This window comes from Carettochelys insculpta, chromosome 2 (genome assembly GCF_033958435.1).
Source record: "Carettochelys insculpta isolate YL-2023 chromosome 2, ASM3395843v1, whole genome shotgun sequence".
NCBI lineage: Eukaryota > Metazoa > Chordata > Testudines > Carettochelyidae > Carettochelys > Carettochelys insculpta.
The window spans coordinates 255,727,758-255,799,846 of NC_134138.1; the positions used below are offsets into that span (position 1 = coordinate 255,727,758).

The 72,089-nt window shown below is 44.8% G+C and overlaps 1 protein-coding gene and 1 pseudogene across 1 annotated transcript; both read left to right on the forward strand.

Moving 5' to 3' along the window:
* The first annotated feature begins 22,669 nt into the window (after positions 1–22,669).
* On the forward strand, positions 22,670–30,541 carry KLF6 (KLF transcription factor 6). The gene is made up of 4 exons (XM_074985009.1): positions 22,670–23,133; positions 25,867–26,440; positions 28,486–28,609; positions 28,884–30,541. The coding sequence occupies exons 1-4, from the start codon at positions 23,032–23,034 to the stop codon at positions 28,933–28,935; spliced, it is 852 nt and encodes a 283-aa protein (XP_074841110.1). The 5' UTR covers positions 22,670–23,031; the 3' UTR covers positions 28,936–30,541.
* Positions 29,107–46,371, forward strand: LOC142008332 (E3 ubiquitin-protein ligase RFWD3-like; annotated as a pseudogene).
* The last annotated feature ends 25,718 nt before the right edge of the window (positions 46,372–72,089 follow it).

The window sequence follows — 72,089 nt, forward strand, 5'->3', positions numbered from 1 at the left end:
TGGTGTTGTGTGTGCGCAGGGTGGGGGGCTCACCATGCACCCTGCTCAAAGGCCTGGCACAGGGCCTCCCGAATCCACACCCCATCCTGCTAGGCCAGGGGGCATGGGGAGGCAGGGGACTGCTCGTACCCTTGCCCCAGCTGGGCAGCCCACCGCTGCATGTAGGGCTCATTCTTGGCCTCAACGAGGTTAAGCAGGGTGCAGCAGGCCCTGACCACGGCTGGGATGTTGGCCAGGCCCACCTCCAGTCTCGTGTGGAGGCACCTGAAGCGCCCTTTGAGGTGGCCAAATACCCGCTCCACGGTTTTGCAGGCTGGGTGCAGTCGCTCGTTGAAATGGTCCTGGCTCAGCTGGATGTGCCCTGTGTATGGCCTCATGAGCCAGGCCTGCAGGGGGTAGGCCACATCCATCACAATACACAGCAGCATTGTCATGTCCCTGAGAGGTAGCTCCCACTGGGGGAGGAAGGTCCCCTCAGCCATGCTGCATCCCAGTCCCGACTTCCTGAAAACTCTGGCATCATGGGTGTGGCTGGACCAGCCCACGCACATGTCCTAGAACCAGCCATTGGCATCAATGAGTGCCTGCAGGACCACGGAGTGGTAGCCCTTCTGATTCACATAGGCCCTGTGACCGTGCTCCCTGAATGTAGTGTGAGTGTGACCCAGCCATGGTTTACCTCAATGAGGACGGCCCTGACGGTGGCCTTGCCCACCCCAAACTGGTGGCCGACAGATCAGTAACTGTCTGGGGTGGCCAGCTTCCAAAGGGCAATCGCCACCCTTTTCTGTAGGGGAAGTGCCGGCCTCATGCAGGTGTCCCGGTGCTGGAGGACTGGAGCAATCCAGTGGCACAGTTCCAGGAATGTCCCCTTAGTCATCCAGAAGTTCTGTAGCCAGTGGTGGTCACCCCAGTCCTCCCGCCCCAGCTGGTTCCACCAGTCACTGCTTGTGGGGAAGCTCCACAAGCCACGGGTGACCCAGGGGACCGGCTGGGGAGATCGCGCCCTGAGTTTAGCCTCTGGGAGGGCGGCTAGCAGAGTGGCCACCCAGAGCCGCTCGAGCACAGTGGCCAGGACCACGGCCAGTGCGCTGGCCATGGTCTCAATGCTGGGGTGCTGCTGCTCAGGTGCATGCGGGTCAGGATGCCTGCTATGCTATGCACTTACTCGCTCTCTCTCTCTCTCTCAGTCTTTCTCTATTCTCTGCCTGGGGAGAGGCCCTGGAGGGGGGGTCCTTTAAGGGGTTGGTGGGCGGCAGCCCTGGAAGGGCTCATCCACCAAGCAACCCTGTTTGTGGCACTTCCTGCCCCTGCTCTTTTGAAAGAGTGCCCTGGTGCGTGTGGACGCTCTCTTTCAAAATTGTGCTGGGGGCCTTTCGAAAGGACAGACCAAACCTTCAGTCCCCGCTGGTGTGTGTGGATGCTCTGTTTCAAAAGAGCATCTTTCAATGTTCTCTTTCGAAAGACGTTCTTTCGAAACAAAGCTGTAGCGTAGACACACCCTACCAGAAAGGGTCTGAATCCACAGAGCTGATTGAGAGCCTCAGGCCTGCATGATTAAGAAGGTCAGGTTATAGGTTAGCTGCAGAAGTGGATCTGATGGGCACAGGGGGTATGTCTATGCTGCAACTGGGACCGTGCCTCACAGCCTGGTTAGTCAGATGTGCTAGCTCTAAAAAGAGCAGTGTAGCCACTGTAGCACTGGTGGCAGCTTGGGTTTTGGCGTGCCAGATCGGGCTAACAACCCTCCAGGATTAGCTTCTGAGCATGGGCATCCATCTCCATCTGACTATCGAAAGCAATCCTGGAGATCTTAATGGGATATTTTAAGAAAATGACATTATGTCATGATGACAAAAAAAAGAAAACCACCACCAAAAACCTCATCTCCTTAGTGCCAGCAAAAGCCTGCCTGACTCCTGGGTCTGGAACAGTCTTACTACTATTTTTAGTGTGCGAGTGCTACTTGAGCTAGCAGGCTTGCTTCTTGAGCTGAGAATAAGCCTCCTAGCTACATTATGCATACCCACTCTGAGTCCAGACAGCTCACTAGGAGCCTCCTAGGCAGGGTCGTGTTGAGGGGTTGCTACTCAACTGGACTTGAATTATTTTAGGTTTTGTTCATGAGCAACATGCAGCCGTTCATTACCACTATATTTTCAGGCCGACTTACAAATCCCTCTCTTGCCTTGATTACTGATGTGAATTAATTTTGATTTGTGGCTAAGTGGCACACATTGAGGAAGACGTAAATTAGCTCCTCCAAACCTAGCTGTGAGCAAGAGAGACTGCAGGTTTTTGTCAAGGGGAGCAGGAATTAGAGAGAGGAGTCTCACAGGTATAAAGCCCGTGGTGATATATCTGCTAAGTGCCCTTCTGTGTGTTCTGAAAAAGAAATACTAAGGCCAAAATGTTCAAACTTGGGTACATAAAATAGAAATCAGTCAGAGATGTGGGAATTCAACACCTATGAAAATTAGGCCACTTATGCAGGCATTTACATGTAGATTTAGATCCTGTTGATCCTACAATCTGGTGGAAGTTTTAAAGGCAAAGAAGACTCCAATGACATTTTTGATTCCTCATAATGCAATTCATTAACCCTTTTGTACTCACATTACTGAAAAGCCATCTCTCTGGGTAGGTCATTTTGGTCACAACTGACTTTCTTTCTTTCCCCCTCTCTTTTAAATGAATCTGGTGCTTGAGAATTGAGGCAAAAATGATAGGTCCAAAGAATGAAGTCCTTTATTTTTCCACAGAACATTTACAGTATGGGCAACAGCAGCTCCATATGCCCCACATTGTAGCATCAATATGCTTCAATTCTGATCACCCCAAAAGAATGGTGTGTTCATTTATTTTTCTTGTCCTTAAATCTTTGTAATGTCCCAAGATGGATTTCAGATAGAATAGTGATTCTGTGATATGAATTCCTAGCCAGTATAAAGTGGACAGAGATCATCAATTCATTCTGTGCAGGCCAACAAAAGATGTCGGATATTAGCAATTTTCAGTCACTGCAAAACTGCGCTGGATTATAGAACAGGCACTAGGAGCTTCTGTTTTGAACCATTCATTTCTTATTCTTCACTTTCTATCAGAGCAATAATTACGGTGAAAGGGCAATAGCCTGTACAGCTTTTAATGACAACAATAAGCTTCAGCTACAGAACAGAGAGAAGAAAGTTCACATTTTATCACTTTAGGAACAGTGGAATTTACATTATGATTCAGTAATAAATACTGTTGCTACCAATGGCACTGAAAGAGAGGATTCTGAACTATTTGCAGAAGTGAAATGCAGGCCATTTATCTGTATGCTTATGGAAAGTGAAAGCGCAGTACAAAGAAGTGATTCTGCACTCAGAAATGTAACTAAATGAATGACTTATGAAAAGGAAACCAGTCCAGACTGTTGGATTCTTAGCAAATCTTGGGGAGGCTCTTAAGATACATTTCACTGTTTGAATACAAGAAGGGCCCGATTAATGCTCCAACAATAGGAATTTCATAGATGGAGATCCTGAAATTTACCATGAGCTATGATGCCAGGGGATATAAAGCGGGTGCTCCTGTAATGCCAATGAAGATTCAGAAGTGATCTCTGCAATACCAGTGCCCCCTGCTATGAAAGTGATTCCTGCTAGAGAGAGTTCCACTATGTATTTGAAAAGATTATGTATCCACTCCTACAATGTAGCCTTCCCAGACACTTCAGGCTGTGTTGGAGGTGGGAGTAATGCTAGTCACATCCCCATTTGGGTGCTCAGCATTGCTAAGCAGCCCTGGTCTCTACATGTGACTGTTGTATGCAACCAACTTATGCCAGCCAGTGGTGAAGTGGGACTGGAATGAGGACATGCTCCCTGGCTCTCTGTGCCATACACTGAAGAAATATGGTGACAATTATAATTTGGTCCTAAATCTTTGAGAGTCCTGAGATAAAAAATCGTGCTAACAATTCTAGCCAAGCGATCGTTTTAAAGAGGCAAGAATTGTTACCCAATTTGCCCATTACTCTGGGGTTTGCTCATTTATTCAGGGTTACGTGAGGAGGGGAGTCAAGGTTAATAATTCTATCTGGCTATGTCTACACTAACTCAAATCTTCGAAATGGCCATGCAAATGGCCATTTTGAAGATTCCTAATGTGGCACTGAAATGCATATTCAGCACCTCATTAGCATGCCGCCAGCCCCGGCTCTTCGAAATTGCCGCTTTTCACTGCCGCGTGGCTCGTCCACATGGGGGTCCTTTTCAAAAGGACCCCGGGAACTTTGAAATCTCCTTATTCCTATCAGCAGATAGGAATAAGAGGATTTCGAAGTTCCCAGGGTCCTTTTGAAAAGAGCTCCCATCTGGATGAGCCGTGCAGCAGCAAAAAGCAGCCATTTCAAAGAGCCGCAGCCGCTGGCATGCTAATGAAGGGCTGAATATGTATTTCAGTGTCCATTAGTAATCTTCAAAATGGTAATTTGCATGACCATTTCGAAGATGTGGGCTAGTGTAGAAACAGGCCCTGTGTGTTAGACTCTGATAATGGACCATTCCCCTGTCTGATCTGACTTGTTTCTTCCTCTTTTGATACATACTACTGATAATGGTCCAATTCCAACTTGATTGAATAGACCTTGTCAGCTCTGGTCCTCCCTTTTACTGGGACCCCACTCTTTATACCCCTCTGAAACCCCCACCCCCACTCAGGGATCTGATGAAGCAGGTCTTTGCCCGCAAAAGCTTATGCTCCAAAATATCTGTTAGTCTACAAGGTGCCACAGTACTTCTTGTTGTTCTCAAAGACACAGACTAACATGGCTACCTCTCTGATATTTGTGTGTTGTTTGTGTTACTAGTGTTCTTAAGGAGCATCACTTCTCCCTTCTGCTAATTCCCTCCAAATGGAGCTATTCAACCCAACACAGGGTGCACAGGATTAAATTCTTCCCACGCTGGACTCAGGTGAACAAACACACACACACACACAAGCGCCAAAGCTGTCTGAGAGGACTGGTTAATCAGCACATACAAGCTGACACCTTATATTTCCCTGTACTCAGTGGGCTGGGTTGTACAGCAGTGCCAAGCTATGGCCCTTATATGCCTCTGGACTCAGTGGCTGGGTTAAGCAGCACCTTCAGCTGACACCCTCATATGCCAACACTGTTCAGCACTCCCTCCCCATCCCCACTTTCACAGCACAATTGTTGGGCAAACCTCACAGAATCTGTGGGCATTACAGGGATCTTTCGCAAAGGTGCAAGAAACGTTGCTGCAGAGTGAATGGGAAAGCCAAATAACAGCCCTGAGGAAGAGTGAGCCACAGAGAAAGAAAAAGAGAGAGAAGCAACCACTTTAACAATGAAAGTTATTTATTTCTGGGTAGTGAATATATATTTAACAGTTACAATATTAAATGTAAATTGAAACTGATTATAATTGTTAGGGCTAGCAAATCATATAACTGATTACTTTAGGCAGAGTCAGGAGGCTATGCTGAGAGACAGAGAGAGAGACAGAGAGATCTCACCACCCTGTGGAGCTTGCACTAACTGGGGTTCCCAGATGGTGATGGTACCTGGGGGCGGGGTCCAGAGGGCAGAAGACAAGCAGAGCCCCCAGCACAATCAGGTAGGAGACGATGATGCCTCAATGGAATTGACACAGAGTTTACTTGAAGGTATCAGAACATCTTCCTGAGCAAGGATAGGTGTTCTTGAATGGACAAGACAATAGTTCAAGAAGAAGACTGGATCTGATTATGGATATACAGAGGCAAGACAATAGAGACTGATTGTGGCTGGCTATACATGACGTTCCTTGAATGAGCCCACACTGCAACTAGGCAGTTGCCGTATTTTAGATATCAACAGGATCCATTACTAGACTTTGTCTGATAATGACTAATTTAGGTTTCAGCAGGCCTGGGTTCGTTAGCATCTGGAGTAAAGATTTCCCATGAAGCAGTGCTTTTCTGCTTTTGATATCCAATAGTTCATTGCAGTTCCTGCTTTGGAAAAGCTGTTCTCCATTCAGTATGCTAATAGTGATGTCTTTCTGTTCTATCTTCAATCCAGATGAGGCTAGGGGTGTTTCCTTTATCCAATTACTCTTCGTGGGATTTAGATGTGCCCTACTGTTGAGGATAATGTTGCCCTCCTTTCACACAAACATGAAAGCATAAAAGAAAAGGTCACAACACTAGACAAAACTGCCTCAATGACTGGATTGAGCATTAACAGGAGAAAGACCAAGACACTTAGGATCAATCAGTCCAACAACAACACCATCACATTGGGGAGGGGATGACCTGGAAGATGTGGAGCCATTCATCTACTTCGGGAATATTATGGGCAGAGATGGGGGAACAGAGAAGGATATGAATGCCAGAATAGAGAAAGCAACAGCTGCATTCAAGATTCTCCATCCCGTGTGGAGTTCACAAATAATATCTGAGAAGATGAAACCGTGGTTCTTCATCACAAATGTGAAGAGTGTGTTTTTGTATGGATGCGAGACCTGGCACACTAAAAAGTCTTCAAATCACAAGCTACAGACACTCATGAACAGTTGCCTGAGGTACATCCTTCACATCAAATGGCAAGACAAATAAGGAGCTTTGGAAGAGAGCAGTACAAGAACCGCTTGATGTTCAAATCAAGAAAAGAAAGTGGGCTAGGCCACACTATCAGAAAACCATCATCCAGCATAGTTTGTCAAGCTCTCAAATGGAACCCACAAGGAAAACACAAAAGTGGAAGACCTCAGACAAGGTGGAGAAGATCTACTGAGACTGAAGGACGACAACTGTGATACTCCTGCAGTCAGCTAGAAGTTTTGTCTCAAAACAGAGTGAAGTGGAAGAGACTTGTAGATGATCTATGCTCCACTCTGAGTAGAAGGGTCTAAGCAGTAGTAGTGCCTCTGCCAGTTTTAGGGTTTTGTCTTTTGGTTCCAACAGAGGCCTGGAGGAAGGGGACAGGTGGTCATGATCTGATTCCCCAAAAACACAGAGCTGGTAGGTAACAATCTATTTATTCCCTATTGGAAGTCCAAACTATGTTGATATTTATGGATTTTGCTGAGAACAACAGCCCTGGCAGTAAACCAATGAGCACCTAAACAAACATGTAAACTGCAGTTAGTGGTTTGTTTTTGGGACACCCATGAATAATAATATTTTGCCATTAGGGTCTCATCTAAAGCACACTGAAAGCAATGAAAGTCCTTTGACTAACTTCCCTGAGCTCAGGTCAACTCACAGGAATGAAAGGCTGTTACATGAGAGCAAAGGCAGACACCAAACTAAAATCTTTCACATTCCAGATTGGTTATTGGCCCTGCACCTTCTCCATCAATGCAAAGTGGACATAAAACATCACTCTTAGCACATCTGCCCAGCATTCCCTTTGCACTGGTTGTAAATGAGTATTTGTTGTGCAGTGCAATGGAGAATTAGGTTCATTGTTTCCCAAGACTCATGCATTAAATTAAATATAAAGGAAAAAAATAAACACCTTCTGAATGGAGAAAGCTGCAGAATGGGCCACAGGCCACAGGCGTGCTGCAGATGTAAATCATACAGCTTACCTGGAATCATTATTTGTCTTCTAGTTTTGATTCTTTATAGTACACTCAGTCTCAGGTTTTTCTCCACCCTCAGGAGGACTAGACGTCTACACTGTTGCGGATTTTGTTTTTGTTTGCTAATGAGAGTTAAGATTCTCACCGGGCACCAGAACCCAGGGCTTCAAGAAAAACACACACGTTGCAACTTTGTGATGAAATCATGAGTTGGCAACATTGCACATTGTGTAAGTGCTTGTAGAAATGATTGAGGGCCTTCTTAAGTTTATTTTATAAATAATTAAATAAAGAATCAAATAAAATGTAAAATGCGTGAATGTCACCATCATACGTAAAGGTTATTTTAGATAGTTATGGCTGGGTTACATGTTTTTATATGAGGCCCTTCACACATAACACTTACACTGAGATGAGACCAGTCCGTAGTTCAGTTTCCAACTTGGCCATTGACCACGTAAGATGAGACCTCAAGAAAGTAACTTAATTTCTCTGTGTTTCAAATCACCATCTATAACCTTAGCATAATATTTCCCTCCTCACTTTTGTCTGCATTGTTGATTTGGAATGCAAGATTTGTCAGTGAAGGGACTGTCTTGTGGCATCATAGTTTTACAGTGTCTCACACAATTGCCTTCCCTGCCACCAGAGGGTTTTTGTTCTAGATTCCCCTGTAGTAATACCTAAATATTATAAACTAGCCACTGCATACACTCAGGCAAACATTTATAAAACTGTGGCATACTTATTTATTAATATTTTGAATCTACAAATTAGTAGATGGAATACACTCTACGGAGCCCACTTAACATTACCTAATGTCATAGTAACAGAGAGGAAGCTGTGCTAGTCTATACATTATCAAAACAAAAAGCAGTCAAGTAGCACTTTAAAGACTAGCAAAATAGTTTATTAGGTGAGCTTTCGTGGGACAGACCCACTTCTTCAGACCATAGCCAGATCAGAACAGACTCAATATTTAAGACACAGAGAACCAAAAACAGTAAGCAAGGAGGACAAATCAGAAAAAGATAATCAAGGTGAGCAAATCAGAGAGTGGAGGGGTGGGGGGGAAGGTCAAGAATTAGATTGAGCCAAGTATGCAGACGAGCCCCTATAGTGACTCAGAAAGTTCCCATCGCGATTTAAACCACGTGTTTATGTGCCGAATTTGAATATAAAAGCCAGCTCAGCTGCTTCCCTTTCTAGAACGGTGCGATAATTCCACAATGGATGTAGAGGCTCTGTACACTAATATTCCACATAAAGATGGATTACAAGCAATCAGGAATACCATCCCTGATGCCACCACAGCCAATCTGGTGTCTGACCTCTGTAACTTTGTTCTCACACACAATCATTTCCATTTTGGGGACAATTTATATCTCCAGATTAGTGGAACTGCTATGGGCACCCGCATGGCCCCACAATATGCTAATATATTTATGGCTGACCTGGAACAACGATTCCTCAGCTCTCGTCCCCTATTACCACTCCTCTACCTAAGATACATTGATGACATCTTTATGATTTGGACCTTTGGTACAGAGGCTCTAGAAGAATTCCACAGGGATTTTAACAATCTACACCCCACCATCAACTTATGCCTCTATTAGAACATGCAAGAGAGACATTTCCTGGACACTACAGCACTAATCAAGGATGGCCTGATCAGTACCACACTGTACCGAAAACCTACTGATCGCTATACTTATCTACACCCTTCTAGTTTCCCTCCTGCACATGTGACTAGATCCATTGTTTACAGTCAAGCTCTTAGGTACAATCGCATTTGCTCTGACCCAACTGACAGAGACCAAAAACTACAAAAACTTTACCAGATATTCATAAACCTGAATTACCCACCAGAAGAAGTAAAAAAAACAAATTGACGGGGCCAGACGAATACCCAGAGACCAGCTACTCCAAGATCGGCGCAAAAATCCAAGAACAGAACACCACTGGTCATCACCTACAGCCCCCAACTCAGACCACTGCAATGAATTATTAAAGACCTACAACCTATCCTTAATCAGGATGCCACACTCCAGAAGGCCCTGGATGACATGCCTGTCCTCTCCTACAGACAACCTCCCAGTCTCATGAGGATCCTCACTAACAGCCACAGTCTATACCCAGGCGTACCAGTCCTGGAACCTTTCCCTGCAACAAAGCCCGCTGCCAGCTTTGTCCACATATCTTCTCTGGAAATACCATCACTGGACCTAACCAGGTTACTCACAGAATCACGGGCACTTTCTCATGCTCCTCTACTAACATCATATATGCCATCATGTGCCCACAATGCCCAGATGCTTTGTATATTGGACAGACTTCTAACTCCCTTAGACAAAGGGTCAATGGGCACAAAACAGACATCAAAACACTCCAGATCCACAAACCAGTTAGTCAACATTTTAATGGAATGGGGCATTCTGTCAATGACCTAAAGGTATGTGTGTTATTGAAGAAGAATTATCACACCATTCTGGAAAGGGAAGCAGCCGAGCTGGCTTTTATATTCAAATTCGGCACATTAACACATGGTTTAAATCGTGATTGGAACTTTCTGAGTCACTACAGGGGCTAGTCTGCACACTTGGCTCAATCTAATTCTTGACCTTCCCCCCCAGCCCTCCACTCTCTGATTTGCTCACCTTGATTATCTTTTTCTGATTTGTCCTCCTTGCTTACTGTTTTTGGTTCTCTGTGCCTTAAATATTGAGTCTGTTCTGGTCTGACTATGGTCTGAAGAAGTGGGTCTGTCCCACCAAAGCTCACCTAATAAACTATGTTGCTAGTCTTTAAAGTGCTACTTGACTGCTTTTTGTTTTGATACCTACTGTCATGTTTAACATAAGTTTTTGGTGTTAGGGACTGTTTATTATATCTTCATACAGCAGCCAGCACTATGGGGCCTCATGTGGCTGTGACCTATTGATTCTAACAGAATACAAACAGGTAGCAAAAACTTTTCTCCCTTGGGACCACTCACAAATCAAGTTACTTTTATGTGTAATGAGTGTTTGCAGAACTTGTGGCTAGTCTTTTTTCATATGTGAAATGCTTTGGACCATATAAAATTTCCTGCAGTTTTGATGGGTTCTTGGTTCAGGTGGAGAATACACAAGGAGTGCAGGTGAATTCTTCAGACAAAGACCCTGTCTTCCTGAAAATACCCCTAATAATAAAATGTACCAAAATGCAGACAGAGCTGCAGCATATAAGCAGAATTATCTCTAAAAAGCATGTATTTTCCAATAGCCATCAGCAATCTTCCAGAACAGAAGTGTGATTTAGCCACTGTATATTAAATCAGATGATACAAGAAAAACATCAGCTGGTTAAAGATTACTTTTCCCCTGAATCTAAAGCAACAAGGCAATGTATTTATGCTTCAAAGAATCTCATTTTCTATTTCCATCATGCTTCTTAAATCCATGATTTCTAAATTAAGGCCAAGTGACATTAAAACATATCTCCACATGAATCATTTTCATAAGCCCGGAGAGAAAAGGATAGATTTAGCCTCTTATATATGAATATTAAATTAATTGTTTGCCCCTTGAAAATAATCACTTGCCTGATGTATTTCCTTCAGTGTTTACTCCCAACAAACACTTAAAATGCAGTGAATTTCCACCTGTCAAAAACCATCTAGAAATTGTTTCTTCTAACAAAGAAGAAGGCGGGAAGCATATACCCAGTGGAGGCTGGTGACAGCTGAAAGTGGGTAGGCAAAATTGACATATAAAGTTACTGTACGCTCACAGCCAATTTACAGCAGCAGGTGAAGATCACATAGCATCTGACTCAAAAGAAGGTAGGCATTGCTTTCCCTGAGGATGCTCTTATTAACCCGTGCTCTTCTGAGAAATTATCTATTGGGAGAAGAACACAATTTTATGAGGGCTTATGAAATTGCCAGCTAGGAAATGAAAAAGATTTTCATAAAAAAGGCTCCATGAGGCTGTAGATTCAAATGAACAGGGTTAGAAGTGTAGTTGCATTAAAAAACCAGTCAAGGTGGTTTTACGGTTAAGGTACTTGACTAGGAGTTAAGAGATCTGATTTGTCTCTTGCCTATGCTATAGACTTCCAGTGTGACCCTGAGCCAGTCACCTAGTATCACTTTGCCTCAGTTCCCCATCTATAAAAGTAAAATAATAATTATTCCTTTCTCCTTCCTTCCTTCTGTTTAACTAAGGAATAATAAACCACACCGCACTGGAGACTGTAAGCTTGTTGGGGAAGGAACCATCTCTTAGTAGGTGTTGGTACATCATCTAACACAATGAGGCCGTGTCTACACTAGCCCCAAACTTTGAAATGGCCATGTAAATGGCCATTTCAAAGTTTACTAATGAAGCGCTGAAATACATATTCAGCGCCTCATTAGCATGCGGGCGGCTGCGGCACTTCGAAATTGACACGGCTTGCTGCCGCGTGGCTTGTCCCGATGGGGCTCCTTTTCGAAAGGACCCCGCCTACTTCGAAGTCCCCTTATTCCCATCTGCTCACAGGAATAAGGGCACTTCGAAGTAGGCAGGGTCCTTTCGAAAAGGAGCCCCGTCGGGACGAGCCGCGCGGCGGCAAGCCGCGTCAATTTCAAAGTGTCGTGGCCGCCCGCATGCTAATGAGGGGCTGAATATGTATTTCAGAGCTTCATTAGTAAACTTCGAAATGGCCATTTACATGGCCATTTTGAAGTTTGGGGCTAGTGTAGACATAGCCTGAGAATGTTCATCTATTTGTCTGTTTGACCAAGAACATCTAAACAGTAAAAGCTGAGATTCTCAAACTCAGTATACAGCTTCCTCTTACCATTACTTCAAGCAACATAACGGTTTGGCTGTGCCAGGAAAATGGGATGTGCATGGAATGGGACTGCTTCTCATAAAACCAAGCAGAAAAGAAGTAGAATCACCCAATTAAGTACAGTCCTCAAAACCGACATAACTGAGTGAATGTGAAAGAAACTGAACCAAGATGAGCCAGAAAAACAGAATAAGCCTGGAACAGAACTGCTTTGCAATAAATCGTACAGCAAAGAGATGAAATGGGAAATTTGGAGTAGTTCTAAATTACTAAATTAATGCTTAAGGTTTGAAAACTAGAAGACCATGTTATTGAAAATCAAATTGACTATAGCTATTTCTGTTCAAACACAGTGGTCATGTCTACCTTAGCACCCTGCGGGGGGCACAGAAATGACATGGACCAGGGAATATCAATGAGGTGCTGCTATGCATATGCACAGCTTCATTAGCATAATGATGGCCACACAAATTTTGATGCTGTTAACTTCAAAGTGCTGATGAGAAGTCTAGGTGCAGGCACTTTGAAGTACGTGCCATATTCAAAATTCCCTTAATCCCAAAACAAATTATGAATAATGGAATTTTGAAGTAGTGTGCGTACTTTGAAGCACGCACGTCTAGACTGCCTGTCAGCATTTCGAAGTTAGCAGCTTCGAAATTTGCGTAGCTGCCATTGTGCTAATGAGGCGCTGCATATGCATGGTAGTGCCTCATTGATATCCCCCAGTCCATGTCATTTCCATGCCCCCTTTGAAGAAGGGGGCTAGTGTAGACATGGCCAGTGAATTGTAAGAGTTTATAGGGATGAAGAAGAAAACTTACCCAGTGGAATTCCCATTTTTAAAAAAGCACTAAAACAGTGAAACAGGCAAATTTTAACAATCCCTTTTTTTCAATGATTCGGAAAAAAAATTAACTTCATTAAAAATAACACTTTTAAAAATATACAGTTATTTAAATAAAGCATGTATATTTCCCTTTTATTTTCAAAGAAACCCAAACCCTTAATTGACTTAAGGACCCATAAATCTGCTAATATTATATAAATACACATCTGTCTCTCCTGGGTATTTATGAAGCTTAGATGTGCATCATAATAGCAATAATTAATACATTAATTGGGACCTTAATTTCAACTGGGGCATCTAGTTGCTATCATAACAAAAATAATAATACTTTTAATTCACAGTAGCCTTACAGGGAATATTTTAACTGTAAATCCAGAATAATTCCACCATGTTACTCCCTTTCCATTACTTTTGCCTGTCTCTAGCTTTTGAAGCCAATGGAATTGCTTTGCATTTAAACCAGTGTAAATGAGATCAAAAGCATTAATTATTTAATGACAATATGTTGGTTCCTTATAGTTCAAAGAAGGAATTGTAACTACAAGGACTCATTTTATTTTCATATATCTTAGAATTTGTATCTAATTTTGCAGCCTTTGTAGAGAAGAGAAGAACCAAAGCTGTTGCATACTTTGCATAATAAGGAGAGAGATGCCTAGAATGACAGAATGCCCTGTGCTACATGTAATGCAAAAGCCATAAGAAAAATTGTTACGGAAAAAAAACAAAAAAACACCTCATACCTTGTGAATGTGAAGGTTCCCTATTGCTGAAGCCGCAGTTTTTCAACATTAGGAAAAGATGTATTGCATCAGAAGGAATTTACGCAGGAAAAAAATTACAACCCTCATCTTGTTGGGTCATAGTCATAGTTTTAGAGTTGTAAAAGATCTCTGGGTTACGTAGTTCATCTCTGTGAAGAACTATGTGACTCTACTCAAAAATGTCCAAACAGTCTTCATAACTTCCCTGTCTAGTCTTGTCTCAACTCTATTACAGTGCTTGCAATTTCACAATCACCCTGAGCAAATAATTCCATTGTCTAATTGGTGCCACTGGCCTGAAATGCTTTACTATATTTATCTGTTGGTGATCAAAGCTATAGTCTAACTTGATGGGCTTTCACTAAGCCACCTTTGAACAGGTGCACAAAACTAGTGAAATAGTCCAGGTGTCCCCAGATTTCAGTAGCCTTCCAATCAACCTGACTTCTAGCTCCCTCATTCACTGCTTGCAAAGTTTTCACGTATTTCTGTTTTTAATTTAGTGCTGTTTTAACTAGGGGCATCAATAACAGACCTATAACTTGCAAAGACGTAAGTGAAAAAGCAACTGCACTGGAATTCAATAAATACTCCATCTGGATAAGAAGCCAGTGTTAAACTCTAGGTTGACAGGGACTCTGTTCCCCTTGGTAAACCTAAATTTTTCATCCCTCATTTTGCAGTGGTTCCAAATGCTCCTTAAAGCAGCATGTGAGGTTCCAACTGCATACATTCTGTATTTCTTTAAGCGATTTTCGCTTATCTTGAGGCTAAGGTCACCTTTAGAGGAGACACACAAAGGAAGTTTGCTTTCTTTTCTTTTTCCTTTTTATCTCATTGCTGTAGCCAAAAATCTGAATGTCTTCCCTGACCCATTGCCACTGAAAACTATTTTTACATTAGAAATTTAGGTCTTTTCGACACTGGAACACTGGTTATAACTGGAGAAGTAGTGGGATTATGAACCCACAGATACCAAGGAAGTAGAGAAGTTGACAAATTTAAAGACGATATGCTTTTTATTCATGTTGTTTAAACCTTTTAAGTAGTTTGTGAGCCAACTACTGAAACTCATTGTTCTGTGTTTTACAATTATTCAGGAACTAGCTAGAGAAGCCATATATGTTGCTAGGCTTTATATATTTATATTTATTTGAGGCTACTGGTATTTATTTAGATTTATTTGAGATCCAACCATGCCCATGAGATTTCTTCTTATTAATCTTGTTGTGGAGATGGAAAAAGAGGCAACAGATTTGTTTTGTTAGCATCTATTTCATTTAACACTTAGACAAAATCCTCTCATTGTTAAGTAATCAACACCTTAACAGTTCAATTAAGCTCCTAAATCAAATTTCTGAGTCATCTAAAAGAGACCCATAGATAAACAATAAAGACATAATTTGACATTCCAGAGATTTCAAAAAAAAAAAAAAAGGGCAGAAAAAACCCCAAAGTAAACTAAAAAACCTGGACCTTTCAGGTCATCTTTGTCTATGACAACATACCAAAAAGGCACAGTGTTAACTAATCATAGACAATCACTTGTACAGAAAAGAAAATGGCATTTGGAATACATCTTCGCTGTGAAGTTAACCCAAGCTCTTACCCACACATTAACACAAACGCTCCTACCACCCACACATGCAGACCTCACCTCTGAATGCTTTAAACCCCAGCTAGCTCACTCAGCTAGAGTTCAGATGCTGCTTTCACTCAGACTGGAACCTGCCAACTTTGCAGGCACAATGCACGAGAAGAACACCTGCATTGGCAGACTTCTCATGGCCTTCCTTACAAGGACTAACAAATGCTCACACAACTGACAGAGGAAGAAGCCTAGAGAATCTCAGTGCTAAGCACCACAGGACAGGTCCCTAGACATACACAGGCAAGACGGAAATTAAGACAGTTATTTGCATGCCAGCTAGCAGAGGCTGATTAAAGTTTTCTGGAGCCCTAAGCCAGAGCAACTGTAGGAGCCTCTCTCCACCCCTTCCACCAGTGACCCTGCTTCCATTTTACTCCTTTCAGCTGCGGCTGGGCCCACAGTCCCACCCCTTTCTGCACCTTCCCCAGGGACTGCCCCTGTTACACACAGGGCAGCATTAGGGACTACAAGCTTCTCCAATCCCAGCGCCTAGCTAGCATTTGGGTGCTCTTACTTCCCACCTACCATAGTCCATGCTTCAGCTGGGACTTATTCCACCCTTCTTGGTGATTCTGCTACAAACAGGGACTTCTCCTCCCACCCCAAAATTTATGCCCGGGATGGGATCAGGGCTTCTGGGGTGTGGGGACTTCCTCCATTCCACAACTCTTTCTGGGGACAGGGAGACTGCTGGGGGGAAGGGTTTCCTGATCCCATGACTACCTCCAAGGATGGAGTTAGGGTCCTCTTGGGAAGAGTGGGGGGGGTCATGGACCTTGGGGGGGAGAGCTTGCCCTGTCCGATGGCTCCTGAATGGGACAGGGCTAGTGGCCATGGTTGGCAGGCTACATTTGAGAACATATTTGCAGGGAACATAGTTTGGTTGGTGACCAGTGGAGTGGGTGCGTGGGGTGGCTTCCCTGGCCAGTGCTCCTGCAGCACTGTTCAGCCTGAGCAATGGAGCTTCCCCCATCCCATCCACCTGGCGTCCAGGGATCCCAGCTTCCAGCACTGCCAGCAGACTTTTTCCAGTCAGGGCCCCCGCACATGGGCACTGTGGCTAATCCAACACTGTTATCAAGGCCAATCGGCTGCTAGTCACCCAAACTGACCATGCAGTGAAGACAGACCTATCATTATGGGCTTCTCACTTCTACCAGACAAGGTTAGATTGAATCCAGTTATGTCCCATGAATGTGGAAGATAAGCTAGTTAACACTAGTTGCAGACAGCTGCTTGAGCTGCTCAATAATGCCAGCCCTTATCTTCATTCACTAAGATCTGAGAAGTAGGCCATGCAAAAATTTGCTGACTGATCTCAAATTTTCCAGACAGACGATTATTCAGTTCTTCTTTGAACCCAACTAGGCATCTGACACCTAAATGATCATTACTTTCCAAATGGAACTAAACGTGTTTTAAAATGTAATCTACATGACCAGGATTACATTAACTAACCTGGGCTAGGGATTCAAACTCACTAACATAGCCCTATTTATGACTGAGCTGTCCCATTGAACTTTGCAGACAAACAGGACCCTGTGTCTCCTCAGTTTAGCGCTACAATTGTGGTGCTGTTAGTCTCAAGGACACCTGGCCTGGCTCCCAAAGATGTTTTTGGTGTAATAGAGAGCAGTATTTGCCAGCTCAAGTTTTTGGGCTGAATACAAGTTAACACAGTGAAATTCTCTGGCTTATGCTATACAACGTGAGACTAGCTGATTAATGGTCTCTTCCGGCCTTAAAAACCTATAAATGTGGATGGTTTTAAAGGGAAAATAAGACATTTTTCAAGTTTTAGGTTACTACTTCCCATTCTATGTACAATAGTTAATGAAACAATATTTTCCTCCCCTTTTGTTAATCCTTATAGGTATTTATAGTTTGTCAAGTCACCTTTTCTGTAAGCTTCCCAAAATCAGGTCAGAGTCACCAAACCTATTCTGTACTCACTTTTCATTACTGTTTGCTATATCTTTGCTATTAGACCCTGTCTTTGGCATTTGTGTTAGGACTAAACTGGCAAGATTTTCTAAATGTGATCTCCATGATGTGGCATAGCAAGAATAACCCCATCTCTAGCCTCCATGTAACACTTCTATTTCTGTGTTCTAATAAAGCATTCATGCTATCTGTGGCAGAATCACATGGCAGGATAGTTTTTGGTTTAGGGAATTACCATCCCTGTCAGTATATTTGCAACCAACCATGCTTCTTTTATATATTGGATACTTTGGTCCCAATAAAATACCTCTACGTGTATCCTGATGAAACTAAAATGAATTATTTCTGCTCATTCCATCTAACCTCTCTGTATTCAATTGTATGTTGAGCGTCCTCAGAAATATCATCACCCCTAGCATTATACAGTGAATAAAAACAAAAGTATGTTATCTACAAATATATGGACGTACTAATGGTTGGCAAAATCACCGGGGGGAACGGGAAGGATTCTATCACTGCAATGCAAGATCACGAAGTAATGCATACTCACAACTAAGAAAAAAAATCCAGGTACAAAACTTTATCATTCCTGTATTTGATGTGTTTGATGGAGCAACACCATCCCCGACATTTAATTTTAAAACAAATCCGAAGACATTAAGTCCTGGGACAAAAACTACATCAGAATGCAAAGAATGTTTCTCTTCATATACTTAAAAATCCCTCTAAGGTGAACAGTCAACATTGGCAGACCAATGGATTTTGTTCTGAATCATAACTTCATCTGCAGACACACCTATTTCACAGCTATCATGTGTCATCTGGAGCAAGGAACTGAACTTTCAAGTAATGTTATACTTTTTTAATAGTCTTAATTACTGTTAGGAATAGGGTAGGCAGTAGTGCAGCTATGCGTTTTGCATACTTGCACCACATGAACACTCCTGACCAGAACTATACGCAAATTCTCACACATGGACTTTACACACTGCAATAGTCACAACCTGAAAAGTTATTGCACTTACCTAACTCTGTAAGTTCAAGGATATACTTAGGAATGTTGAGCTAGCTATTAGATCACTGCCCCAGCTAAAAACAACATTGCAGTCTTGCAGAGCTGATCAAATGTTTTATTCTTCTTCCTTCAAGTTTGTTTCTAAAGATAGTTTCAAATTTTGGACTCTACATCTTTATTATATATTTGTCATTAAAAAAACACAACTTGTATCTGAACCTTTTCTATGGCAGTTGTCAGCATGAAGAAAATCTTTTAGACCAAGTTGTAAGAAAACTAAAAATTACTTAAGATTTTTACATCATTCCCATCCACAAACACCTCCGCATTAGCTCCGCATTCATGTCAAGAATGTGACATGATTTCAAAAGTGCCTTTTTAGTTTCTTTTGGACTGGTTGTCCTGGACTTTGTCACTCAGCTCCTATCCCAGCTAGGCCAATACTTGCTCCATTCTCTGACTCCACCCAATCTAGCCACTGTTGGCACAAGAGCCTACTCCACTTCAGCTTCTGGTATTTGGAACAGCCTTAGCATGTGACTCCACCTCAGTGACTCATCATCTCAATTCTCCTTGAAAAATGTATTGAGTAAAAGTCTGACTCCTACTGATGTTGATGAAGCCATGATTTCACTCACTTTTTCTGTCCTTTCATCACAGTGCTTACAGTGACTCTCCCTCTGCTATTTATGATTACATGGTTAATAAAGTTGCAACTTGAGACCCAAACATGTAATGACAAACATGCCATTTTTTACAGATACCTTTTCGATAGTAACATGGTAAAAGCCAACATTTTTTATTAAAGTGTATTTTAAGACAATTTTTAATACAACACTTGTCCATACTGTGCCATTTTTTTCACATTATGGCAGTGAACGTGATACAGCTTGCACAAACCATAGGTTTGTAGATGAAATGCAAGACCACAGAAACTTTACTTGACAGCTAAACATATTTTCAAACAGATTTTTTGCCTATTTCTTGAAAGCACCATTTTATAAATACACCATTACTCCATCTACCTCTGCCATATTTGGCACACTGTATAAAAACAGCTAAACAGAGTAAGGGTCCAATTCTCCAATATGCAATGCCTCTACACCAAATTCCATTTATTTCAATGAGGTTCTGTGGGAGCATACATCTCTGGGACAGCCAACCACAAGAACTTAAAAATGCAAAGAGAGACTGGACATTCATATGGCTAAGACGAATATCCAGTTATAATAGCTAATGCTGTTACATTTTGGAAGTGATACTAAACCTCAGGCTTCAGGTTTTAAACTAATCTAATTTAAGGGGCAGAGTATCCAACATCCATTTAATATAAGATTTCTTGCTCTTTCTTCTCAAGCCTCTTGCCAATCTAGTACTAGTCACAAATCAGAGGTATCTGAGTTACTAGCATTCATTTGAAGCATGCAAGAGGATCAGGGCTGAAAAGTCCATTAGCACAGCACATTTCATTTAGGTGATCTGATTCTTTTGTATTCACTAAACTGCCCTGGACTGCATAATGCCTTAGATCAGCAGGTCCCAAACTCTGGGTCAGCACCACGAAGTGGGTCACAACCAGCGTTCCTTTTAAGATGAGTACTTAGGTGGCCACCCAAAGAGATTTAGGTGCTGCTCAGCTTTTTACCAGAGTGCCCACAGCCAGCATCACGTTTCTATTGGTGGTGCACATATGCATCTGCTCAGGTGCACATAACACAATTTAATCTGCCCACAGATGAAAAAAAATTAAAGGGAACACTGGTTTATGACCATATTTCAGTGAAGTTACCATGGCTGGTGTTACACTTGCTTGGGACAAAGCTGAAGTGTAAGCCCCACCACCCCAGGCTGAAGAAGTTTGCAGGCTTTGGCTTCAGCCCGGGGTGCTGGGGCTCAGGATGCAGGGGCCCATGCCTGAAGCTAAAGCTTTTGGTACCTCTGCATGGGGTTGTGTATTAATTTGAACTGTCAGAATAGAACTGTGATGCAATGCAGTTTGAGAACCCCTGTTTTAGTTCACGCTATACATTCTTGATTTCCTTCAAGAAACACATTTGTGATTCTTTCAAGATCAACATTTGGCAATATTTTTCTGGCATCACCAGACTGCTGGCTGAAGGGCATAGTTTTCTGAATTGTTACATTTGTTCCTGAAGATAACTATCACCAGAACGAGAAAAACAAAAACAAGAGACATTAGTCCACATCTACAGGTAAGGAGCCTGGTCACCAGTTATAGCAAGAATTGGTGGAGAAAAGCCCTTTTAGACAAAAATTATAGATGGGAGATTATAGGATCATAGGAACACTAGTGAGAAATACACCATTCAGTTTTAGTGGAAAAAAATTCTGTAAGCCCTCATCCCACATTTTGGACACTCTGTCAAAGATTTATATTTTTAAAAGCACATCAAGTTATAAAAACAATAAGTGCCGTTATACCCTCAATCATAATACAAACAGAAGCTAAAACTAGGTGTTCTGCCAGTATCTATCACCCTCACCCTAATATCACAGCAAAGAGACAGATTTAAGCACCCTATGCAGATTAACATATCCTGGGCAAAGCAGAACAAAATAGAATCACAGACATTAGACCCTCTCCATAGAAAGGCCTGCCAGCACTTCCCTTCATTATACACTGAAGGTAGGATTTGCCATTTTTGCTGGACCGATTCCTGGAGGTTTCATCACACATAATCTTTAATTAGATGAGTTTTTAATTCCTGGCAGCTCCAGGACACTGCTGGAGGGTTGGCAACCCAGCTTAGAAGCACCAATGCCTGCCATGATTGCCGTTACAGCTGCATGGCACACGGTTGGACAGCGAGTCTCTTCAGCGTGTTGCCAATGCTGGTGACTGCTGAGACTTTTCTTCCTGCCCCAGCTGCTGAAGCCCCTGAAGGTGTTTCACAGGGGGAGGGTAAAAGGGTCAAGTCTTCACACGGCTGACTACGTGACCCAGGTCCAGCCTAAAGGCTCAGACACTTGAGGCAAACCACAGGGTTACAAGGTTTATTTGGAAACCTGGTGATTTTAGGGTTCCCTATTAGCGTTTTCCAGCAACCACAACAGGGCTTTCCCACTCACGGCCCCAACGCGTCTGGGGCTGCGAACATCAAGGACCACCACCTGGAAACGCACCCCTCCCCCAGCCGGAGCAGCGCTCGCAGCGGGGACGTTAGGGCTCTAACTCACCCGGCTGGACAAAGGGGAGAGCCGCCCAGCGGCTGCACCCGGCACGGCAGGCAGGTACGAAAAGCGCAAGAGATGGCTCAGAAGCGCCCCGCTGAAGGGACATTAACCCCACCCGGGCTCCACCAGCGGATGGGGACCGCCAGCGAGGGCCCCAGCAGGTCGGGGCTGCAGCCGCCCGCCCGGGGAGCGCCAGTGAGCCAGGGCCGAGACCAGAAGTGGCGCAGCAGCCGCGCCGCTACCCAGGTCTGCGTGTTGCGCTGCTTTGCGGCCACGGGGCTCCACTGACTCTCCCTCCCCACGCCCGCTAGGGCAGGACAGTCCTTGACGCTCGGGGCTCAGCGCATCCACGAGCAACCACCGCACAGGCATTGCTCGCTGCGGCTTCCCACCGGCGAGCCTCCCTGCGCGGCCCAGCAGCGCCCCTAGCGCCTACCCGCGACACCAGGCCTTCCTCCCCACCCCCACTCCAACAACCCACTCCAATCTTATTTTCTCTCTGTAGCTCGGCAGTTTGTGCTTTATATACCCTGCTAAAAATAGCCTGCAGCCCAGCCCACCAATCGGGATTGAGCGAATTTCGAATCTCACCAATAGCAGCAGCCGTCACGGAGAGGCTTGGTCACGCCAGGAGGGGCTGGGATGACTCCTGCAAGGCGATTGGGCTAATCTGACATCATTGGAACGCAGCGTAACGAGTTGGGGGAAGAGATTGGGCAACGCTCCGAGGCAGCGTAATAGGATCACGAGGGGAGGGGGAGAGGGAGTACACGAGAAGGGGGTGGGGGAGCGAGGAGGCGGAGGCTGTGGCTGTGACTGTGGCCAAGGAGAGCTTAGAACAGGGAAGTTTTGCAGGGGGTTACATTTGCAGTCAGCTCAGTGTTTGCAAATATTGTGTAGGCTCCTGAGCGAGTGTCCTCTGCGAGCTACGGGAGAGTATAGCAGCAGCAGCAGCAGCAGCAGCAGCAGCATTTGGAGACGTCATTAATTGCTGTGCAATTAAACTTTGCATGAAACTTTGCTTTTTCTTCTTCCTAATCTCCAAAAGGAATTAATATATTTTTGTATTTTTTTCTTCTCTGGAGTAAAGGGGAGTTTGGAAACAGACTGTATATTGACATTCCCCCCCTCCCCTCACACACCTCCTCTACCCATAGAGGAGGCATCTGTATTTTTGTAACCAGAATTGACTTTGTTGTTGCAATTCAGTCATGGATGTTCTCCCAATGTGCAGCATCTTCCAGGAACTCCAGATTGTACACGACACTGGTTACTTCTCAGCTTTACCATCTCTGGAGGAATATTGGCAACAGGTAAACGAAGCTGTTGTTGTTGGTTGTTAAGCCACGTTAAAGGGATAAGTTGATAAAAATGCCAAAGTGTCATCCGGGCATTTGGGGAGAATGAAATGAGATATTAGCAAAAGTTTTGAAGTAGGTGTTTTGATTTTTTTGAAGGTTACTTTTCTAAAGAAATATTTTCAGTGCAACGGATTTTCTCTTTTTTTAATTCATTCCCCAGTATAAGAGGAACTGTCAGTTGAGAAAAGAGAGGTCGATGTGTTTGAATTCGTTTTATTTTTTTCCGGGAGGGAGGTTGTTTGTGTGTGTGTGTTTTGGCTCCTCAAAAACAACAACGACCAGCGTGCAATACAAACTCCTGAGCTTTGCTTTCGCTTAATCCGGCGCTGTTCCTATCAAAAGTTTTATGCATGTATGAAGTCCAAACGCTACAGCTGGATCTTGTCATCTGAAATCCCCCTTTACTTGCCAAGAATTGTTTTTCGCCCATTGGTGTATGGTGGGTTTGTTTTGTTTTGGTAGTTTTGAAGAGGCTGCTGATGTAAAGATTCACAAAGCTTTACCTGCTGCCTTCGTTGTTGGCTAGCCAAAAAAAAAAAAAAAAAAGCATTTGCACAACCAGTGAGTTATCAGTCATATGACAATGATTCTGTTTTGCTAATTGCCTCGAGTCTTAGTTTGGGAGGAGGAAGAACTGGGTCTTCTTGCCTTTAATGGACATGTTTTTTCCCCCTCCTGTCGCAGTAATTGGATTGCCTGAGACAAAATTGCCTTTGACCTTTTTGCATTGTCTTGCTTTTTATTGGAGGGGATGGGGTTGTTTACTATACTCCCTGCCGTGATGTTTGCTTTTAACAAATAGAATTACCAGCTCAAATCCTGCTTGTTTGTATGAAAGACAGGAAAAGCTTCAGGAAGGTTGAAATGCAAAATATTACAATCGTCATATGCCTACTAATTTCATGCAATTCCTACCCCCCACCCCGGGCAGCTTCAATAGGACGTGATTGAAATTGAGCTAAGTAGTTTCCTTCAAGCATTTGGGATTTTGGCACAGAGCCAGAACTGGTTCCCAGTAGCTTTCAGAGGTATTTAAACTCGGAGAGCTTCATTTTGATCCCTGTTGCTAATCTACATAATGAGGAACACAAATTAGCCAGAATATTAGTTTAACAAGATTTTAATAAATATTCTTTCCTGTTTCGTTGGGGGATCAATGCTTTGTTGTGCTGTGTCGTAACAGCCTTTTGAAAAATGTGCGCTGCAAAACTGTTGCCTAATGATCGGCAGATACAGGGATATTGATTATCTGTGAGTTTTAATTTTTTTTCTTCCTCTTTCCTTCTTCCTTGTTTGACCACACTCTCGGCTTGACCATGACATTCGATCCAGTTGAGCTGAGTGGTGTTGTCGAGGGACATCCATATTCTAACAGAAACTGTCCTTAGTTGGAGGAGTAAAAATGTAGCATTTTGGATTGGCTGTGTTTGCAAGATTGTTTTAGGAGGAATAATCTTGATAAAACAAACGCAGTTTTGAACAGAAGCCTGCTATGTAAGAACTGTCAGAAGGGTAGATCCAACATATAGTACATCCATGCGGATAACAACCTTGAAGTGGAAAACAAAAGCCCCTGGTCTCAACATTTCCTACCACTTTTGCTCCCTCAGAACGGCTAGAAAGTTTGAAATTGTAAGGGGAATGCTGATGGCTGCAGTTTTAACCACTTGGAAGATTCTCTCCCCCTCCTCTTCCTTTTTTTCCTCCTTGTGTGGGGTAATTACATGTCCCATTGTATGTACATTTGAACAGAGTACTTTCTTGGCTGATGGTCAGAATTTTAAAAGGAAGTCTGTTTTGGCATTACGTGAAAGAAACAGATGAGTCATACAGTTGCACTCTTGGCCAGTAGATAAAGTTCTTGTTCATTGTGGGACTCCCAGCAGGACCTTAGAGTAATTTCCCTTTTTCCTTTACAATAGCACATTACTATTCTAGAACTCTTTTTCCTCCTTCTTCTGTTGACATTTCTTATGTTATTGGGACCACTGATGTAAGCAGCTAACCTTATGTGGTGTTCATGGCAGTGCACTTGGAATTGACATTCTTTGAAATTCTACTCGGTTGAGTGAGTTCTCACACACAGGAAATGGGTGGTTATCTGCAGTTCCATTGATGTCCCCTGAATACGGATTGTCAGCTACTTGCAGCCATAGTAGAATGTGGCTTTGTTTTGTGACACAGCACTTAGGTTTTTAACTGCATATCTGAGAACACTAGTGTTGTGGTAGTTGTGTTTAGCCCTAGGATATTAAGGAGGCATGTCTGGTCATTTTAGCCTTGTGTTTATGTGAAAGCAATAGCAAATGATTTGGAAATATTAATGAGTCCATTAGAAAGTGTAGAGAAGCCTGATTAAAATGTGCTAGGTTTCTGTAGTGATTTCAGAACTAGTCTTCTCAAATAAAATTTTTCTGAAGGGGATTATAACTTGATTGACTCATTAGAATAATATTTGGAAAACTTTTGACTGATTTGCACCTTTAGCTTAGTGTTTGAACTCTTGCCCAGTTCTTGCAAACTGAGTTTCTTTTACTGCAATAATCACTAGGTTATGGTTGGAATATTCTCAAATTTGTAAGGCACCTAACAATTTAAAATAGCCCACTTTTTTGCATGCTGCTTGAAATTTAAGCTTTACTCTTTTTTAAAAAAAAATTGTAAAATATTTGTGTTTGTTTATAGACCTGTTTAGAGCTGGAACGGTATCTTCAAAGTGAACCCTGCTATGTATCAGCATCTGAAATTAAATTTGATGGCCAAGAGGATCTCTGGACCAAAATTATCCTTGCACGTGAAAAAAAGGAGGAATCTGAACTGAAAAGTGCATGTATTCCAAAAGAGGACAGTCCTGTTAGTCAGAACTTAGAAACCAACAGTTTGAATTCTGATGTCAGCAGTGAGTCTTCAGACAGCTCTGAGGAACTGTCACCTACTACTAAGTTTACCTCTGATCCTATAAGTGATGTCCTAGCCAATTCAGGAAACTTGAGTTCATCTGTCACTTCTACTCCCCCTTCTTCTCCTGAGTTGAGCAAGGAGCCTTCCTCTCAGATATGGAATTGTATGTCAGGTGAATTACATTCACCTGGTAAAATTCGTACCGGTACCATTGGAAAGACTGCAGAAAGGGGTACCCCAGTCAATGGTGACTCTTCACCCGATGGTCGGAGACGTGTCCACAGGTGTCACTTCAACGGTTGCAGGAAAGTTTACACCAAAAGTTCACATCTGAAAGCACATCAGCGCACTCATACAGGTTAGTGACCTTGTTTCTGTTAGGAGTTGGAGACTACAGTAGGGAATACCCTGATGGCAGTGTTGTCATAACATTACCCAATCACTGGGTGAAAGCCCAAGAATGGGAAGATGATTCAGTTATTTCAGAGGTTTACCAGAATGAAAGACCTCACTTCCTCATTCTGTTCATAAGCAGAGCTGAAGCGTCTTGACTATAATGCTGCTTTGGTCATCTGTCAGAGATAAATGGTTTCCAATTCCAATTAGACAGAACCGAAGAGGTTGCAGAATCATTTAATCTTTTAAAAAACACCTTAAGTAAATTAGACAGCAGATCTGTTTTGCTGACAAGTTGAAAGAAATAAATTGAGACTTTCACAAAAGTAGGGATTTCACATAAAAGAACTCAAAGTGGAAGTAGATGCTTTCAAAAGAAAAAAAATGTTACTGAACTCTGCTACACCAAGGACTATTAAGTTAATACATTCGAGACCTGCGGCTGTTTTAGTGCAGTGTGCATTGGTCACATATTATTCAAACTACCTTTATGTGCACTAGTTTTAGCAAAAATCAGAGAAGCACACAATGTACCAGTCTTTCTGTCATAAAACCAGACTGGACTTAGAAATTTTGTAACATTTGCTTCATGGTTTCACTTTAAAAAAGAGACTAGAACATTTTATTACTCTGAAACATAGATTACAAAAATCAATGTATGAGATGCTCATGACAGTGAAGTGAATAGGCATTCCAAGGCCTGCATAATGTTTTTATGGTGGGTGTAGCTGGCACAGTATCTTCTTTGTTTGGCTTTTTGTTTCTTTGTTTTTGTTTTGTTTTGTTTTTGGCAGAGGGAGGGGATTTTTAAGTATAAATGTGCTGCCATCCTTGATGTCTGAAGTTAGATGTTATGAGCAGCTGGTTGGCTCACCAGTCGCTGCTCAATGATAGGAGCAATGTACTTCATCTTTCATGTGTCAGTCAAGGGGTTGTTCTTCAGAAATGCCAAATGAAGGAATGCAAAAGGAAGCACCTTAGTCTGATCTACCGGCTCAGCATTCCTAACTCTTTTTTTCCCCCATTTCTGGAAGTCATGTAGCTGACTGCCTTCCATTCTGATACAGAAGTGAAATAAAACAAGGCACTTTCAAAAAAGAAGGAGCAGTTTCCATTGACGTACTGGCTCTTGAGCAGACATATTGTATGTAACTGCTAGCTACATAACTGTTGCAGGACTATTACTTTAGTTGATTCGTAGCTATACCTATTTCTGTGAAATGCTGGTAGTATTTCCTTCAAATTCTAGGTGTGAAAGCAGCAGAATTCAAACCAGTAATTCTAATTTTTATTTATTTTTCATCCACTATATCTGGGTCATCCTGAAAAGGTTCTATTTTCTACAGGCAATATGTGGAACAGAGGACTGTGAAGGCATACAGTAACTTATTTATATCAGTGAATCAAAACATTTGTGGGCCAGACTCTGCCATCCTGGCTCATCTTGTCAAAAAGCTAATGGCACTATTCATGGAGTACAGTACTGCCCTAGATCAGTGTTTCCCAAAGTGGTACTAGAAAGGATTTCAAGGTGTAGAAGGCAGAAAATAAATTAATATAAATCAGGAGATAAGCACTGGGATGGCACTGTGTACGTCAATAAGGCCAAAAGGGGCACACAGATGTTTTAAGTTTGGGGAACGCTGCTCTAGGTGAACAAGGATGATTGATAGTATCTGGTCTTTAGTGACAGAGTCACTAGTTTGTTAGTCTTTAAAGTGCTACTTGACTGCTTTTTTTGTTTTGGCCTTTAACTAGCTTTCTTTACTTCCCTCTCAGATGGTGCTTATTAGATTCTTTTGGTTAGGATGCCTTTTGTTTTAAAGATGGAAACGTTACAGCTAAGTAAGCATCATAATAGTTCTTCAAGCTTCTGCCACCTACATTCCCCAAAATACTGAAGTGTTATGATTGGAAAATGGCTATCTTTTATGTACAACATTTAATGAGACAATCTTCATTGTTTGAGTGAAGTGATGGTTAATCTATAATATTCTTTATTTACAGGAGAAAAGCCTTACAGATGTTCATGGGAAGGGTGTGAGTGGCGTTTTGCAAGAAGTGATGAATTAACCAGACACTTCAGAAAGCACACTGGTGCTAAGCCTTTTAAATGTAGTCACTGTGACAGGTATGTGAATTGAATTGCCCTTTTTTAAACAAAGGTATTTATAATGCTTGGTGGGAAGAAGGTCTAGGTGATAGAAGATTCGTTGGTGGAGAAACTGATGAATAAATGCTTCAGTGGAAATTAATTCTAGTCTCTTTTTGAGGGACTATTTCATTTTCACAGTTTAAAAAAGATCCTATTGCATGAATGGTCAGGAATTGAGCTCTAGTAATGCACATCGGTGAAAATGGAATAACATGGATACAACTTTCCTTTTTTTTTTTTTTTTTTTCAGGTGTTTTTCCAGGTCTGACCACCTGGCTCTTCACATGAAGCGACACCTCTGAATGGGTCAAGAGGTGAATCCTGTGGGCTAAGCGGCTTCAAGGTTGAACAGCCTTGAAAAGAGGGATGCGTGTTCCAGCCAAAGCATGCCATTTTGCACCCTACCCAGTTGCCTCCAGGACCTCTCTTTCTTGAAGGTCTTTTGAGGGCTAATAAGTCACGTAAGAAACGGCATGGCAACCGTGGTGCGTGATGTTTGGGGTTTCCTGGACTCATACACTGGTACCTAACCTTCTGAGTGGCTCCTAAGCCTTTGCCGTGAGCATGTGCACTGAGAATGTTAATGATTGGGTGACTGTTTGTTACTGAGGATCTATTGATGGCTGTATGCTGAGGCAAATTTTTTTTCTTGTGGTTGTTTTATAACTGTAAGAGAAAAAAGTAGTCTGAATGTTTTGTATGTGAGGAATATACTGCAAGATGGGACGACCACCAATCATTTCCAAGGGGCGGGGGGGAGGGTGTCTGCACCTTTTAGAGGGGAAAATATGGAGAGGAGAAGGAAAAGATGGGGGGGAAAAAGTCAGGACGCCAGAGTGGAGATGGGGGAGCCTCCATTTCCTGTATGAGAGGAGCTTTAGGTGTCTGATGCAGCTATTAAACGTGCAATGTGTCAAGTAGCTTGTTTTACTTGCTACAGAGCTCATTTGTAATCCATTGTATAAGCTGTGTATTTACAAATATAACACAACTATAACTTTTCATTATAATACAAAGGTTATTGCATGGTTCTGGGGAACTATATGCCTTTCCACTCTTTAATCAGGACTGCAGTTTTGATTCCAGTTAAGAGCAGCTAAAATACAATTGGTGTAATGTTACATAATATGTGGAACCTGAATAATTTTTTTTGGTTGGGTGGATAAAACCACTATAGGTTAGAAACTGATTTTTCTCATGCAGCTAATTTTTCTCTTATTTATGCCTTGAGGACTAATTTCTGGTTTTCTAGCTGTTTAATGCACTGTTGACCTTAATAATGGTGCCTTATGCAAGTGACCTTCTCTTGCAGGGGGTCTTATACAGGGGTATGGGTGATGCATGCTTTATTAAGGCTCCTTTTTCACCTGGCATTGTACTGAATCAAATGTATAATGGGGGGGGTGGGGGCAAAGGCTACTTCCAGGGTCCTCCTTCACAAAGACAAATATAGAGAAAAGTCCTTCATGTCAGTACAGTATTTGTTTAACTTACACAATTTGACTGTGTTACAGTATAATGCATACAGCAATTGAATATCTGACCAGTTCTGCCACATTGAGACTTTTTTTATATTGACCTTGCACAACAATTGTGTATATACACACCCCAGCTGTACTTAATATGTAATGTTTTCATGCATATTAAAGATACAGGAGTATTAAAAGATGTATTTGCTTAAAAGGCACAAGTTTCACATCTATATATCTAGATATCTGTTGGTAATACAGAAGGAAACTATAATACTTTTTTAAAGTGGGCAGAAAAATTCTTGTGTATGTATATTTGTGTGTACAGTCTGTGTATGTGTGTATATATAGATAATATATAAATATTTTTAAGGAAAAAAATTAGAACTTGTAGCTAGAAAACAAAACAGTCTGTGAAGATCCCCACCCCCACCCCAAATATGGCCATAAAGGAGGCAAAAAAGAAAACCAGAGCTATTTAAAATCTAGCATCTTTAGCAGAACAGTTTACAGAAAGCTTTGTTGGCATTCAGTCCTCAGACTGCTGACTCTGTTTTGTAGTTGTTGGCTTGTCTGGAGTAGCATATCCGTGGCCATTAAAATGGAATGGACTGCTCGAATACTAGCTGGGTTCAGATAACATACGTTCAGATTTTGGCCTTCTCATTTATTGGAAGATCTGAAAGTGAGCTAGTTACTATAGGGGGTTCAATGCTAATTTTAAATAGGTTAGCTAAAATGAAGACATTAAGTTATCTTCTCCTAGATTATAAATAGTTTGTCCCAAAGTAGTAAACCTTTTTGAAAACCTGCTCACTATCACACTGATGCAGTTAAACCATATAATTTTTTTTTGGTCTTGCTTACTGAGCTAATATTTTGGCAGAGTTTCCCAGAAATGAGAGTGTACATAAATGGTTTAAAAAAGAAAAGTATATGCAAATTACCTGGTTCTAAGAACACACGGGCCTAAGTTCTCATTTCATTTTTGTATTAAAATGCCTGAAAATGCACTTTTTTTTTCCCCCCCAAAAAACAAAACAGCAAAAGCCTGGAGAATTTCCTGTTTCTTTAAAAAAAAAAAAAAAAAAAAAATCCTCATTTGCAATGCTCAATGCTTAGACATAATAACTCTGATAAGCAAGAAGGTAAACAAAAGCTTAAAAAAAAACTTGCACTGGCTTGTCTCGATTGTGAAATACCATCAGACTTGTTTGGATGGGGTGGGGCTTTGTGCCATATGTCAAATGCCTGTAATTTTTCCAAATAAGCAAGTACATTCTGTTCAGGTGATAACTGAGCCTCAATCAAGCTGAAAAAAAAAAAAGAGTTGCTTGAAATTTAAGAAAACGTTTCTATTAGTGAATTTTTTTTTGTTTCTGAAGCACCCTGTTATCTAAAGAATCTCTTTGTAAGATTTTTGTAAAAATGTTTTGTTTTACAAGATTTTATTTGAAATTGTTTTTTGCAAGATTGTTATATTTCTGTATGAATGTATTTTTTATTGGAATAACATAAAAAAGAAATTCTTATCAGCATTACTTGTCTGGTTCTCCTTTTCTGACCTAAAGGTAATCTTACAGTAAAATAAGGTATTTGATTAACCTCTATTCACTTCCCCTGGGATCAGCTATTCTTAGGTAACTATGCCCTAGAGCCACATAGTCCTACGTGAGAAAACAGATAGAAGAAGCTTGTTCAGCTCACAAACAGAAATTTTTACATACCTTGTGTTTTTGCTTGACGAGGCAATAAATATTTTGACTGTAATTTGAAAATCTACATTTGACTAATCCTCTTCCCTCTGAACAGAAGGTTTGGAGTAACATGCTTAAGGTGCAGAATTTCCATGTATTGATACTCTGGATATTCCCTTGTAGTCTATCTTCATTCTTGGTAAATGAACACACAAGGTACATGCTTTGCTGTGTAAACTATGATAGAGTAGTGGTGACCTGAAAGGATGGGAGCTATAAGGGGGGATGAGCTCTGTGAAGGGAACTAAACAGAGTTTTTCCTATCGTCTAGCCCTTTCCCTTAGGTTTACTTGTTGATGGGGAAATTTGACCCATGTGTCAACCCTTAAGATTTTCCTTTGACCTACTATCTTTCAAATGAATGTCTGGTTAGAGCATGTCAGACATGTATACTTGCTTTAATACATGTTGATGTGTGTTTATATGTGACATCCACCATTGTTTAAATTATTTAAACATAGAGTAAACCAAAGCAGGAAAGATTACCAGACTGTGTGGGAAGGAACTGATTCTGTGAGTGCCGCCCAAATTGTCTGAATGTTTGTTATTTTTAAATTAGACATGGACTTAAACTCATGTTGAGAAGAGCTAGTAATTACATATTTGGGGTAAAATAAGCCAAGAATGAGGTTAGAGTGCCCAGGCGTATACAGCGGGAGCCTGTGCTTGTCCCAAATAGGCTGATATGTAGCAATGAGTTTAGAAATAGACCTGAGAAGAAATGAGAAATACCCCAATGGCAACTAGGTTGCTTTATGGCCTGAAATAGTAGATGTGTAAGGACTGATGGCATTGGAATAATGAATTCCACCCCCATTCCATCTGCTTAGTTCTTTAAACAACTCATGATTGCTTAGGTTTTATGCAGGCTGAATTCATTTTTCCATACACTTTGTGAATTATCTTATATAGAGAACAAGAAGTCCCGTGGCACCTTACAGACTACAGTTGGTTTATAAGGTACCAAAGGACTTGTTTTTGCAGATACAGACTGACAGGGCTACCCCTCTGATGCTTGTCACCCTACAGACTTGAGAACTGGCTGTAAAAGCTAGCTGCATCCCATGCTGCCAGAGGTGCGTTGGGCAAGTCACTTAATCTTTTGGGTTTGTTGTTTTTAACTTGCTTTTTCTCACCCTTGATCTCATCTATTCAGATCACAAGATCTTCAGTTTTGAGGCTGTCTCTCTGTGATTGTACAGCATGTAGCTGTCAGAGTCTTAATCTAAATCTCTTAGGTTATGTCTACATTATGAGATAAAATCAAATTTAATTCAGTTAGCTCAATTTTACCATGTGACTGTCTTCACTGTAAAGACCTATTAGCTCAATTTTGGATGCATTAATCTCAAGATTACAAAATCGCAGTTACCCAACGGATATAGCGTCAAACTTGAATTCAGAAGTTTGATTAAATGCAAGTGTCTAAACACCATGCCTTAAAAGTGAATTTATTAGACCCCAGAGGTGTCCCGTATGTAACCCATAATGCCCCTCTCAGTGCTCCGCTCTGGCAGAGGCTCTTCAGTAACAGGAAAAGCCTGAATTTCCAAGTGGGAGCAGTGAGCTTTTAGCTGTGGGCTCATGTGAGTATGACAGCCTGAGAAATGTTTTTCTTTCTGTGCTGTTCATGGTGTGCGTGCATCTACCAATTCAAATAGCCCCTGCAGGGAGTTCGCAGTTCTGTCTGTACACTTGCTATTTTTTTGATGAGCTGCCTGGCGCAAGCCTCTGACACACTGTACCACATGTCAACAAGGCTGTGCTGGGGGTCGTGCTTGCATAACACACCGAGAAACTCCTCAGCCATTTACATTTGTGTGTGAACCCCCTTCACTCCTCCACAGGTGCCACACAGTCTGGGTCTTTTACTCACTCAACCACATCATGTGGGTAGCCCCCAACCTAACCCAATAAAAGAATGTGCCTGCCATTCGGTGCTGACAATGCTGCCAGTTGCATGGGAAAGAAAGTCTGGGCTTTGCTGCCGCCATTGGGAAATCTCCCCTGGTGGTTAAGATACTGGGGGCTTTGCTGCCACCATGGGGAAGTCTCCCATGGCAGCTAACGGGCTTGCTGCTGCCAGAGGAAGACCACTTCAACTGGTCATTCAGTGACTCCCCGCCCTTTGGCACATACCTAGGTTTGCTGCTGCCAAGGAAGCAACAACTCAGCTGGTCATCCACTGATCCCCCAACCCCCATCCCGCTTGGTCCATACCTGGGCTTGCTGGTGCCATTGGGGAAAAGTCTCCCGCGGTGGCTAAAGGGCTTTCTGCCGCTTGGGGAAGACCACTTCAACTGGTCATCCAGTGACACCTCCCCACCCCCACCCCCTTGGCCCATACCTGAGCTTGCTGCCTCTGGGGGAAAACCAAAATTCTTTTTCTTCCTGCACTTTTCTATCTTCTTTCTTCTAACTTTAAAAAACAGTCCAGGACCCCACATTAGGAATCTCCCCAACACCAATATAGTGTATGGGGAAACCAAAAATTCTTTCTTCCTACATTCTTCTCAATGTAAGAAACATTCTGGTCCCTGCATTATTTTCAGGGATAACATTTCTGCAATAATAGGAGGTGGGATACTAAGTGGATGGCCAGTTGAGAACACAGTCGTTGTGCAGAAGCCTTATAGTGCACTGGAAAGCCACATACACTTCCCATTAACAACCTAATGAATGGGGAAACCAAGACTTCTTTCTTCCTCTATTTCTCTCAAATTAAAAAGCATTCTGGGCCCCTGCATTATGTCCAGGGATCACTTCCATGCAATCATCAGTTTATGTCCAGTTGAGAATACAGTTGCTGGACCTGTGATGGCAATATAATGTGTGGGGAAACCAAATACTCTTTCTTCTCATTTTGAGTGTCCTCTGCATTATTTTCAGGGATCGGGAGGGAGATGATGAAAATGCAATGGGGGAAGATGATGTCAAGACCAGTGAGCAGACCCAGAATGCTACGGGGATGAGGAAACTGTGGGCTAGCTTCCCACAATGCTCTACTGCAACAGTCAATGATAGCCAATGTGTGTGTGGCAGCAATGACTTGACTTTGTGGGGAGCAAGGTGTGATGTGATGATGGTCAAAATCAAACTTATAAATTACAAAATTAGAAAAACGATATAAATAAATTCAAATTTATCTTGTAGTGTAGATGTAGCCTTAGTTTGAGGTACTAATGCAATACAGTACTCATGTAGCAACAATGGAATTCCAAATGCTCTCTAGTATGCAGTAGAAAAATCAGTTTTAAGGCACTTGGATCTGACCCTGAAGATTCTCTACCCATGGACTTCAATAGGACCTCAGCACAGAGAATCAAGTTCAGGTTTGGCAGATTTGTGCTAGTTTCCCTTGCCGTGTGTGGTTTCTGAGCGGTGTCCTACTGTGACTAACAATGGAAATGCTGTAATTGCACATTCTAAATAATGATGCTTTACCCTTTAGGCTTTTCTCAAGATTCCACCTCCTTATTTCATACAAAACGTGCTAGAGAAGTTTTGTTTAAACCTGGGAGGCTACTGGAAATAGTATTGTGCAACAAAGATGCAGCAAATCAGGAGAGCAATATTCATTCTATGGTTAGTGTATTTCAGCATGCACATCTACTGTAAACTTTCTTAACTCCAGATTTTGAAATAGTGAGGGAGAAAGGGGAAGAGCCTTGGAGGAAATGGTAGCAAGTGCTTTATACAAAAAAGAGTTGTGACCTTGTTTGATCTTCAACAACTCCCATCAACTTCCAGCAGGTTACCCAGGTAAAACCTAAGACAAAATGTAGGCCAGCATGGGGATTTCTAAACCGTGATGCTTATAGTTGGGTGTGCATGTGTACATGCGTAATATTGCTTTGAATTTAAAATTAAACTACATTGCTTTTATTTTTTAAATCCCATGCTAAAAAGCTTACCATTCCTCTCTTCCATAACCTGGTTTCACTGAATATTTTAGTCAGTCAGTCAGTACATTCCTATCCACAGTAAGCAGATTTGGGGACTGGCCTTCAGTAATCAGACAGATGGCTTGTTGCTGCCTGCTGCTTTGGACCATACAGTTAAACTTACAGTTTGACAACAAATACTGTGGTCCAGACGTACAATGCTGGCCGCCCTGTCTGGAGCTGCTGCTGATGCCTGGATGACACCAACTACATCTATGCTGATCTGGTCAAGGGCTCTATCCTGGTGTATAATCTAAGGGACACAAGCTCTCATGTCCAGGAACTAGCCCCTCAGAAGTCCAGATGTCCGATGGTGTCCCTATCATGCCTTCCCCGGATGGCCTCAGCTGCCCTGCTGTATGGTGGAGTAGTAGCTGGAACCTTAGAAGGAGGTTTTTTTTGGGAACAGAAGGCCAGCCACTCCTACTGGCCTCACCATCTGCCGCTGGAGCCTGGTGGCTGCATCGATATTCAGACTGAAATCATCACTCGGCACTGCCTTGCAACATACAGGCCTAATAAGAGAAATAACTGCCTGCATTGTGTGGTCATGGAACTGTCCTGTAGCTAACTGACAGATGCCTCTGTCAATGTGGTTTGCTCCTGTCACACTGTTCAGACATTCAGTGCAGGACCCACCTGCAAACTACTGACCAAAAATGCCATCTTTCAGAGTCCAGAGGAGGACAGCAGCATCTTGGTGTGTGCTGGCGATGCGGCCTCTCACTCTGCCATGGTATGGGATGCTGGAAGTGGTTCCTGACTGCAGAAGCTACAAACTGACCTACCCGTGCTGGACATCTGCCGCTTCATGGTGAACTGCAATAAATCCTCCTTCAAGCTGACAAAGGTGGGATCTTCCATGAAAGGCTTAAATAAAGGGGTGACCGGGGCTACGGTTACACTACAAAAACAACAAGAAGTCCTGTGGCATCTTATAGACTAACAAATATTTTGGAGCATAAGCTTTCAGGGGCAAAGACCCGCCTCATCAGATGAAAGTTTATGCTCCAAAATATCTGTTAATCTATGAAGTGCCACAGGACTTTTGTTGTTTTTGAAGATACAGACTAACACAGCTACCCCTCAGTTACACTACAGCAATCTATTAATGGAAATCACTGTATGCTTTGTATATTGGACAGACTTCAAACTCTCTTAGACAAAGAGTTAATGGGCACAAAACAGACATAAAAACACTCCTGGTCTACAAACCGGCCAGCCAACATTTTAATGGAGTGGGCCATTCTGTTAATGACTTAAAAGTCTGCGTCTTACTGAAGAGGAATTTTCACAACAGTCTTGAAAGAGAGGCTGCTGAACTCTCTTTTATATTCAAATTCTATACATTAACACATGGCTTGAACTGGGATTTGAATTTTCTGGGTCATTATAGGGCTCTTTTGCATACTTGGCTTAATCTAATTCTTGACTCCCACCCACTTCTACCCCTCTTCTCTCTGATTTGCTCACTTTGGTAATTTTTTTTCTGATTTGTCAACCTTGATTACTATTTTTGGTTCTCTGTGCCTTAAATATTGAGTCTGTTCTGGTATGGCTATGATCTGAAGAAGTAGGTCTGTCCCACAAAAGCTCATCACCTAATAAATTATTTTGTTAGTCTTAAAAGTGCTACTTTACTGCTTTTTTGTTTTGATAGTATATACACTAGCAGGGCTTTCTCTCTGTTTCTATAAAGAGGGGCAATGGACAAATTTTACAGCCTAGACATATATTTTGGAGCAGGAGGATCTCTACAAGACTGTTGTGGGACAATATGTATTCTGTATTGCCCCTCAGCCTCCTAACTTCTCCTTTGCCCTGCCTGTGGCCAGCTCTCTCCTGATGTCATGCCTAATCACTCATTCAACAGCAAAGGCAACACAAAGTGAATTAAGGTGTAGTGGAGGGTTCTTCTTGTGCATGGATGGCAAGAGGTTTAATCAACGCAACAGGACTGCCCTGGAAAGTAAAGTGTGGCATGATCTGGCTTTGAGGTTGTACAATTGTTCTGAAAACAAAGCCCAGTGAAGTCAGTGGAAAGACTTCCATCAAACGCAATCAGTTTTGGATCAGTCCTTTACTATTACAGCCGAGCAAATAGTGTGTCTGGCTGGGGAGGAGGGGAGAATCCTGCAAATATTCAAATTCAAAAGAAAATTTTGATTCAATAATAGTCACAATCTTAATGTATCCATACTCCACACGCATTTGTTCACTCAAGTTTGATGAGTATAAGCCCTTTTGAAAATGAATTTTCCCTGAAATTCACAATTTGGAAATTGTTGAAAACAAATTTTGAATTTTGGATTTGGTTAGGAAATGTGTGATTTTCCCTGTAGTTTCAATTATGCAACAAAGCTACATAATTTACAGCAAGACTTGCAATAGGCATAGTCAATTGTAAGGTTCTCAGTTTGATCACTGTACAAGTGATTAGCTGACTTAGCGGAGAAATTACTGACTGAAGAAAGTAGCTAGATGTGTAGGATCCCATGGCAACTAGAGGGGCCTGTAGCTTATTAAAAGACCACGTCAGGTAAGACTGTATGTATGTTTTGTTTGTTTGTTTTAAAGAAAGCTCTTCAGAACTGATTGGTCATGTTTGTTCAACAGTTTCACATGTGCCATATAAAAAATAACTGTATAACATCACCACAGAGGTGCCTTAAGATGATCTATTACACCAAGGTATCTAGTGTAGCCATTCTGAATTGCCATTATTATACGAAACAGATGACGTGTTTATGTTTAATGTTTGAGAGTGTTATAGAAAGCCACTGAGAGGTGATGTATTTTGCTAATAGGTAAGCAAAGATTCATACGTACATTTAAAATGGAAAAAAAAGAGCAAAATTTTTCCTCACAAATTAGGCAACGCAACAATAGATTCAAGTAAAGTAACTTGACTTCTTTCACCTTAATGTGAAATTCTCTAAATGTTTTTGATGGGAGATAGTCAGGTTACCACGTCTTGTAAGCCAAGCTGCTCTTCAACAGCAGATTTTTTCAACGCAGTATGAATTTAACTGGAATTAGCATTGCTGCATATTAGTCCCTCAGCTCTCAGCTTGCTTAGCCTCCATCTTTTCTTTATCAGCTCTGTGCTTTTGAGTACCACAGTGTGTGGTAAGCCAGAAACAAGCTATTTATTCACATTGTACATACCACATACCCCAAGAATAATTCAGGAAGTCCATGGAGTCATGAAGAAGCCATTGCTATATTCCTTCCACATTCTGCTTTGGGGTTCACATCTGCTGAAGGTACTGAAACCTGTATATGTCCTCCCATGGGTAAAGTTCTTATTGTATGCCTCACATTATCACACTGTAGTGAGTTGTGGAAGATTTCACTCTGAATCTACGTAAAGGTTCTATTGTTAATTATAGAATAGATATTTATCAGACAACAATCATTCAACCTTTTTTTGTGCAAGGGGCAGAGAAGACAGTGAAGATAAATGGTGACTTGAAATAGGTGTTTACTGTTGTGATTAATTATTATTTTAATTGTATTAAAATAATAAAATAACAATTTGCAGTAGTTGACGAAAGCCCCAGCTGAGATGGGGGCCCCATTTTGCTAGGAATTTGTGATGAAGTATACACTTCATCCTGGCTTTGAAAGGGTTCGGTTGGGCCTGAGATACCTAATACATCTGGTTGCAGCTGAAGGTGGGTCAGAGCTAATTAAAGAAGAAACTCAAATACGGAGGGACAGGTGGCTTTTATGTAGATCAGGGGAGGGGAATTGTGCAGTTCATCTCTGTGTAATACAAAATGAAGGCTGGAGAGCTACAAAGAAGTCCTGAGGGTGAAGCACACTCCAGTGGTGAGCCCTGACACAATGCCATGACCTTGACTTCCAGGAAAGAAACCCAGGAAGATATTCAACTGAAGAGTAGCTTCAGGAAGTAGTTTATACCCTGGGGAAAAGCCCTGAGAGCAAAGAGCCCTGAAATGGGCCTGAAAGAAGGCCAACCATCAGGTAGACAGCCATGAGGGTAGATGGGATTGGAATGTCCAGACTACAGCCAAGAGTGCAGGGAGGTAATGCTGATGTGTCTGTGAGAGAATGCAGGATGGATTAAAAGTTCCTGCCCAATGAAGCAAGCAGAGGAGCTGCTTTCATTGTTGTTTATGTTTTAATTTTGAGTTTGGTTAAAAGATTCCAGAGAGAAGACGTAAGGTCACTTGTCAAACAGAGGAGTGGGGTGGAAGAGGAGCAGAAAATGTCATACTGATGACTCCTGCCATGTGGAATGTTGATACCCTAGAAAGAAAGAGAGTGTTTAAAGTGACCTGGCTGGAAGACTGAATCACTAGAAGGGAACAGCCCACCACAGGAGTCATTTGATTGGGCTGGGATGCCTAAGGGTAAGCACACCCACTTTCTGACCTTTTGGTTCACTGTCAAGACTGTAGTGATATTTAATCCTGATCTTTTTATTTTCCCATGTATCTAGATTGCTCCATTTTGAGACTCCTTAAAAGGGAGTGGTACAGGAACCAGGCATTCCCTCTGCCTGTGTCTAGGGTGGCCAAGCATCTGGTTTTGGACCAGAACATCAGACCAAAAAGGGTCCCAGGCAGCTCCAGTTGGCACTGCCAACCAGCATGTTAAAAGTTCAGTTGCCAGCCCCCAGTCCTGCTGCAGTAAGGCAGGCTCCCTTCCTGTCCTGAGTTAATGTGGCTTCCAGAAGTAACCACCAGATCCCAGTGGCCTGTAGGTGCAGGGAAGCTCCCTGGGCTGCCCCTGCACAAGTTCCAGCTCTACAATTGCCATTAGCTACAGGGTGGTTTTTATGGGTGTGAGGACAACATGCAGAATCTCCCTAGCCATATGATGTGCCCAAGGGCTTCAGGGACCCAGCCTCTGCTTCCTGATAAGCTGTGATCAGCCTTGAATCCTGCACCACCCACTTGCTCCCCAACCTCCAGCTCAGCCAGGAGCTCCTTCCCGCACCACAAATCCCAAGCCCAGCCCATGAGCTTCACCTCTCAGCCAGAGCCCTTACCCCCTTCACCCCAGCCTCTGACCCAACCCACACCCTCTCCTTCATCCAGCATCCTTCATTCCTGGCTCAACCCCAGACCCTGTTTCACCAGCCAGAACTCTCACTCACCAACTTCTGCCCCCAGCTGATGAGGGTGGGGAGAGCTCATAACAGATGCAGGGGGATGGAGTGAACGAGGGGGGTGGGACTTTGAAAAAGGGCTACAGCAGGGCAGGGCTATTTGGTTTGTGCATTTAGAAAGTTGGCAACCCTATCGGTCTCCCAGCCCAGGCCCTGTGGGCAGCAATACTGGCATTCTCCTCCCTGCAGTAAGTTCAAGTTTGCTTCCCTCAGCTTTCTACCAATCCATCACTTCAGTTTGGGGCATGGCCCCCTGTGATTCACCCAGTCAGTCTCTCAACACAAAACTGTTTCCAGAGGAGCAGAGCCCTGCATGTTCTCCAAGGGGGTTTCATGTGGAGAAGGCACTTACCTTTTCTGTGGTCCCCTCTCAAACTTAATACTCAGTCAGGCTTCTGGAAAATGATTTTCTCTCCTGTAGTCTGTCCACCATCCCTTGTCTGTGCTTCTGAGGTCCTTTGAATTTACTCCTCCTGCTCAGAAGGCCCAGAGGGATGAAGCTACCTGGCTCAGTATGGCGATTCTGTACTCTCTCCAGGGCCCTAGAAAGGGAACGCTTGCTATGCTACTGCTAGTCAGGAAGAGATGTCCCGGGAGTCAGTCACTGCTGACATGACTACAGGGCATGAGACAGTTCCTGCTTCAAAGAGCATACAATCTAATTAAATAAGACTCATTAGTAGTATTATTTCAGAAAAAAAAACAACTAATCAAGAACCATCGTTTTCTGGTAATTAATACTTGCAGTTGGGTTGCATTTTCAAATGAACTCATGTCCCATTCTTGTACCTAAATAAGGACCTGACTTTCAGAATTCTACACCAGTCATGTGGAGTTGTTTGGAAATTCTGCCCCCAAGTGATGAGGCTGTGCTTTATTGACAATCTGATCCTAAATGACAGTCTGCTGGTCACACATTGAACCGACCTCAGAGTCAAGAATTTAACCCAGATCTTGAGTGCCATTCTAGACCCTTAACTTCAAGAAAATCCTTCCTCATCTGCTATCACTGAGGTCTGAATAACCATAAACATATAGGTAAATGACTCATTTTACCCTGTCCAAAGTTCATGGTGACATTCCCTTTCTGTATAGAACACTAGAATAAGTTCAGACTTTACGCATCACTTAACTGGCCTTGAGCTTGATTTCTACAGGAATAAATTGCAACCACAGTGCTCAAATCCAAGAACTTAGTGAATGCATAATAATGGTGTGTAGTTCTGCAGACAGTTAGGTGGCTCAAAAAGTAGTAGAGAAAGAAAAGATTAGATCTGTTCCAGAAGCAATGATGATTGTCAACCCCACACTGAGCATTAGTTTTCAATGGTACCAGTGGCCCATGCTCAGAAGGAGACTGATCTTTGCTCCACTTGCCCTACACCACCAGAGCCCACTGGTTCCCCTGACCACAGCTCACTCCTCTCAGCCTATGCACCAGCTGATCAAGGGTTCCTCTTAGACTTCAGGCCCCACCCACCTGCTCTTTTCTGCTCCCTCTTCCTGGGGCCAGATCCCAGTGCCCCTCCGGCACTGGGCAATCTCAGCTTCCTACCACCTGTTGGGCCCAGCCTGTTTCCCCAGGAACTGAGGTACTTGGGACTGGTGCAGAAGCCTGGGCAATTTTAGCCAGGTGTGTATGGGGGCAGTTATGGGACCTTGGCTGGGCTACTCAAGGCTAGTGAGTCTTGAGGGATCTTGGCTGGAGCAGGCCCTTGCCTGGCCGATTGCATTCCCTGCCTCAGCAGCCGTCTGTCTGTGTCTGCTGGGCTGCTCCACCAGTGCAGTCACTTCCCACAGGGCTGGTGAGTGCAGCCAGGAGGCAGGATGTGGGAGAGTGGGTCTCTGTAGAGGTGCTGGGCAGTGAGGCAGCAAGAAAGATGTGTTTGGGGCACTAAGGAGTGGGGGTTCTGGACAGTTGGTGGGGCAGTGGGTAGGGCAGCACTGGATAGGAGTGGTGTTGTGCAGGGCCCTGGGCATTTGTGAGAGGGGATCTGGTTGGTTCTTGGCATATTGGATCTGAGGTGGGGGGCTGTGGCCATAGAGAGTCAGGAGGTGCATCGAGTAGGGGAGCTGCATGGCATAGGCCTGCTCCTGAGGGGAGAGTGCCCTCACACAGAGCTTGGCAGAATGGGGCTTCCCTCACCATTTCCTCTGGCTCGCTGCTCACTTTGGGGACTGTCCTCTTTGCACCATGTTCCATTAACCCCATGGGAGCCCACAAGTGTGTAGGCACCAGGCTCACAAAAGGTTAATCTAGCTCTGACTGTGCTTTATAGTAAAGACTCAAGAAACTCATCTTTCTTAAGCTTAACAAAGAGGAGGTTGGGGGGATGTCTTTATCTAACCTACACAGCAAGCAAAAGGGACAAAAGAGCTCTCCGGTCTAGCAGACAAAGGTATAACAAGATCCAATGGCAGCAAATTGATGCCAGTGTTTTCAGGCTGGCAATTAGGGATGAATTTTAACAGAGTAACTGATTGTTAGAATACCCTACCAAGAGTTCTGTTCAATTCTCCACCACTGACGATATTTAAATCAAGGTTGAATTCTTTCCTAAAAAATCTCCTCTAGGTCAAACAAGAATTGAGGGAAGTCCTGTTGGTTGTGTTATACAGGAGGCCAGGCAAGATAGTCACAACCTTCCCTTTTGTTCCATTAAGTTCACTAAAGTTTTGCCAGTTACAGAAACTGAGGATCTGTCCTATGATTTACAATGTTCTTTAAAAAAAAAAACAGTTATGTAGCACTTTGAAGACTAACAAAATAATGTATTAGGTGACAATCTTTCATGGGACAGACCCGCTTCTTCAGATATATAGCCTTACCAGAACAGATGCAATATATAAAACCAACATTCATATTCAAATTTGACACATTAACATGAGGTTTGAACAGGGACAGCAGTTACCTGACCCATTACAAGGACTCTTTCACATACTTTGATGTTTGATCTAACACTTACTTCCCCACCCCACACCCCCCTTTCTCTGCTCTTCTAGCTGATTTGCCAACCTTGATAACAATTTTTGAACCTCTGTGCTTTATATATTGAGTCTGTTCTGGTAAGACTATGATCTGAAGAAGTGGGTCTGTCCCACGAAAACTCGTCATGTCATAAATAATTTTGTTAGTCTTTAAGGTGCTACCTGACTGTTGGTTTTTTTTGACAGAATACAGACTAACACAGCTATCTCTCTGTTAATGTTCTTTTTGCATCTGCGCCATGTCTACATTAGCCCCAAACTTCAAAATGGCCATGTAAATGGCCATTTTGAAGTTTACTAATGAAGCACTGAAATACATATTCAGCACCTCATTAGCATGCGGGCGGCCACGGCACTTCGAAATTGATGCGCCTCGCCGCCGCACGGCTCGTCCCGATGGGGCTCCTTTTCGAAAGGACCCTGCCTACTTCGAAGTCCCCTTATTCCCATCTGCTCACAGGAATAAGGGGACTTCAAAGTAGGCGGGGTCCTTTCGAAAAGGAGCCCTGTTGGGACGAGCTGTGCGGCAGCGAGCCGCCCAATTTCGAAGTGCCGCGGCTGCCCACATGCTATTGAGGTGCTGAATATGTATTTCAGCGCTTCATTAGTAAACTTCAAAATGGCCATTTACATGGCCATTTTGAAGTTTGGGGCTAGTGTAGACATGGGCCTGATTATTTTTTCAAGGGGAAATAAAATGCTTAAAGCTGTGATAAAAGACAACAGGGCTTTCTGCTTTGCAGCTTCAAATCCAAGACAGTGGTTGTGCAACTGCCTATTTCACTGCAAAAAGCCTAGTTAAGCATTGCTGTGAACTGACTGTTGTTTGGCTATCCCCTCCCCCTCACTATTCGACCTAACATTTTTATCACTTAATCCTTAGCAGGGGTAAGTAAGTATGACAGGAAGACAGAGCGGAAAATTAACGCTTGTTAAGACTATTATGCTCCAAAAGGATCTTGTCATAAATGGGATTTTAGACTGCCCAGTTCAGGATTTAATTAAGTAATTATGTTCAAGGTGGATGAGTATGAGACAATAAAAAGCCATTGCATGTGATTAAGCTCCAGAGGCAAATTTTCCCCGCTCATATGTCATGTCTATGGCTTTGCAAGAAGTGCAGCATGCAAGATACATCCTTCATCCAACTCATTGAGCACCCATGACTCCTTCTCCACCCTTATGGCTGCATTTGACTCTTGAGCAGCTGCTGCTCCCCCTACATGGGGAGTTAGGTCAGTGGATTCATCTTTCTCCCTGGCTGTTTCCCTCCTAAACATCTCCCTGCATGGACTTAGCCAGAGCCCTGTGGAGCACTGCTGCATCATGTTTCAGGCATGGAGACAACCTCCTCCATGGGCTCTTACAGAAGGGCAAGATTTGCTTCCTAATCTTACCCATTATTGGTCTCATGAGGCAGTGTGAGGAAGCATGTACTGCCACTATCCAGGCTATAGCATATTTAGCAATTTATGCAGGTGTGCATAACCAAGGTATCTGAGCTCCACACAAGAGTAACAATGGAAACCTGGAGAGAGAATAGCCAGTAGAGTGGCTATTTTGCTGACCTTCTAGTTGCAGTAATCACAAACAGGAGGGCAACCTTTACTGAAAGGTGTAGTAGTGAACAAGTGGCTAGTGGCTCAAAAGGTTGCCCTGTGAGAGTTCGGAGGACCATGCTCAGATCCTATAAAGGCTATTTTAGTGGGGGGAAAGATGTTATTAGCCCTTCTAGAAAGCACTTTGTAGCTGGATATGCAAAAAGCATGTGGCCTTCTATGATAATGTGTGCACTGGAGATTGTGACGGGGCGTGGGAGGCACTCATAGGGAACTACTGGTGAGTCCTTGCTTCTTCTGTTCCAATATGAAGTCCAGCACCCTGGACAGGGGTACGGAATGTGTTGTCATAGAGTGTGTAACTTCCCAGAGGTGTAAATTGTGCCACTTCTGGGAATATGGGATACTGAAGAAGAAGCATGCTTGGCTCTGTGAAGGGCCCATGGGTCCCAGCCTTGCCAAATGGATGGCAGACTGAGGGGTGGAAGCCAGGTGCATTGCTGCCATACTGTTTTGGCAACTGTGGTGGTTGTGGTGCCTGCTATGAAATGGAGTGGCCAGGTGAAAAACTGATCACTTCATCTTCTCCTTCCTCATAGCTTGAAAAGGCAGGAGCAGAGGTGGATGGAGGCAGTATTCTACTGGGTCCCTTGTGCATGGCTGTACCTCCACTACTGAAGAAAAAAGTGCCCAGTATCGAGGTGATGGCAAAGTCTGCATGGGAAGTAAACAGTTGCAGTACCATAAAGGTCAGTGCCAACATGGGTATGGGAGCATCCATCAGCGGTGCTGTGAGTGTGGAGGGCTGTTTCTGGGGATACTGTGATACTGCCAATGTGGTCGGCTCTGTTTCCAAGAAGGGCAACTTGCTCTTTTTGTGAGTGTCACATGGAGGTCATGGCTGTTTCTTAGCCCATCAGGAATTGTCCACACCAGATCTGCCCAACACTTGTTGGTCTGATGAGGACAGTACCATCAATACGCACATGGATTTTGCCGTGGGAGATCCCTTCTTTGCAGGCCGCAGGGAGTACTGCTGTTTCTGTTTGGTCTTTTAGCAAAAGAGCCTTCAGACAGAGTGACAGGGGACCCAGATCAGAGGCTGTTGTCAGAGATTGTTGCAGAGGTGGAGTGTGGGACCCTAGTTCTGAAGAGGTCTTAGAGCTTTCTCCATGAGAAGAAATTTCAGTTGGAGGTCCCATCCCTTAAATGACCTAGCATATACCATAAAATTGTAAAAAGTTATGTAAGCATCCCACAGGCATCACATACACTGTGCATGTCCATCTGAGATGGGAATAGATGGCTTGGAAGTGAAACATCTTTTAAAACCAAGAGACATTGGCATGGTGAAGAGGGTTGGTTAGGGCAGGGGACAGATTGGAGCTATCGAAAGGTGTGTGTGTGTATGTATATATATATAAAAATATAAAAATATATAAACATATATATAACACATAAATATATATATATATATTTATATATAAATAAATATAAAAATAAAATAAAATGAATAGAATGAGGTTGGGAAGAGACAAATTGAGATAAAAATAGGATTGCAAGGTGGAAATCTCAGGCAAAGCAACATGGAGAGGAGAGCTGCTCTGTTCTGACCAAAGCCTAAGGTGATAAAAAACTGAGGAACAGTTGGCAGCATGCACCAGTTCAATGCTCATAGCATTGGGAGACAGTACCACATGTGTGCTGCCAGCCAGGTACTGCTGCTGTAAATTTCTGGCTATAAGCGCAAGATGCCAAAATACCTACAGTGAAGCACCCACAGGGACACTCCTTGAAGAAGAAAGAATAGATTATCAAAAAGTTTCAGCCAGCCATGCATCTAATAGGGAATTATCAGCCTATATCCCTGGCATTGTGTTGATATCCCTCCACAAGGACTCTGTGAGGTCTGAGGGGAAGAGCAGAGTCTGGGACTAACTGCATTCCATGGACCATCCACTACAACTCTGCTTGACTTCCATGTAGACATTAAGATGGATGTTAATGTATCTTAAATCTGCATTAAGTTCTAGCCCATGGGTCAGCAACCCCACGGGCGCCAAGAGTGGCACGCAAGCCAATTTTCATTGGCACATGAGGTGGGAACTCATCTCTGCCCCTCCTACCCCATGCAACCAGGAGTTTGCTCAAAGCCATGCCACCTGTGGATAAACAAAAGACCAGCTAATGCTACAAACCACCCCTAAATGGTACAGCTCTGCATCTCCATTTGTTAATGAAGCTTTTGTAAGTAGGACTATTAAGCTATGTTTATATGGCACCTTACGCTCAAAAGAGGCTCTTTCGGCATGTGGCACTGTCTAAATTTGCCACATACCAAAATAAAGAACTATTTTGAGGCATTCCTGCACTCCTCGTGCAATGAGGTTTACAGGGATGCTGGAATAGCGCACCCATTATCTCAAAAACTGTTTTGAGACAATGGGTGCATTACATAGATGTGGGCAGCTATGTCAGGATACCTTTGTATCCTGAATTAGTGCCCAGCATGTTGACAAAGCCTCAGTGACTTTAAAAAGTATCTCTGACACTTGGACCGTACACAGAGGTCGAAAGGTCAAACTTCCACACTCTGCCTCAGATAGGTTGCTGACTCCTGTTCTAGCCAGTCTCCTCTGTGTTATCTGTTGAGTGCCCAGAAAGTGGGACAGGTGGCAGTGAGGGTTGAAGATCATTTTGAGCAGGTGCCATGCCATCTGTTTATTTGTGAGTGTCCCTTTATAACAGCCTCACCCTTGGAATCTCCCAGTAAATTGTGTGATTTACTGGAAAATCTATGTTCCCCTTCTAGGGCATCTTTTACAGGAGGGGATAACTTGTCCCTGTGTTTGCTTTCATTGGTACCTGCATGTAGGATTCTGACATTTCAATATGTCAAAGTTAAGTGTTTACATTTCCATTATAAAGCTGTTACACTATAATGAAATTCATGTGCAATGATATTCTACCCTCATTAGTATTGCATCAGAACTTCCTGCTGGTTGGTGTCTCTAACTACTTACTAGCAGAGATTCCTAATGACTTGTGACCTCTTTAGAAAGTGTTACAATAAACATTTTTACCTTCAGGTATTTTAAAGCAAAGTATGTCAAACATAATCAAACCTGCTCAGGAAGTAGATTTAGCCTGCCTGGGTCCCACTGTGCTGACTGGTATGTGAGTCTCAAGAAATGCTGTCTCAGCAAAGAACAGAGGGTGAAGAATCAGACCTTAACAGCAGGATCTGCTAACTTTCAAGCTTCAGCCTGTCATGAGCCCTTTTCTTCAACATATTGGCTACGTCTACACGTGAAGCCTACATCGAAGTAGCCTATTTTGATGTTGCGACATCGAAATAGGCTATTTCGATGAATAGCGTCTACACGTCCTCCAGGGCCGGCAACGTCGATGTTCAACTTCGACGTTGCGCAGCCCAACATCGAAATAGGCGCAGCGAGGGAACGTCTACACAGCCAAGTAGCACACATCAAAATAGGGATGCCAGGCACAGCTGCACACAGGGTCACAGGGCGGACTAGCGCTTCCGGGGCAACAGCTAGCCGCTCCCTTAAAGGGCCCCTCCCAGACACACTCAGCCTGCACAGCACGCGGTCTGAGGAGCCATAGGCACACAGACCCCGGGCGCCGCAGTCATGGACCCCCAGCAGCAGCAGCAGCAGCAGCAGCAGCAGCAGCTAGAGGTCCACCCAGCCCTCCCGGCAGGAGCAGGGCTTGCCCTGCTCCGTGCCATGCGGGAGGCAGCTGAGCACCTCCTTGCCCCAGAGGAGGAGATGCCCCCAGGGCAGCAGGGCTCAACCCCTACCCCTGCAGCACCCCGCCCCACCCCCCGCCTCACACGCCGGCGGCTGTGGAGCTACCCCACCAGCACCGACTGGTGGGAGCGGCTGGTGCTTGGGGAGTGGGACGACGACCGCTGGCTCAGGAACTTCAGGATGAGCCGGCAGACATTCCTGGAGCTGTGCCAGAGGCTCACCCCCGCACTCAGGCACCAGGACACCGCCATGCGGCGTGCCCTCACAGTGCAGAAATGGGTCGGCATCGCTGTCTGGAAGCTGGCCACTCCAGACAGCTACCGATCCGTGGGCCAGCAGTTTGGTGTCGGCAAGGCCACCGTCGGGGCTGTCTTCATGGAGGTAAGCGAACCCACGGGGGGAGGGCAGGGCAGGGGAGGGGAGGCCAGGGCAGGGCAGGGCAGGGGGGCCAGGGCAGGGGGGCCAGAGCAGGGCAGGGCAGGGCAGGGCCACGCACACCCTGCTCACCCCTCATTGGTGCTGTCCCATGTGCTTTCTCTGCAGGTTGTGCATGCCATCAACGCCATGCTCCTGCACAGGCTCGTGAGGCTGGGGGACCCAGATGCCACCATCGCCGCCTTTGCCACCCTGGGCTTCCCCAACTGCTTCGGGGCTCTGGATGGGACTCACATCCCCATCCGCGCCCCGCATCACCGTGGAGGACGATACCTCAGTCGAAAGGGCTACCATTCTGTCGTCCTCCAGGCCTTGGTGGACAGCCGGGGACGTTTCCAGGACATTTACGTGGGCTGGCCTGGCAGCACCCACGACGCCCGGGTTTTCCGGAACTTGGGCCTGTGCTGCCGGCTGGAGGCGGGGACCTACATCCCCCAGCGGGAGATCCCTCTGGGGGACACCACCATGCCCTTCTGCATCATCGCAGATGCGGCCTACCCCCTCCGGCCGTGGCTCATGCACCCCTACACGGGCCATCTCTCCGCTAGCCAGGAGCGCTTCAACGAGCACCTGAACCACGCACACCAGGTGGTGGAGTGCTCATTTGGCCGCCTGAAAGGACGCTGGAGATGTCTCCTGACCCACCTGGATGTGGGCCCCAACAACATCCCCCAGATTGTGGGTGCCTGCTGCGCCATGCACAATTTGGTCGAGAGCAAGGGGGAGACCTTTTTCCAGGGCTGGGCTGCGGAGGCCAGCAGGGCACGCGTCCAGCCACCTGCTGCCCCCAGTCGGCAGGTGGACCCCGAGGGGACCCGGGTCTGGGAGGCCCTGCGGGCCCACTTCGATGAACAGGCCGCGGGGTGAACTCTGCCCAGGCCCCCTACTGCCCTCCCCTTCCTCCCCCACACTCCTGCCCCAACGCCCACACCATGGAGCACCCCCCCCGCCCCCCCCCCGCACTTGTCCTGGACAAATGACAGCACGCACTTGTGGCTGAACATAAACTTTTTTTTTCTTTCCGAAGCTTTTTTTTTTATGACTGTAAATAAATATGTGAACCACAAACCAAAAACTATGTACAAACGTTGAACAAAAGCAATATGTACAAAAATAAAACAATACAAAGAAACAACTGTCCGCAATAATAAAAAGAAAACCAGGGAGGATAAAGGGGGAACTATTTACATGGGGGGGACGGGGCAAACTGGGGGCTGAAAAAAACAGGGTCCAACTATATACAAGGGGGGGAACCATGTCCCGGGCCCCTTGCCCCTATAGCCTGGCACCGGGCGTTGGTGGCTGGGAGCCCCGCCGCGCTCGCAGCCTGGTCCGTGGCTGGGTGGGAGCGGGCTGGACCGGAAGGTACGGTGGCCGGTGAGTGTCAGGTGGCTCCAGGGGTCCCTCGGTGCTCCGGCCCTCGCCGGTGGGTGGCGGGGCGATGGCGGACGGGACGGCAACGGGCGGAGCAGCTGGTGTTGGGGCTACAGGAGCAGGCAGGGCGGGCGATGTTGCAGCTGGCGCGGCATGGGGGGCCAGGTAGTCCACTAGGCGGTTAAATGTGTCCATGTAGGCCCCCCATGCCTCCTGGCGCCAGGCCAGCGCCCGCTCCTGCAGCTGGAGGTGCTGCTCCGCGACCTCCAGCTGCCGAAGGTGGATGGCCAGCAGCTGGGGGTCCATCACCGTCGGCGGTTGGTGGCGCGGGGTCCGCCGTCTAGCCCGCCGTGGGGCCGGTCGGTCCTCGGCCGAGGGGCTGCCCTGGAGCGATGGTCCCAGAGGGCTCTCCGGGACGACTGACGCCTCGCCAGCGCTCTCTTCCGGTCCTTCTGATGGTGCAGGTGCAGGACACAGGAGAGGAGGGGGGGAAGAAGAATGCAGACAGGCATTAGTGTGGGCCCTGAGCCGTGGCCTTTGTCCCCCCAGCCCTGTGCTGCAGGTTCCCCATCCCCGTCCCCGGGAGATGCTGCTGTGATGGATGGGGTTCAGGGGTCCCCCTGCCCTGCACCCCGTCCCCTGGTGGGAGCGACTCTCACTTCACCCTGCAGGGTCTGAGAGCAGGAGAGGTTTCTTAGGCCACAGATGCCCAGTTTCTCCCAGGAGTGACAGCACCAGCTGTCGGAAGAGACAGTCCTTCCAACCCGTCGTGGGGAGAAGACCCCAAGGGGTTGCCCCTCGGGGATGCAGCTTTCCCCCTCCTCAGGCTGGCTGCCTTCCAGCTCTCCCTTCCCCTAGCCTCTACCTGTGGGCCCCGCACTCGCCCCCCAAGTCCAAGCCAGCTCGGCTCCTCCCTCCTGTTTGTTCAGGGCAGAGGTGTCACCTGCCAGCTGTAGCCCCAGGATCCTCCTTTGCCCTTGGGAGCTATTCGGCTCTTGTTGCTCATATGTAGCTTGAGTCTCCCTTTGGCACTCCCCCCACTCCATCACATACTGCTGCTGCGGGGTGTCCCACCCCCTCCTCCCGGGGGCCCCTCGAGGTTCCGCTTCCCCCTGGCCCGGGGATGGGGCATGGCACTGTCATGCGGGGTGGGGGGGGCAGGGGCTGATGGATGCAGTGCTGTGAGGGCCATGGCCCTGGTGTCCTTGGGGCCATGGCCATGTGAGCATGTGGGGGGCCCTGGACACATATCTCTTACCCCCGCGCCTCAAGCCCAGGGGTGTCCACCAGAGGGGGGTACCTACCTGTCGGTCCGCTCCCACGGTCTGGAGATCCCCGGGGGGCGGAGGCCCTGCTGCTGCTCTGGGATGGCAGGAGGAGGATCTGCAGGCCGGATTCTGCGGAGGAGGAGCCCCCCTCCTCCTCCTCCTCCTGCCGTGATGTCCCGGGGGTGGCCTCCGGGGGGGGGCTCCCGGGGTGCGGGGCTTGCCTCCGGGGCGGACTCCGTCTGCAGGGCCTGTTGGGGCTCGTCAGCCGAGGTGTCAAGGGTGGCCGGAGGGGAGGAGGTGTGCCAGGAGCCCAGGATGTCCCTGAGCTCCCTGTAAAAGGGGCAAGTGACGGGGGCGGCCCCAGATCGGCTGGCCGCATCCCGGGCCCGGGAGTAACCCTGCCGCAGCTCCTTGACCTTACTCCTGACATGGTCAGGAGTGCGGGCAGGGTGACCCCGGGCAGCCAGGCCATCGGCCAGACGAACGAACGCATCCGCTTTCCGCCTCTTGCTCCCCATTACCTGGAGCACCTCCTCCTTGCTCCAGAGCCCCAGCAGGTCACGCAGCTCGGCCTCCGTCCAGGAGGGGCCCCGCTGCCGCTTGCCAGCCTGGCTGCCCTTGGGGGGGGTCCCCTGGGGGCGCTGGGGGGGCTGCCGGCCAGCCATCGCAGCTGTGTGGGCCTGAGGGTGGTGCAGGCTGGCTGCGTGTGCAGGCTGCAGCCTGCACGTTCCCTCAGCTTCCTGCAGAGGAAGGGAGGGGGAGGGGACCTTTAAGGGGCCGCTCCACGCGGGCACCAGTGAGCTGAGGGGCTGGAGAGAGCGTCTCTCAACGCCCCAGCTGATGGCCGCCATGGAGGACCCGGCAATTTCGACGTTGCAGGACACAGATCATCTACACGGTCCCTACTTCGACATTGAACGTCGAAGTAGGGCGCTATTCCGATCCCCTCATGAGGTTAGTGACTTCGATGTCTCGCCGCCTAACGTCGAAGTTAACTTCGAAATAGCGCCCAACGCGTGTAGCCGCGACGGGCGCTATTTTGAAGTTAGTGCCGCTACTTCGAAGTAGCGTGCACGTGTAGACACGGCTATTGTGTTCTAAACTGTTGGTAAATACACTAAACACATTTCTTTGCTAATGTTCTTTTTATAGTACAGTGAATGATGAAGGCTGTTAAAGGACACACAGTTTGCACTTTGGCTTTGCATTTGAATATAGAAGTCATCATTAGATTACAAATGGCTTTTGCCTTCTGAAAATATGGTGAGACGCTAAAACCAAGCAGGTGCACATTGGCACATTATGTCTGGTAGGGGTGCAACATGATACTTTCTAATATCCATTGCCTCAATAATGGTATGGGTCAGATCCTCTTTCTTTATACATCAGTGTAAAACTAGAGAAGTTCTGACAACATCAGTGGAGTACATCAGTGTAACACTTATGTGACAGGAGATTCAGAAGCAACATAACTAGCTAACATCTTGGCTGACATCAGGAACTGGGGGCCTCCAAAGCTAAAAGCATGAGTTTCCATAGCTTAATCTAGAATCAAACTTGACAGCCAGCAGCAAAAAAAAAGTCTTCTATCATGTGTGAAGTGGGCACACAGCTGATCCCAACATACCAAAAAATGGGTTATACCTAACATGCATATGGAAGTTGGGCCCCTGCATTTTTAGGCTCCTTTAAAAAAGTACAGCCTTGGTGTACATTTATGTCTGCAGCTTTTTCTATAGGCCCTAGTTCTGAGGTCTGTCTCCCTTTGTAATCTGGTGTTAAGATCTCTTTGTTGTAATACACAGACCACTAAGGCATCAATAGAATGTCCTGCCAAGTTAAAGTGCTCACTTACTGCTTTATGCGTATTCGAATTCCTAATGTCTGATTTGTGTCCATTCATTCTTTGGCCAAGTAATTGTCCAGTTTGTCCAATGCACATGGCAGAGGGGCACTGGTGGCACATGATGGCATATATCACGTTAGTGGAAGTGCAGAAATATGAGCCCCTTGATAGTGTGACTGATGTGGTTAGGTCCAGTGATGGTGTCTTGAGCGTAAATATGTTGACAGAGCTGGCAACGGGGTTTGTTGCAAGGAAAGGTTCCAGGGTTAATATTTCTGTGGTATGGCGTGTGGATGCTAGTGAGATTCGCTAGTGCTTTTTCTCTCCCCCCACACTCTTCCTCCCCCCGCCCCATTTAGTTGATTTTTCAGTTTTTTCTTTTTTTTAACTCTCAGTAGTTCTCCAGATCTGAATTAGTGGGTCTTTCCCACAAAATCTCATCATCTAATAAACAATATGGTTAGTTTTAAGGTGCTGCACAACTGCTTTCTTTGTTTTGGGAAGATAGCGACTAACATGGCTACCTCTCTGAGATTATTTCTTTTAGGCCATGTCTACACTAGGACCCCCCCTTTCAATTTGATTATAGGACTAAGGGAATTTCAAAGTGTACAGGGTTCTTTAGAAAAGGACCCTGGGTCGATGAGCCACGCATGATCGAAAGCGGCACTTTCGAAGTGCCACAGCTGATACTATACTAATGAGGTGCTGCATATTCATTGCAGTGCCTCATTAGCGTATTCCAAAGTATCTCAGTAGCATCCTCCTTTTGAAAGGCGGTGGGGGAGGGGGGGCTAGTGTACACATACCCCATGAGTGGAAAATGTTTCAACTATTACGCACTGCCTGGCTGCAAGGACAAATGTTCTTGAGGGTCCTCCTTGCCCTCTCTATTCTTCTAAGCAATTGTCATATAATCCCAGTACTTTCTACCCCTTTGTGTATGCTTGAGATCAGTGGCATCCCATTTACAGTGTTGGTAGGCACTGACATTTTACAAGATGCCTCTTTCCACCCCAAATTTTATAATAGGATGCCCCATCAAAGATCTTTCCCTGGACATCAGTCAATAATGTTGGCTGACCTACTCTAGGATTTTAAGTCTCTTTCTGACTAAAATTAGATTTTTTTTCCTCTTGGAAAAGAAATAGGCCAAGAGTGATCCTTAAATGGTGAATCGTCTGTGGTGAAGCAGGTAACTGATTTCCCCTAAAGCAGCAGAATTGAAAGCTCCATCAATTAAAAAAACGATATTGTACTTACTTGTAATATGAACATTAGGAATCCTTAGTATGATAATTCTTTTTCTACCTGCTGTTTAGAGGTGATTTGGGTCCAGGTATAGTTACTTTTTATTATTTTACTGTATAAAAATCTGACTAAAAATTTGCACCATACCAAAACTGACACATAAGTATTCATCAACGGGGAATCATCAATGGGGGTGTTTCTAGTGGGGTTCTTCAGGGATCAGTACTAGTCCTGATGCGATTCAACATTTTATCCATGATTTGGGTGTGTATATATAAAAATCACCGCTGATAAAATTTATGGATATTACGTAGAGTGACAGAATGGTGAATGCCAGCGAGGACTGGGTAGTCATACAGAAGGACCCAGACCACTTGATTACCTGGATCCCTTCAAACAAAATGCTTTTTAATGCAATCAAATGCAAAACTATACATACAGAAACAAGAACAGGGCACTGTCTCCTAGAAAACAGTGACTCTGAAGAGCATCTAACGGTGGACAAGCAACTTAGTATGAGCTCCTGATGTGATACCATGGCAGAAAGGGCTGATGTCATCCTTGAATGTATAAATGGGAACAGCTAGTAGGAAGGTGATTTTTATCTTTGAATGAGATGGAGGATAGAATACTGTACACAATATAACAATATAATCATTTTAAAAAAGGAGGCTGACAATTATAGAGACTGAAAAAAAGAGCTAAAAGTAATTTTGCAGCATGGAACAGGTGTTTTATAGTGAGAAATTCAAAGAGCTCAATCTGTGCAGTTTATCAAAAAGAAGAATGGGAGGTGCCCTGATAACAGCACATAAGTATCTACACACACACACGCACAAATACTGGGTAGTTAAGGACTTTTAAAACTAGACAAGAAAGCCATAACAAGAACCAATGGGTGAAATCTGAAGTTGGACAGAGTCAGATAGGAAATAAGGCAGTATGGTTTTAAATGTTATAAAACATTGGAGTAAACTATCCTAGAGTCTGACCTCAGAGAAGCTGCTGTCTGTATTCACTTTCCTCATCTATAAAGCCTGGTAAATAACGCTCATATTTATAAAGCGTTCTAGGGCCTTGAGATGAAATAGGCACCCTATTTTTCATGAGTGCTAAACCAGTCTGTCCCTCATTCTACTTTTCTGTAAAATGGGCATAATAATACAGGTTGAACCTCTCTCATCTGGCACCCTGAGGACCTGACTGGTGTTAGACAAGAGAATTTGCTGGATGATGCGAGGTCAATATTTTCTAGCACAATACTAACACTTCCACTGCTTCTTGGGCTCTTAAAAGACATTTAGGGGTAAATTACAGCTAAATAACAGCACAGAACAATGAGAGCCAGGACTGATGGCTGTAAACAAACTTTATGGGACCATGGGAAACTTGGCCACTCCTGTGATAAGTGGTCATCCAGACAACTAAAATCATACTGGATTTCGTATGTTGCCAGACAAGAGAGTTCTGGATTAGAGAGGTTCAACCTGTTCCACCTCCTTGAAGTATTGTAAGAAAGAATTAATTATATTTTGTAAACCTCTCTTTGAGAGTCTTGCTCTATGAAGGCCAAAATGTTGTCATTTATTATGTGTTATTACTTTTATTGAGTCTAAGTACCTTCCTGACAAGGACATGTGAATATTGGGGAACACCTAAGTTGGATGATTGTGAACCTAGGTATCCAGTTAACATGCTTCTGTGCTAGTTCCATATGTAAATACATGTTTTGCAGGCACAAACTGAGAAGCCTCACTGAAGATGTGCACTTTTACAAAGCGAGACAGAAATGGTGGTGGTGGCTGTGGGCAAACTCATTATGTCTCACTTCAGAGCTACTGAAGATTGTCTCAGAGGGGTAGCCACATTAGTCTGTAGCTTCAAAAAAAAACAGTATTCTTTAAGGTGCTACAGGACTGCTTGTTTTTTCTAGTGAAGATGGAGCATTATGCACATTCTGATTTCAGTGCTAGCACATCCATATTGCACTAAAGAAAGTCCATGTGCAGAATAAACAGGCTGGGTTCCTTATTCTCTGGAGTTCCTGAATAAGCAGCTGCACATGTGGCAGCAGAATCTTGAGAATTCTCCTCTTCTACTCACACCTGCTGCAAGAGGAACCCTAGCATTTATTCTCTACTGTGCTGAGCTGCAGCATGCTGGAACTCTAGTGATGTTCCTTTGCCACCCTAGGGTGTCAGCAGGGCAAAGCATACTTTCACTCTTCTTTTCCCAAGTGATGCTGCAGGAGACCCATAGGTGCTGGAAGTAGGGACTCAGGGATTCTGTGCCCAGTGTGTCCCTTCACCAGAGTCCTGGCCACCAGACCATACCTAAGAGCCCTGCTGCCACCTGGAGTCTCGGCTGCCAGTCCCTCACCTGGGGTCCTAAGCACTGGCTCCAGGAGCCCGCCCATTCCACTGCCACCATCCAGGGTCCTGTCCTCATTTCCTGACCCTGAGATGCAGCTCCACAGGCAACCCCAGCTGTGGCTCCCTGCCTGAGGCAATGAGGGACATGGACACAGATAAGAGGGGCATGTAGCTCAGCACCATCACCCTAAAAATTGTTCCACCATCAAAAGGAACCCTTGCGGTGCTCCCCTTTCTAAAGTTCAGAACAAAAAGGGTTGTGAGCTCCAACTTTAAAATGGCGTTGAAGAGGTTTGTTCTATCCAAGCTCTAATGAGTTTACCAATTCTTTAGTTGCTACAGGGTTCATGAAGTTAGCTAGCTGTACCCTTTCTACATCCTTGGCTTCTCACTTGAAATGGACTGCCATCACTTTGATTTCTGTGTTAATATATGCCAACTGAAGATCCGTACCAATATTTTTATCTCTATTAAATTCCCTTGCTAATGAGACAAAAGGCAGAAAACTCTGGACCAGTGCAGACCACTGATGTATAAAGACAAGGAAATATTTGTAAGTACTCTGAGCATTGTAAATGGACAATCTCTTTATTTTCCACCCAATTTTTAAAAGAAAAAAGTACTGAACACATACTGTAGATTTTATTGTATAAGTTACCAAATATTTTATTCCACAGGCATATTAAATTGAACCAGTGCATTAGTAGAGTGCTTTGCACTTTGTAATTGCACTCACATTTCAAGTTAGACTATTTAATACTATTCTCTCAAAGTACACCAATTTGGCATAATGGTCTTGAAACCACAGGATGTGATGATAATAAAAATCTAACTTTTTTTTCCATGACCATGACTGGAACACAAGAAGTACTGTGTGTTAAAATCCATGGTCCTTATTTGACAAAGGGTATAGTTTGAAAGTGTTATTACTGATCTAAGATAGTGAAACGAACAAAACAGAGGGACTACTTGGCCGGACGTGAATCTGAGGCATGCAGTCTTACTTATCCAGCTAGGTGTGCAGGTTATGCTGATTCATTTGCCACTTGGACTTTACAGTAAGTGCAATATATTCCTAGAGCATGTGACTTTTGTATTGAGAAGAAATCTTATGACTCAGCACTGACTGTGAACATGTGGTCACACTCTTTATAAACAACTAATTTCCTATGTCCTATGTCTATATTTATTTGCACTCTGCTTGAGCCCTGACAAACACTGGGCCTGTGCAGTTTTATTAGTAATGAATTCAATGGGATTTCCACATGCAAAGTAAGAGTGAAATTTTAATAAGCAAAGACAAACCCTGGTCCTAATGAAGTAAAAAGGGAAGTCTGCAAGTGAAGGGCTTGAATGATTAGGACCAAATTAATAAATTGACACATCATGGTGTTGTGAAAAATCACTGGGAATTCTGAATATTGAAAGATTTGTAAGACTGAACGCTAAATAAAAGATCCGATCCTGATTCGTTTGAAGTCAATAGGACTTCTGCATATAGCATGGTCCCTTAATTGTGAAAGGCTTGACTGTGTCCTATGGTTTTAGTCCTGCACTGGGGGTGGATTCTGACCTTCACTGGTTCTTGGAGATGCCAGTAGCTTACAGAATTCCTGGGTGTGCAAAGGCAGCTCCATTCCTTTGAATGATGCAGCTTAATTTCTCTGTTCTGAGAGTATCAAAACAACATGTCAAAAATAGTTTAGATTTGTGGCTAATTATTTTAAAGCCTTTCACTATTTGGCTTTTTATATCCCAAGTCCAATTTTTGTAAATGAAAGTCTACCAGCCCACTGCCCATTAGATGCCCCACAGATTTATTAAAAATCCTTTAAACTTATTTATGGAGGGAAATTAGTTTTGCTCTCTCGTGATTATCGATTATTCCTTGGAATTCTTTGAATCCTTTCCCCCATCTTAGTGTTTCATTTCAATGTGAGCATCATAGGATTTATGAACGTTGTGGAAACTGAGACACGAGGCAATGAAATCTGAACTTGACAGCAACTGTGTCAGTTTGCCTCCCCTTAGCCAGTGACCTCATTCCTGACTCTGTTTAGGTGCTCTCACAGAACTGAGCTCTGAGGGCAGCTGGCTGGCCTAAGTGGGCCATTTTCTTAGATTGTGTTCTCTGTTGTTGCTAAACTGCTGCTAAAGAGGCACTTGAATAGAATTCTATTTCCTGCCTAAAACTCAAGGACTGTGCTCAGCTCACCTCCATTTTATTTCCATCCCAGCAATATCTTTGCAAACCTAATTAATAGGAAATCCACTGTCAAATTAATTCTTTTAAAATCAAATCTGGGATGGCTGTTTATAACGGAGTTCTGTCTTTTATGTCTTCAGTGTAGTTCCCCACAGGTTTCAAAGCAAGTTCTGCCTGAGTGCTGTCTGAGGCCACGTCTACAAGAGCAGATTTCCCTGACAAAACTGGGCTTTTGTCAAAAACAAAACAAAATGAAAAAAAACACAGATGAGCACTGCCAATGAGCTTTGCCAACAGTTTGTCGACAAAACCTGGCACCTTTGCCAGCAGCATTATACCTCTCCCCATTCAGGTATAACGCCTTTCTCAACAGTGTTCTGTCAAGAAAACATCCGTGTAGATGCTCTGGGGCCCTTTTGTCGACAGACAGGGGTTCTGGTTCACCGGGTAGTCCTGTTTGCAGAGCTTCTGATCAGCTGTTCTGTCACGAGAGGGCCAGGCACTCTGGCTGCTCTCTGTCGACAGTGAGGATTGCTCTTTTGATCTGCTTTTATGTGTAGATGTGATCTGTTGACACAAGTTTTGCCGGGAAATCCCTTCCAGCAGTAACTTCTGTTGACAGAGGCTTCTTGTGTAGAGGAGGCACAAATGTTTGCTTTACATCAGGATGGGCAAGACACAGCCTGCGTGCCAGATCTGGCCCTGCAAGACGTTTAATCCAGCCCACCCCTGAGCAGAGAGCAATGCCACTCAAAGCAGCTAGCTGCTCTCTATGGTTCTCTGCACTGTGGAGGGGGGAAAGGAGAAGCTTCGCAAACTGCCCCCACGCCTACCAAAATCTCTGAGCTCCTATTGGCCAGTTTCTGTCCAGTAGGCACGGAGAGATTGTGCTGGGGGTGGGGGCAGCACACAAAGACTGCTCTGCAGCACAAAGAGACACATGGTGTGATCTTGGGCTGCTAGCAAGCCTTGAAGCTTGCTGGAGTGTGTTCCTGACCAGGAGCTGCTTAGGCAAGCACGTTCTAGCCAGAGCCTGTCTTTGGCACCCCACCTCCTCCCGTACCACAGGTCCCTCACAGATCATGCACACCCTCCTACTTCTTCCTACACCCCTCCCACAGGCCATAATCCTCTCCTGAACCCTGTATTGGTCCCAGACCCTGCAGTCCAGCCCTATGACCCAGGTCACAGCCCTTCCTTGCCCAAACTCAGTCTTAGGACTCCCCCAACCTGTCCCCCACAACTGAGGTGCATCCTGACTTAGATCACGGATGATGGAATGAGGAGTCATTTCCAAGAGTTTGGCTCAAAGAGTTTCAGCCTCCTTCTGTCCCTCTCCCTTCCCCACATTCCCCCAGCTATAGAAATTATTCCACTACCACTGACTTAGAATCCGAGAAGAAAAAGATGATGTTAGGCAATTCAATGGGGACATAAAGGGGTAATACATGCTACCCAGGATGTTTCCCCACAATGTCATCACATTTGCTCTGGTAGACTAATTTAAATGTACTACTTGTCCTAGGCTCTTGCATGAAAAATAACCTGTGGTTTGTCTCACACACATGCTCATACATAGAGCACCATAATTATTTTTTCTCCTGTTTATTGTTCAGAATAAGTGATGTACAGCAAATGGAATCGCTTTTGAATGTGTTCTGTTTGAATATAGCAAAATACTTTAAATCTCAAAGGACTGAGTTAAACCTATTGTTTCTAATGGAGCTACACTGATTTACACCATCTGAAGATCTGACACTTAGATTTTACTGTATTTTATGAAGGTTGTGTCTTGTTTAATTTATCATCTTCAATGAAATTCATTTTTTGTGCTCCGAGATCTCACCTCTGCCTGTTTGATGTCTAATTTCCATACTCTTATATACAGCAGAAACAAGAGACTCCTATTATTACAGTTCTCCTCTATTTGTAAAAATCATAGGTCATGGTGCAATGTGCTTTTGTGTTGGATACTTCTGCCTTTGAACTTGACCACCACTTTAATTAGGACAATTATTCCTGGACACAACTCCTATTATTGTCTGCTGCAATACAGAGAATGGAGGCATAGGTTCTATCACTCATTCTACTTCTTGGTCACATTCTTGGCTGAGGCTTGATGTTTAACATTTAACAAGGTCATTTAAGGAAAGGAAATACCTCTTGTTTCTCAATGCAGTCAATTTAAGGTCTGATTTTGAAATGTCTACTCATATTGAGCAATTCCACTGACTGCCATGGGATTATTTATGTTAGTTCATGCTTCTCATCTCTCATCATAAAAGCATGCTGAACTGGCGCCAAATAATCTGCTTTCTAGTGTGTTACTCTTATCCAGAGGAAACTATCTTTTGTGCAGAATTAATGAGGGAAGATGTTCTTGTAACTTCACATAAAAATAACCACCATCAGCTTGTTTGTTCAGCTTTGAGCAAGTTAGAGGTCAGCTCCCAGGTGTTGACAAGACAAATGCAGTGAACAATGTATCATTATCATTGCATAATATCTAGCAAAAATATTTACTACAGTGTAAATGTAGAACAACATGCTAGTAAAGTAGTAAAGTTGTACTTTTCCTTGCTGAACTCCATATCACTCCAGAAAAACTTTCACGTTACAGTATTTATTGACTTGGCAGTATATATCTATATCTAATATTATTTTTATGGATAATATTAATCTTTACGTTAAAAAAATTTAGGGGGCATATCAGACCATAGGAGAGGGTCTGACAATAATTGTGTAATGAAAGTAGACATTGAGGTCAAGAAGGTGAAGATTTATAGCCATTAAAACACAAAGTAGCAATACCACATACCAAAATATGTGAAATAAATAGTCTTAAATAAAATTTTAATAAGTACGCAGGTCGCATTTTTCTTACTTTGCCTGTCTGTAAAAATTAATTGTTATTGATGGAATTTGTTTGTCCTGCAAAGGTATAGTAAAATCAACATTTACTGATATTTATTAATAAAAACAGAATCTTTCCAAGCCAAATTAGATAGGGATCAGATAGTGCTATGTACTGCATCCCTGGTTTTGTATATTCATAGTTTGGGCCTCAAGTGTTTTGTCTGCATATAAATTACCAGCCTAGAAATTACTTCAAAAAATCCTTTGAATTTCCAGTGGGGGGTGCAGGGTCATAATTATAAGCTGTTCCTGTGTTCCTATGGAAAATGTCCTGATGGACGCTCTCTGGAGAATGTCCTGATACTGCACATGCTTGTGGATTAAGCCCTGTCATTACCCCTTCTGAACCAACACCATCCTCTGTTATATGGCTTGACTCAGGCTTCGTCTACATTAGACCTTAAGTTGCCTGCAGATACGCAGTTCTAGCTATGGCGAGTACGTAGGTAGAATCAATTTATCTGCAGTCAACTGTAAGGTCTGCCCTCACAGAGGGAGGTCGACAGGAGCATTTGTCCCATTGACCTCCCTTACTCCTCATGATAGCAGGAGTATAGGGGGTGAATTGCTGATTCCAGACAGATCGATTTCATGCCTCTTTACCAGATGCACAAAACCAAACTCTGGAAGAGTGACCTGTTGAGTATAGACAAGGCCTAAGTCCTCTTGGCCTGCAGCAGGGCCAACTTGCCTTTGCAGGGCCCGTACTTGCCTTTGTAGCCTTACCTGGGATGGAGCTTTCATCTCTGGGACGTTGTGTGCTGGATTGTATTAGAATGAAGCCCTATATTTTTACTTTGTGATTTTCATTAGTTGTTTCTACTGGCTGAAGCAAGCCAGTTTCTTTTCTAGAAATCCCCAGAGCTTGCCTATTGCTATCTTCTGCATCAAATTCTGTCTTGGTGCAAGCTGGCATAGCTCCTTTTATTTCACTGGAGTTATTCTGGTTTACATCAGCAGAAATTTTGCCCCTCTGTATTTTAAATTATATCATGATATTTTATTGCAAATAGAGTTTTTAGTTGATTTGTTTACCAGTGTTCCACAGCTAAGACCATCATACTGGGATCCAATTTCCAGTGACTCTAGTGATCTTCAGGGTTAGAATGTCCATAAAATATATCATGAGGGTCAGACAATGCCAGACATTGACCACAGAGGGGAGAAACTCCACCAACATCCCCATAGCATTCTGGGTGTGCTCGCTGGTCTTTCACATCATCTTCCCACATTGCATTTTCCTCATTCCCCTCTCGTGTTAAGCAAATGTCCATTTTTCCCACTGGAAGGAAGGAAAAGTAGGGCATCCACAGAGATGTCAAAAACTTTCACAGAAATCTCTTTATTCTGTAGCTTAATTCTCAACTAGCCATCCACTGAGTGTCCCCCTCCCGTGATTGCATCCGATCCCTGAAAATAATACAGGGACTCTGAAAAGCTTGAAGAAAGAGAAGATAGGAACATTTTTTCAAAAAAACAGAATTACTGAGGGGAGAGTCTTTGACTTTCCAGTGCACTGTAAGTCCCCTGTGCAATGGCTGTGATCTCAAATGGTCCCCACTCCTGTGACTGCATCCAATCTAATATATATATATATATGCAAATAAGACAAGGAAAAGACTCTCAAAGTTAGAAGAAAAAGTATAGAAAAGCATAGGAAAGAAGATCTTTGGCTCCCCTATTTGCTATGCGGACATTGTGAACACAGGGATTCTTGTTGGGGGGGGGGGCTACTTGCTAGGGGTGTGGTGGGGGCTCATGGGGGAGCTTCCCTGGACATCAGAAAGCCCCCAAATATCTTAACAGCTGTGGGGACATTTCCACCAGCCCCTGGTGGCAACAGGCACCCAACATTGTTCATAAAGGCCTTGAAAATATTGTTGATGGGAGGCCAGTTGCTAGAGCATGGGGGGGTCAGTGGGGGGGCTTTCGCCCAGCAGCAGCAAACCCCAGGGGTCCCATGGTAGGGCCGTGGCAGGGCTCAGTGGGGGGACAGTTGAACTGTTCCCACTTGACTATCTTAGCCTCTGGGGGAGCCTTCCCCTGGGCAGCTGCAAGCCCAGGATTATCTTAGCTACCAAGGCAGACTTCCCCTCCGTGGCTGCAAGCCCCCAAATTCTTTCCCTCCCTTGGAGCTCTAAACATGCACAAGCTAAGACCTGGTGCTGCCTGGCAGCATGTTCAGCACCAACGCAGGCACATCCTTTTAGTGGGTTGGGGGCTACCCATGTGATGTGGCTGAGCGTGGGAAAGATCCCAACTGCGTGGTGCCTGTGGGGGAAAAAAGGGGGAGGTTCATGCACAAATGTATACCACGGCGAAGAAGTTTCTTGGTGTCTTTTGAAGCACGGCCCCCACACCAGCCTAGTTGCCACGTGGTGCAGTGGGGCAGTGTCTGGCACCAGGCAGTACAGAAAACAATAAGTGTAGAAACAGAGCCATGAACTCCCTACAGGGGCTATTTGTAATGGACAGATGCACTCACAGTGCTAATAGCAAAGAAAGAAAGACGTTTCTCAAGCTCTAATTCAAACATGAGCCCACAGCCACAGGCTTGCTGCTCCCACTTTGAAATTCATGGTCTTCCTGTTACCTCATTCCAGCGCACCTGGAGAGCAGCAGCCAGAGCAGAGCACTGGTGGGGAATTGTGGGTTACACCCGGGACACCTCTGGAAGCTAATAAATTCAGTTTTAAGACATGGCTCTGCCACACTGGTCTTTAATTTAACTCCTGAATTTGAGCTTGACGCTATACTGTCGGGTACCGACGATATTGTAATATCGATATTAGTACTCCCAAAATTGAGGTAATGGTATTTACAGTGAAGACAGTCACATGGTAATATCGAGCTAGGTGCCTTAAATTCGAATTTATCTAGTAGTGTAGACACAGCCTCAGTGAACGAATGTGACTGCCTCTTGGAAGGAAAAGTGTTCAGCCTAGTTCCCCCTAAGCTGCACTGCTGCACAGCTTCCCATTAAATGTTGCTCAGGGCTGCAGTGAGAAGAGATGTCTCTCCCCAAGCTCTGAAGCTGCTGGGATTAGCAGGGAGCAAGTCCCTAATTACAGAGCCTATTGTGACAGGTTCAGCCACAGTGACCTCCTTGTGACTATCATGTGATGTGCTGAAATACCACCGAGCCTGCTTTCCTACCCTCCTCTTTTCACTTCACCTCTGTTCTACCAGAGCCAGACGCTCTGGCCCCCTTCAGCATGGGTACAGAGCTAGGGTCACAGCCCTGGAGGAATAATAGACAAGGACATGCAGTGTGTGTGTAGGGGGAGGCAGTTGCCCCTGAGCCTGGCATTTCAATGGGACCCAGAGCTCCAGCTACCACCACTGCCGAAGTAGCAGTAGTGGCAGCCAGAGGGCTGGGCCCCTTTGAAACACCGCCGAGCGCTGTGCCACCAATCCAAGGGAGGGTTTCAGGGAACATGGGGGTGGGAGCAGGGCTGCCCCTTCTGTCCTTGGTCCTTCCCCTTCTGGAGGTGGAAAGCCAGGCACCCCTCTCATCTTGCCCCCCAGGCACGTGTCAGCTGTCAGCCCTGCTGCAGACCTTCCTTGTGGAAAAGTACACAATTTAAGATTGGTTCCAGTCAATATCAGGCTACATGTTCACATGTCTTTCTAGCACCCCAGAGCAGCAGTGTAGTTGGACTGCAAGAGGATAATTCTCACCCAGTTAATTGTCTCTGGCTAATGGACCATTAGCTCTGTGTCTGGCTTCTTCATTGTTGTTCCTGATGGGCTGTTAATAGTCTTTTCCCAATTGAACACATTAGGAAATTTGACTGTATATTTATTACCAGTTTCAGAGACAGAAATGGTACATGCATAGAAATGGGAACATCATATGCAGTAGATTACAACTTTTCCAATGATATATTATATGAGGTATTTTGCATAAAGCATATTCCAGTTATGTCATATTTATGTTCAGGAGCATATTTTCACAAGGCACATAGAATGCAACATCACACACCTAAGCAGGAACAAGAGATGAACCAGGCTTTTTACGGGGGGTTTATTGGTTTATTGACACACAAAGTTCCAAAGGAAGGATGTTGTGTGGATGGGTGGTTTTCAGTTATCCAAAACAACAAGAAGTCCTCTGGCACCTTATAGCACCAGATATTTTGGAGCATAAGCTTTCATGGGCAAAGACCTGCTTCAGTTATCCAGGTTATCTGTTGGGAAAACAATCGAGCAGTGCACTGATTATGCAACAAGTTCTTAGAATGCGTTGGCGACCGTGTTTTAGTTCAGAAGGTAGAGAAATCAGCTTGGGGAGAGGTGGGTCTCGAGTGAATGCTGACAAATACGAAAGGACTGGTTGAGAATTTGCAAACGAAAAGGAGCTTAGCTGAAAGTGATGGTGCAGTAATAGAGCTGATGATTCTAAGAAATGGAAAGAGTGAAAACCGGTAAAGGATCATGCATTTTGAGAAAGCAGGCTTTAACACATTCAGGGAGTTGGTAAAATCCTATGGCAGAGGTGGGGAACTCCCAGTCTGAGGGGTGGATCCAGCCCCCCGCAAACAATTTAACCTGACTCAAGGGGCTCCAGTGCAACCCAGCCCTCAGTGCGTCCAGGAACCTTGCTGCGCTGACCTCACTGGACGCTCCTGGCTTATCATCCTGCAAGTAGGTGAAGAGATGCATGCAGGTGAGGTGGCTGGAGAAGATGGTGTAGTGAGGTGCGGAGAAGGCAGAGGAGGCCACTCAGAGACCTTGGTGGGTGGGCCCTGAGCCACAACACCTGTGCCCTGCCCCCAGAGAGCAGCACCTGGGGCCAGAAGGACCAGGGACGGGGCTCGAGGCCCATCAAAAGACTGGCCTCCAAGCAGGGCAGAGCTCTCTGACCAGGCTCCTGGGGGCTGGAGCCAGGGGACCCATGCCAGGTTGGCGGGCCGGTGAGAGCCACTGGCCAGCTGCCCAGCTAAACCCAGAGGGCTGCAGCCCAGCCTGCCATTGGCCCGGTACCCTGACTTCCCTGATCTACCAGGGCCCCGGGGCTTGCGGTGGGCCCCATCCCCTGAGGCCCTGCTGGAGCTGGAGAGGCTGCCCGTGGCTAGGTACCCCAAGGTCCCAGACGAGCACAGTCCTGGAGTCCTGACGCCCACGGTACTGAGGACTCCAAACATCCAGACCCATAGTCCCGCCACCGGAACACTACCCAAATGACATTGACGTACCCGACTGGCTGGACCTGCCAGATGCTACCTACCCACAGGAGACCCGTCTGCCTGGACTTGCTGAACAATCTGAGTGGGGCCAAGCACCGATGGGGGTGGAGGTAGGAAGTGGCTTGGGGAATGCTTCACCTGAGCCCATGGTGGTGTGTTGCGGCCTGGATCCCCACTACCCAGCTCACAGTGAGAGCTGTCGCTAGGGCCCCAGGCCAGGAAGCAGTGGAGTGGGAGGGCCTGTGTCCCGCTACCCCACCCCTGGAGATGCAGTCCCTCACCTCTCCTGAGCCACCCTGCTTTGGTGGCTAGCTGTGTGCCTTCTGCCCTGCCCCTAACCAAGGGCTGGGCTCGCTGACTGTTTGCCTGTTGCCCTGCTCTGAACTAAGGGTCAGGCTTCCTAACTGTGTGCCTGCCCTGAGCAGCCCTGTTAAAGGGGACAAGGCCCCAGGGTTGGTCAGAGGCTGAGGGGGCAGACTGTGGAGGCCCGCGCCGCCTAGAAGGGGTGCCCACCATGGGCCGAGTCTGCTACAGATGGCCATGAGGGTAGCCAGGCATCAGCACAGCAAGCACCAGTGCTGCTTCCCATTTGTTCTGTGTGCCTGGGGTGGCTGAGGAGCCCTTATCCACTTGATCACTCACTGCCCAGAGCTAACCAAGGCAGCAGGAAGTGGGGAAAGGCAGAGCTAGGAAGGCACTGAATATTCAGCAGTGCCTCATTAGCACTCTCTGATTTGGCTATTAGCATGGCCCTGTCGAAATTTTGGCCAAGTGTGGCCAAGCCTATGTTAGTAAGCCAATCATTTCAGGCTGTACCTCAAAAAACTAGCACTCTTTCATCCAGCAACATGCGTTTTCCAGCAGGACCATGGGTGCTGCTGGATGAGAGAGACGGAGAGGAAGGGCAGGCTGCCAGCTGAAAGGAGGTGGGCACCCCAGAGCCAGAGCCCTGTGGCAGCCCACAGAAGCAAGGGGCCAGGGCCAGAGTCCCCAGGAATCCAGCCTCAGAGCCCACAGCGGCCAGGGACAGATCCCTGCTGCAACCTTGGGGAGTCCAGTCCAGGGCTGGAGCCTGGGAGCATTGCACCAGGGCCAAAGCCCCATGGCAGAAATGGCTGGCAGGAGCCTTTCTGCAGCCCCAAAGAGCACAGGACCGGGGCTGGCACCCCATGCACAGGGCAGACCAGAGCCCAACTTCAGCCTCAGGCTGGGGCTGGAGCTGTGCACGGGGCTGGTCAGAACCCCCGCTGCAGTACCACAGAGCCCCAGCCAGGGCTGGACGTCCAGGTGCAGTGCCGGTGGGAACCCCACTGCAGCCCTGTGGAATTCTGGCTGGGGCAGAAGCCTCGTGACAGCAGTGCAAGGGCTGAGGCCAGAGCCACAGTAGGCAGGCAAGGTGGTTGGGGGAGGAGGAGCCAAAGCAAGCGCTTGGGACTGTAGCAGGAAATCTCCCCTGGTAAGGCAAATTCTCTTTTTCAGGACTGATCTGGTCCCGACCATGCTGGACCAGGGAGGTGCAACCTGTACTATCTTTTTGGTGAAAACTGAAACAAAAGAGTCATTGAATAGCCTGTTCTGGTATGGCTATGATCTGAAGAAGTGGGTCCATCCCACAAAAGCTCATCACCTAATACATTATTTTGCTAATCTTCAAAGTTCTACCTGACTGCTTTTTTGTTTTGATAGACTATAGATTAACAGGGCTGTCTCTCTGTTGCTATATTTTCTGTTTTTGTCCTTTCCTCCTCATTGAGTAATGGGCCTACTTGCTCCTCTAGCTGTCATGTCTCCTTTCTGTGCCTGTCCCATGGAGAATGAGAGACTGACACAGGTCTCAGATAGTGATCTCAAGCTGTACAGACTCATTGTTTTAGCTGCATCCTTGAGGCTGAAGCACTCCTTCTGGACCGACAGCATCTCTCCATGATGGAGTGGATGGAGGTCTGCAGGATACACAATACTATCCCATCTCCGAACCACCTCTTGCACACGTGGGCAGTGGATAATGAAGGCAAGGGAAGGCATTGCTACTCTAACAGAGATGGGTGGCCTTGCCTACACTCTCCCCAAGGTCAGGGCCCCCTCTCATGTGCATGCAGCAGGCTGCTCTAGGCTCTCAGCTGGGCTTAGTGACTGAAGGGTGAGGGGGTGGCTGGGGGTTAGGTCTGGCAGTGTGGACCTCACTTCCTTGTGCCCTGGCACTCTGGGGCTGTGATGCTGCCCAGCTGCCTAGTGGTCTGGGGTCAGGACGTTGCTCCAGGACTGGGAAGGCTGGAGCTACATGGCTGCTTGGGTGGCTGTCTGAGGTTACAGTGTTCTGCAGCCTAGCACTCTGGGATGGTACACACACTAGCCTTGGACAGGGGCCAGCCATCAGCCACAATGGAGAGGGCTGGGGATGTTAGGCAGGGGCTAGCAGCTACAGTGGAGGCTGAGTGGGCTCCAGTTCCCATGGAAGGGGTGGATCTGGGGTACTAGCCTCCCCAAGCCAGCCATTCACCCACCTCTCCTGGAATCCTGTCCTCCCAATGTCCTCTTGTGCAGCCAAGGGATTCTGTGGGGGAGAAGGTGTTCTCCAATAAGAGATCTTTAAGAGATGGGGTGGAAGGGCATGTTTCCAGGACCGCAGGGTAATCCTCGAATCTATTTAATTAGTATCATCAATTCTTTCCTTGGCTTATGGATCTGAGACATCTTGGTTTAGTGTCTCCTCTAAAGGACAAAAACCAAAACCTGCACAATTACCTTACATAAGAGATTGTTCAAAAGAGCTGTTGCAATCTATCGTGTCAATAATTTACAGGCAATAGGTTCCTAATAATATGCATTGACACAACAAACTATAAATGCTGTGTGGGAGCCATTACAGTTTTATTATACCAATGGCCCATAGAATATGGAAATATTTCCTTTTCCCACTGAAAGCTTCAGGAATTTTTAAAGTACTCTGAATAGCAGAAGAAGCAAAAGAAAGAAGAGGCATGCTAACAAGGATCAAACATTATCCCACAAAATAACAGAGTTTAGACCTTCTCCTATTTAGTCCCTACTCACGTTCTTGATAGTCTCAATAACAGGAATGTGCCAAGATATTTGAGTACATGAGGCATATATAATATCACTTGCTGTTCTCAAGTTTATTGAAATGGGGTGAATGAAGGGTTGGGGCAAAGCACACTTCTTTGCCTTTGCTATTATAATTACGCAGTACAGTGTACATAATATACTCTAAAACAGTAAATCCTCACACAATCTCCCCCACGGTGGGGAAGGCAAACATAAACACATAGGACAGGAACTAGTCAGGTTCCACTCAAATACTGTGAAGGCGAGGGGTGTAATATGCAGCCCTGAAATGAATGGAACAGAACAGAACGGAGAAAAACCCTAAACTCTGAACTTCCTGCCTTTTGTGGCTTTAAAGATTACCCTTCTCTTCATTTTCATATTGCTTTTGCTGAGCTAATATTTATTCAGGGAGGTGTTAATAAACATCGCCTCTTGATAAGTAAGTATGAAGTAGGTGAAATCTACTGCCACACTTTGCTTGAAAAGGAAGATGTAACACGTTTGGGGGTTTACAGTCAATATGCAACACAGTATACAAATGTTGTTTAATTTTTCTGTTTCCCTAGGGGCCCCCAGCGTGGATTTATACATCCTTGTGACAAGACTTCCTACCTGACTGTGCTGCAGCCTGCTATCCAAACAAGTAGAATAATGTATCAACACTATAAAAACAAAATTGTCTAAATGAAATAGCGTTAAGCAAGCACCAAATCAACTTTAGCTCTTCTCCTTGTGTATTAGTCCAATATTTAATTATATGAGCTCATAAGATCACCTCAGCCTCTGACAGAGGCAAGGTTGGCAGCACTTGGAGGAAGCTGATTCCTGTCTGATATTTGGCTAAATTCTCTTCAATACTACCACAGAGTAAATTCCTTAAAGTGGGAGCCATAGGAAACC

Excerpts from the sequence above, each read along its gene's own strand:
- KLF6 (XM_074985009.1), top strand. The coding sequence starts at position 23,032 with ATGGATGTTCTCCCAATGTGCAGCATCTTCCAGGAACTCCAGATTGTA. Across the intron at positions 23,134-25,866 it reads TGGAGGAATATTGGCAACAG|ACCTGTTTAGAGCTGGAACG; the intron begins GTAAACGAAGCT and ends GTTTGTTTATAG. Across the intron at positions 26,441-28,485 it reads ACATCAGCGCACTCATACAG|GAGAAAAGCCTTACAGATGT; the intron begins GTTAGTGACCTT and ends CTTTATTTACAG.